The 60948-nt window shown below is 37.1% G+C and overlaps 3 protein-coding genes across 8 annotated transcripts; 2 read left to right on the top strand and 1 right to left on the bottom strand.

Moving 5' to 3' along the window:
- Nucleotides 1–4244: 4244 nt before the first annotated feature.
- LOC105050196 (calcium/calmodulin-regulated receptor-like kinase 1) lies at nucleotides 4245–8499 on the top strand. The gene is given in 8 exon segments (XM_073251218.1): nucleotides 4245–4328; nucleotides 5094–5320; nucleotides 5880–5941; nucleotides 5944–6032; nucleotides 6718–6844; nucleotides 6961–7046; nucleotides 7141–7212; nucleotides 8136–8499. Coding segments are annotated over 8 exon segments (1005 nt in total). The 3' UTR covers nucleotides 8394–8499.
- Nucleotides 8500–16731: 8232 nt separating this feature from the next.
- LOC105050187 (uncharacterized) lies at nucleotides 16732–19694 on the bottom strand. The gene is made up of 2 exons (XM_010930114.4): nucleotides 18377–19694; nucleotides 16732–17426 (listed from the first exon to the last, which is right to left on the bottom strand). Exons 1-2 carry the CDS (start codon nucleotides 19038–19040, stop codon nucleotides 16789–16791), a joined length of 1302 nt encoding a protein of 433 aa, XP_010928416.1. The 5' UTR covers nucleotides 19041–19694; the 3' UTR covers nucleotides 16732–16788.
- Nucleotides 19695–25023: 5329 nt separating this feature from the next.
- On the top strand, nucleotides 25024–34818 carry LOC105050166 (formin-like protein 11). 6 transcript variants are annotated; one of them, XM_019854118.3, is made up of 7 exons: nucleotides 25024–25793; nucleotides 28718–29393; nucleotides 29471–30014; nucleotides 30093–30295; nucleotides 31010–31245; nucleotides 33222–34087; nucleotides 34521–34818. In XM_019854118.3, the coding sequence occupies exons 1-6, from the start codon at nucleotides 25638–25640 to the stop codon at nucleotides 34068–34070; spliced, it is 2664 nt and encodes an 887-aa protein (XP_019709677.1). In that variant the 5' UTR covers nucleotides 25024–25637; the 3' UTR covers nucleotides 34071–34087; nucleotides 34521–34818. The 6 variants fall into 6 exon arrangements, with proteins under 6 accessions (XP_019709677.1, XP_019709680.1, XP_073108438.1 ...); XM_019854121.3 differs by having other exon boundaries at nucleotides 34411–34818; XM_073252337.1 differs by lacking the exon at nucleotides 34521–34818 and having other exon boundaries at nucleotides 28718–29232; nucleotides 29311–29393; nucleotides 33222–34319.
- The last annotated feature ends 26130 nt before the right edge of the window (nucleotides 34819–60948 follow it).

Below are 60948 nucleotides of genomic sequence, written 5' to 3'. Positions count from 1 at the left end.
ATACCCCCGACGAATGAGGGCTTCAATCTCATCCTTAAGCTGGATGCATTGCTCGGTGTTGTGGCCGTGGCCTCGGTGAAATCGACAGTACTTCCGACGGTCGAGGCCTTTTGCCTTCAGAGGCGGAGGCCGTCGCAGGTATTCTTCCCCCTCGATCTCCATTAGAATCTGTGCACGAGGAGCGGAGAGAGGAGTGTAGGAATCATACCTAGTGCGTGTCGGCCTTGGAGTCTGTTGTCAGGGTGACTTTTGGTTTCGTCGGGGTGGCGAGACCCGACTATCGGTCGGGGGCCTGCTGGGTTCGGCGGGTTTCCGACCCTTCCTCCGCTTCTCCTTCGGGCCTCTGGGTTCGGCCAAGCGTCGGTCGGAAGCTCCTTCATCTGCGCGCATGTACTTGTATGCGCGCTCCAGCAGCTCGGCGTACGTCCGGGGGAGGGTCTTGTCCAGAGAGTAGGTAAATCGGGATGCTCTCAGCCCCCGTTTCATGGCTGAGATAGCCATATCTTCGTTGAGGTCCCGGACCTCAAGCGTGGTCGTGTTGAATCACGCCACGAAGTGTCGGAGCGTCTCATTTTCTCCCTGTTTGAGGGAGAAAAGGCTGTCCGACGTTCGCGGCGGCTTCCGGCTGGTGCTGAAGTGGGCCACGAAAGAGTGCTCGAGCTGCCCGAAGGAGTGGATACTTTCCGATCGAAGACCGGAGTACTAGGCCCTGGCAGCCTTGCGGACTGTGACGGGGAAGCTGATGCAAAAAAGAGCGTCGGTTGCCCCTTGGATCGTCATGAGAGCTTTGTAGCTCTCAAGGTGGTCGATTGGGTCGATGGAGCCGTCGTATGGCTCCACGTGTGGCATCTTGATCCGACTGGAGATCGGTTCGTCGAGAACTAGTCGGGAGAGAGGTTGGGCGGTCTGAATGTCGACGTCGTTCGAAGACTTCTGGCCGTCCACCTGCAACTGCGTAAGCCGACGGTCGATTTTCTCGAACCTGCGCTCGTAGTCATCCGTCCGTCGGTGCTGGGAGACCCCAGGAGTGGAGTCTCCGGAAGATTCCGAGAGGGAGACGGACGGTGTTCGCGATCGCTTCTCCTTCCTCGCCCGTTCCAGCAGGGAAGGAGAGGGCTGCTGGGACTGTCGGTCATCGCGCCATGGCCGTCCCTCCTCCTCTACTTGGGAGCGCTGTTGCGGGCGCTCGCGAGGAGGCGACGGGGATCGGCACGGGCGTCGGCGGCTGCTCCTGGAGGGCATCGGACGGGTCGTCGGTTGTTGCTGGAGGCTCTTGACCGCGTCCGTCAGTACGGTCATCTGCCGTACGATGGCCGCGATCTGCGCCTCCGTGGTCACCGTGGGGTGTGGAGAGCTGGGTTCCGCCGCTGAGGGTGGCGGGGAGGCCTCTTCCCGGCGGTTGGAGCGCCTCGCCGATCCGGTGATCCTCGATCGCTGGGCTCTTATCTTCGTCATCAGTCCCCCTACCTGGCGCGCCAATCTGTTGCGGCCAATCGCCTCGTCGTCTGATCGCCGGGGAACGAGCGCCTGCAAAAAGGAAAGTCCACACTGACCGGAGGTGGCTCCGGCGGGGACCCTCCGACGGTCAAGTCAGAGAGGTGACTGGGCAACAGTGAAATGAAGACAGAGAGCTCAATCGAGAGAGAGAGAGAGAGGGAGAGGAGCGAGCCTGTGGTTTCGAAGTCGAGAAGTGGAGGTCCCCTGCACTGTTGCCTTCCCCAATATATATAGTGGAGCGTGGTATGGCGCCGTCATTAATGGCGCAGACAATTGAGGAATTGTCAACTCACTGTAGACTGTCAGAGTCGCCGTAAAAGTGTCATATCGCTATGGGGCTGTCAAATCACTAGGGTTGACAATGTCCTAGGCAGGACAATGCCCCTAAGTGGCAGTGCCGCATGTTGCTGTCAGAACTGACAAGCTCTGGCGGCTGTACGGCGATCGGAGGAGTCGACCGACCCTAGGTCGGTGGCCAGCTGAGTGGCATCGGGTGGAGATTCGGGCCCCTCTATTGGTCAGCGAGTCTTACGTGAGTCGGCCATCAGACTTTCAGGTTCAGTCGGTCAGGAAAAATATGCCCGACCGACACATCCTCAGTCGGTTATGGGCCGTTAATTGGCCGGTGAGGGTGCCCGTTGGTCGGTCGCTCCGGCTGTCGGTCGGTCGGTCGGTCCCTCCGACCGTCGGTCGGTCGGTCAATGGGTATTCCCCAACAATCAGTAACTATCATCACACTGTAGTTGGCTAGGCTTGCAATCTGAATAGACTTCACTCTAACGGGATAGGAGTTTTCATGATCATAAGTGATGGGTTTTCAAATGGGCTTGCTACGGGCCCAGTTAAGGCCCACTGAAGCCCACCTCTGGACTAAACCCCAACAGCGCACGGATGAGCAGATAAGTCTAAGCTTTGAAGTCAAGAATCATAGAACCGTGTGGATGTAGATTTTTTTTTTTTTTTTAAAATTCTTAGGTATAAGCTATTTTTATAAAAGTTATTTTAGTTAGATAAGTTTTTATTTTAGTGAACAAAAAAGATGGACAATAGATAAAAGTGAGGTTGCATATATTGAACAAAAATTTCATGCATCACTCGTCGTTGCCTTATCTCATACGACTGCCGCAATAAGGGTTTGTTTTGGGATATCTCAGATTATTGAATAATTTGATGATTTTTAGAAAATATTTATTTAAAAATAATTACAGAGAAAAATAAATTCTACACCATTTGGTCAGTAAAAAATTACTTCAAAAAATTGTATCAAAAAATATTATTATATTTCATTAGAGGTAAACAATATCAAATTTTTAATTACATCCTTGGATAAACAATTCAAGTAATAATATTTTTTCTCAATCCATTTATTAACCATTTATGGCTCACTTACATAAATATTATCAATATGTTAGATTTATTGATAATAACAAAAATTTATTAATTATTTATTATTATTAATATTTATCAATAAATATACTAATATGTTAATATATTATTATTTATAAATATTATTAGTCAATATGTTATTATATTAATAATATATCAATATAATCAATATTAATTACATAATATACTTAGTATAATATTAATATAATATAAGTGATGGTACTTTCATTAGGAAATGGTATTTTCTAATCTTCTCCATTAGATAATCTAGTATGAAAAAATAAATACTACCCTTTTAGTGGTATTTATTTATCTTCTCTTTCATAAAATAGATATGGGACTCATTCTTTATTTTACCATCTCTTTCATCCAATTTTCATATCAAATATGATAATTTAATATAATTTTTTTATATCAAATCATCTCCAGCCAAATGGGCTCTAAGTATATTTGCTTGTACTAGCCACTAGTTTAAGGAAATTAGGCTATATTTTCAATGATGAAAGTTGTGATATTTCTATTCATTTAATAAAATAAAAAAATAAATAATTTTCTCTTATTAAATCAAAATTCTAAATTTTATTTCTTTGTTCTGCTATAGGTTTTTTGTGTTAAATAAATATGCTTTTTGTTTATTTTTTTAAACTAAGAGAATTGCACCTCTTAGATTTTAAAATAGACATTAAGTTACATAACTAATTCAAAAATAACTATATATTAATGATATCATATAAATACTAATATATTTGATATAGGTTATATTCTCGTCAAACCAAATTATAACTTTACCTAATTTGTAAATCTTGAAATTAACTCTTATCAAGAACTTATAAGTAATTTTTTCCTCTTTCTTCCAAATACTCAATTAGAGAATAGTTTTGCACTAGAAACACAAAAATAAAACCTGAAATATATTCATATAGTTTTAATTATATTGTACTTTGCTTTTACTATATTTGACCACGTTATAGATTTATTTTTAAAATTTTTTATGTTTATATATCACTATTAGTCCTTTGTGTACCTATATTTAATCTTGTTATTTATTGCTTGCAGATCTCTAAGGTTTAGGGTAGGAGAACTGAATATCGTGCTTATATTTTCTTAATTATGTTAGTCTCATAAATTTTTTGAAATATTTTTATATTTCCTTGGGAGCTTTAATTGATATCTTGACTTGACTTGCTTACGAAAAAAAAATAATTATATAAATAAAAAATATTATAAATATATTATAAATATAGAAACAGAAATTGACACTAAATGCAAGAAATTTTAGAGACTAATTTATTAAGAATATTAAGAAATATTATCTTAAAACAAAAAAGAAAAGAAAAACCCCAAACTTAGGAGAGGGGTCCATGCCCGCGGCCTTGCGTTTCGAGTTCTTCCGCTGTATTTTTCGCCTCTGTTCTCTGGAATCTACGTGTTCTCGGGGATTGCCCGTTGGTTCGATCTTCCGAATTCGGCACGCTCGCTGGTTCCTTCTCGTTGAAAGCGGTGATAACGATCGCTCCTTCTCCGTTCAAACATTCTTCTTTGTTTTATAAAAATAGGGTTTTTTCGAGCTCATTTCGAGTTTATTTTCTCTTATAACTAGATTAGAGGATCCGAGAGGTTCTAGTTCTTTTTCTTTTTCTCTCTCTAATCACCCAAAATTTCGACTGATTTTAAGGTATTCTGTTGGATTTTGTTTAGATTAGTAAAGATTTTTTGGCCCCCCCAGTTTGGAAGCTTTTGGCCTGATAGTAACGAAAATTGTCTATCTTGCTTCCTTAGGTTTACTTTGGGGACCGCCTATCCAATATTAGATTCGATTCTTCCGTGTTGGATTCTGATTCTAGTTTTCTTTTGACGAATCGTTTCTTCTGATAACGCTGGATGCTTTTGCATTCAAAAGTAACCCAAGTTTTGACTCAAGATGTCATGATGGTTATGGTCGGATCGAATTACATTTTTTATTGTAAGAATTACTTCTTGGGGTTGATTTTATTAGTTAACGATCCGATCTCGATCAGTTCTACGGCTATCATCCAAGGCCTGCATGCGGTTGACTTTAAGTTGTTCGTTCCAGATAATTATTCTCGTTTTTCGGATATAATATATATTTTTTGAAAATATTTCTTTTGTACTTTCTGAAACGTAAATTTTGAATGGAAGTTGAATTGCAGGTTTGTGCATGGGTTCGTGTAGCAGAGGCTAAATTTTAGGGTAGTCTTAGGAAATTGAACGGGAAACATCTGGGAGACCAGGAACACCAGTTCACCTCCATAGCAACCTTTGCCAATGCTGTTGATGCCTCTGTAGTCCTCTCAGATTCCACTGTTGGTCCGCGATCTCCCAAAGTTGCTTAAGTAGATTGCACATCTCTGTTGCTGAATGGACCTAACAAGAAGAATGTTATCTCATTTCCTGGAATACAAAAGTATGCCTACAGGTATCGTCACCCAAACGGCCTTTTGCTGTAGTTTAGCCTGCTTCGCATTGACGAGTAAATGGAGCACCTTTCGATATTGATATTTCATAATGTATATTGAAAGGAAAATCTATTCCAGCATAAGCATTACCTGCATCATTCAATATGTGAAATGTGGGATGACATAGTCCTGAGTGCCTCTCATGTTTTTAAGAAAGAGTGCCTCATAAGTTCAAGTGGTGCACTTTCTGAAAGATTAATTCAATATGATTATATATGGGTGTTCCTTTAGGATAACAAATATTTTAATGTATAGGAGAATATATAGTTGCATGAGTACGAAAACTGTGCCTGCTGTAAACTATTTTGCTGCAAAGAAGAATATATTTTAACAAATTCAAGGATAAATTTCCTACACTGTTCACTTGATATATGCTACTTTTTGAAGACATTTCTAGATCAAAAGTATCTACTTTTTCACAAACTTCTTTTTTTTTTTTTTTTTTTCCTTTTTTTCTTTCCTTTGGTCTTCATTGTAACTCTAGCATATTCAACTTTGTTAATGCTACTGCATTCACAGGGATCTGCAGAAAGCAACCAACAATTTTATGACAGTTATAGGTCAGGGGGCATTTGGTCCTTTTCTAAGGCTCGCATGTCTACTGGGGAGACAGTTGCTGTTAAAGTGCTTTCTGCCAATTCTAAGCAAGGGGAGAAGGAGTTTCATACTGAGGTAATTTTACATGTGAACTCGAGCAAGTTATCTAATTGGAATTTATTTTCCTGTTTCAAATAATTGATGTTGAGGGCTTTTATGCTCAATATGTAACATACAAAAATTAACAAGGGACTATCACTTGAACTATCCTTCTCTTGCAGTGCTGTTTCATTTTAATGCCTGAAACCTGGTCATATCAGGATATATATTTCTTTTATAAAAACCTCACCAGTTGCCATTAACAGCAATACACCTGCAACTATTTAGCAAGCTACAAACACATGTATGTGTGTGCGTATGCATGCGCACATGCATGAAACTCCGAAAAGGAAAAGTCTCAAGTGCTTGGCATTTTTCATTGACATCAGCAGGATCAGCAGGACACTTCAAAGTGGAGTGTCCAATTATGTCATGTTCAAGAGTCTACAAGTACTGGCACTTCTAGACATCTTAAAAATGAAGTGCCCAAGTAACATAAATTATGCTCATATAATTTTATTTTCGTGTAAAGTTTTTTGATGAAGAAAAGGTTTGAGGCCTGATGATTTCTCTTTCTATGTTTATATTTGTGAGCCTTCTCCAAATTTTGGTTTCTCATGGCCCCGTTTCTTTCTTGTTCATATAGTTCTGATCCTTTTATCCAGAAAACTCCACTTCTTTTAGTGGCAATGTATAACTTTTCTTTGGCTTTTGATTTTAGGTTATGCTACTTGGTAGATTGCATCATAGAAACCTTATAAATTTGCTGGGGTACTGTGCAGATGAAGGCCAGCATATGCTAATGTATGTCTACATGAGTAATGGCAGTGTTGCTTCTCACTTATATGGTAAATGAGTCTTTAGATACACAATCTATGGATCTCAAGATGCATATAGTAGCACATCAAATGCGTAAATTTTAACTGACACTTTTCATCTGTTCAAAGTCCCTCCATGTCTGTAGGTGAGAAACATGGACCATTGAGCTGGAACTTGAGGGTTAATATAGCTCTAGATGTTGCAAGAGGCTTGGAGTATCTTCATGACTGTGTAAGTTCTCGTATCATTGACAGATATGAACAGAGCACCTCTGTGATGTGCAAGATAGTCTGACTAGTTTCTTTTTTGTTTTCCCCTTCTGCAGGCTGTTCCATCTGTAGTGCATTGTGACATCAAGTCTTCTAATGTACTATTGGATCAGTTCATGCGAGCTAGAGTACGTAAATATTTCATTGTTTCTGATACCTAATACTGGTATAAGGAAATCAGGGATATATGTGAAGGCACTGAGTCTACTTAGAATTATGGATCCATTTCTGACACATAACCTCCAGGTTTATTTTGTCATTAACTTTTGGCTATAGCATTTGGTGGTAGGACCATAGATTTTATTTTAATTGAGATCAACTCTTGGCATGCTGCTTGCTTCTGGGTTTTTAAGCTTTTGCTTTCTATTCCATTTTCCCAATCAGCTTACTACGTGGTACTTGTGAAGAAGATAAATGCTGAAACTTTGGTTAGCTATCTGTTATAGCTTACTTTGACATGGACGATGATTTTGCTAATGCAATTAAATGGACTGAGAAGCAAACTTATCATGATAGGAGCAAATGACATGGCTTGACATGAGATCATCTATCTTTCTGATGTTTGTAGAACTGCTACAAGAGTGGATGGACTGCCTGATTAGGATGGAAGGGGCAAAGCTGTCTGGATGCGTGGCATTGTCTGCTGAGAAAGGACTTGTCTTGCACAACAAATTAGCTGGCAGGGTCATCCAATCAGTCATTTGGTTGGAAAGAGACAAGCTTATACTGTAGTTATTTTTGTAGATGACTTATGATGTCTTAGAATTTAGTGATTAGAAGAACTCAAAATTGTATTATTTCTTTGATCTCTTCTTCTTGCTGGAAAATTTCTCTGATTTCTTCCATCATGTTTCCTTAACTATAACGTCCCTTCTCAACTATTTTTTACAGTATAAAAAACTGATGGTCCAGGATGCTGTTCCTGTATAGAATGCACATTCAAGCATGCCATGTGTTTAAGAATCCAGCAATAGGCATCAGTATCTTGTCTTTTTTTATTTTGCTTAAATTATAAAACTTATCCGTCTAAGTAATTTGCCTCTTCGTGCAGGTTGTGGATTGTGGGCTATCTAGAGAAGCAGTGTTTAGCTGTCACATATCTAATGTCAGGGGAACTTTTGGCTATCTTGATCCTGATTATGTATCATCAAGGACTTTCACCAAGAAAAGTGATGTCTACAGCTTCGGTGTCCTGCTTTTTGAAATGATTGCAGGTAGGAAGCCACAACTGGGCCTTATGGAGTATGTCGAGCTTGTAAGATCTCTGTTTTCCAGAATTCTAGTGCTTTATATATTTCCCAACAATTGATGTATTGGAACCATCAAGCTGTCATTGGATATGGATGTGCTAATATTACTACAGTCCTAAACACTTTCTTCCCTGTTCTAATTCATTCTTATATAGGGTTTCATAACTTGCCGGTCTTGAGAATATTTCAGATGTTGTGTACATGCCTCCCTGCAGGTTGTCACCAGGTTACTTCAAGTGAATTTTGGAACCTCTTCATGGTTACCATCTGATAAAGTTCACATTATCAATGTCGCTTTTTTGATATGATTTTGATATGGTGGTTGTGGTTTAAACCCAGGCCTGCTAACTCAAAGCCCAAGAGTATCATATCCAGATACATTAACACAAACTATCAACTAATGACACCTGTATATCGTGCATATGACCTACTGGTGATGTTCACTTTCATTGTTGCATGTTACCAACTTGCCTCTTCTCTCTGATTATGAATGTTTTCTTCCCCTTTATTCAATCAAATCGTTTGGCGGTTTAAAACTTGCTTGCATGCCAGTACTGCCACTTTCATGTGTATGTGAATCATGGTGTCTAAAATCATGGTAGCAGGGAAACAAAGGTTTCAAGGGCGTGTATAGCTGCCTGGATGCCATGGCTGTTGTAGACTTCTGAGAGGTGGGAAACTGGTGAGGTGGAGATGGTGTGAAATGGGAAGTCGAAGGATGTTTGGCCAATTGACCTGAAATGCCAGGATTGAATGGATGCTAGCTTTCCTAATGGGTTTCATATCCCCTCAGTCTTGGGATTGGTGAGTGCGTGGGCCTCCTTGATTCCCCTATTTCTTACTCCCTGCGTTTCTAATCTCGGCTGACTCCCACACCTGGAGGAGTTATCTTTGTATGCACTAGTTGACATCCAGTTTATTCATTCTGATGATATACTAGTACAACTCTCATCACATTGTCTACAACCTTCTATTTGGGAAGACAAATAATGATGTATCTTAACTATGGTGTGCATGGCTTCTTAGGTAGGCTAATATCTTTCCAACAAAGATTTTATATTTATATGCATCATGCTCATATTGGATAGCCGAGCATCTGATCAAATAGCCCAGTGAAATTTATGCTTCGCATGCATATATTTGAACATTTCATTATGAATTAGGCAGCAATAAATACCGAGGGAAGAGTTGACTGGGAAGAACTAGGATTCGGTTCACGGAAAGGACTTTTCTTTCCAGAAAGTAACTTTCTGAGAAGTAACTTACTGCGAATAGAATTTTAGTATGCTTGATTGATCATGAGAAGATGACTTATTATAAAGTAGCTTACGTTTGGATGAACATCTATTTTTCTGAAAAAATTATGTAAAATACCTATTATACTTTTAGTAGATATAAAACAATATATTTTTACTCATAAACTTTATATAAATATAAATATTATATTTATATTAATATAAATATAATATAAATATATTATAATATAATATTAGATCATAATAATTTATTGTGTTAATATAATACTAATATATTAATATTATATTAATATAACATGAATATTTTAATATAATATATTTATTAATATAGATATAAATATTATATTATATTAATATTAATATTATATTAATATTAATAAAAATATTATATTAATATAAATATTAAAATAATATTAAAATATAATAAATATTAATATTATATTTATATAAATATTAAGATAATATTAATATAATATTATATTACTATTCAGTATTTGATCCTAACCATCTATTGATATTTACTAAATTTTAGCTATGGATCTTAAAAGGATATTTTAGAAAAAAAAATACTATTATTTTTCATGCCATGGGAAGTGCCAAAATCCACCTCTCCTATGGGTTTATACTTGTCATGAAATATGGGAAGTGATTTTTCATAGGAAGTACTTTTTCTACTCTCGCTTTTCTTAAAATTCGAACCAAATAAGAGACTCTTTCTTCACTTCCCAATAAGTGTCTCTTCCCCCCTCTACTTTCCGTCAACCAAACGAGTCCTTAGTGGATTCTTAGCTAGCTGGAGTATATGATGTGCAAGAGGTAAATGACATGGTAGCAATTGTATACACATGCGTCAGCCTAGAATCCAAAAAATGGGATAAAAATTTTATAATCGGGCTGACCATAGAAAGAATTATGATCGGGCATGCTTCGGGTGTAGGATTTCAGGATGGACATGCATAGCGGAAGCATAATGGATTTCAAAATTTTAAACTATGAAATCTTAGATATTAAGCCCTAAAATCAGCACTTCCTTGATGATTAACAATCATATAACATATATTCATAATAAGATTTAAACTATAAAAGAATACCTGCAGCGCTTATTCTAAAATCCGACAGAACTTCCACTAGGCACCCAAGTGTTCGCCCTCCAACGGTGATCCACACAGGGCTACGATTAGGACACCAACTCTCTAAGATGATTTCTCCACCAAAATTCTCACTCTGAGAATTTTCTTGGGCAGCAGGACCTCAAGATCTTTTTTCTCTCCTTCTAGTCTTTCTATCTCTACCTTTCTTCTCTCCTTGTCTTCCTTAAATCTCTTCTTAGGCTCTTATCCTAAAATCGGACTTGTCCTTACTATTTTAGACTTGTCCTAATAAGAGAAGGAAGAGATTAATTGGATAATAGGGAGAGGATATAAGAAAGAAGACATAGGAGCAAATTTCTGAATGAAACAAATCCCTCGGCATACCCCCTTTAAATAGTAGCGATGGGTTGCCTTCAGACTTATCTCGCACCCTCTCTATGTGCCATCTCGCATCCATCAAAATTTCTCACGCTCCCTGATGAAATCCCACACCTATCTGGAATATTTTGATACATGGCAATCATCGGAAAAAAATCCAAGAGACACTTTGCACAGAAAGACTCTTCAGAACATTTTTCTCGATGATTCTCCGATACGTCGCGAGGTTTTCTTAGGCGCATTTTTTTCTCCACCACTCATCCATGCAACTTTGTCTATCCAATGGCCCAAAATTGAGGCGCTAACCTGATGTTGGCGTAGAAAAAAATTTGAGATTAAGATGAGGCGTGACAATTAGCTAAGAGTCCTTCATAACATGGACTTTAGATTAGGCGCATAGATAGATTAGGCTAGTTTTCAAACTTCAACCAATTTCCATGATTAAATCAGAAGGTGATTTAGCCATAGAAGGACTCCTCCACGCTTAGAAAGAAATCATGATTCTAAGAAAAATAATTTCACTATGGAACCATTGGATAAGGATGAGAAAGGGGCGTCCCATCTCATGGGATGCCACTTGATCTTTTGCATACAAAAATGCATCCCACACGCAAAAAAAATTCTTGATGCATGGGCACTTGGTTACTTGGCTCTAAATCTCTGATACATGCAGCCAAGGGTTGACCCAACTCAAATCCAAAATTAGTTTGAATTAATTTATATTTAATTAGCCCAAATTGAAATCAATTTCGAAGCCGATTCGAAACAAAGAGCTAGGATTTGCAACATGTGCTAGCATGCCAATTTTGCAAACATGATCTGACCCAACTAAACCCCTGATCAATTCTTTTTGTGTGTGATCTATTGAGTTTCACATCTAGCCAGCAGTGGGTCCGAGTGCAAGTCAATATGATTTGATTAAAATTTAATCTAATCTATCTGGATCCAATCGAGCTAATCTGATTTTAGCAATTAGAATTCTTTCTAATTGACGATCGAATTAAACTCTTTAATTCGATCAAACCCACGAGACAAGATTGACGTCTAGCAATATATCATATCTACTTAGAAGATATGAAATTTTGATGAAAATATCAAAAATATCCTTCAGTGGAAAGTTACCATGCAATTCAATCCTACGATCTTCCTGCATCCCGAATATGACTTTGGATATGGAATGATGTCAAATCCAATATCATATTCATATTTTTTTTAATCTTTAATGATGATTCGATTAATGAAATATTAGAAACTCTTTTTAATATTCATTCTGCTTTGATCAAAGGCTTCCTGAATCATCAATCGATCAGAGAAAATAAGATGCAATCTCCTTTTATCAGAAGTGATTGATTCTATGTTGACTTACTCACAACCTTCATATACATTCCACCAAATCCAGATCATCCCACACATGACTAAGTCATGAATGAGTATGAACCAAAATATGAATTCATGTATATAAGTTTCTATAGTAGTCTCAAGTCAAAGGATTACATGTACAACTTTCACTATAAGAAAATATCTTTTGATGGGTACGTAGATTTCATAAGACGTTTTTTAAGTCGGATCAATTCAGTGAACTCATTCTCTAATAAGCACCTACATCTTTGTATTAGTGTCTCACACAAGTGGCTTATGAGATCAGCCATCATTTCCATCGAGCATACATAGGAAGTGCTAGTCTATCCAGAACATTGATTCCCTATTCAATGCTCCTATGACTAGGAATATTTTAAATTAGGATTTTTAAGATTTTAGGTCTCATAGGTATGATCTTATCATAATCCTAAAGCCATTGTTCTGATTTATGGAGTTCATCATAATTATTACAAAAGTAAGATGCGGCATATAATGAAAAATACCTTTTATTTATAAAATATCAATTACATGAGTCTGAAAGATTACAACGAAAGCTCATCAAAATATAAACTTCGATTAGCTTATAGGATATATTCCTTTTATCGAGAATGTCCATCAAAAAATGAGTGGCCGTGCATGCGTACTAAGAAAAGAAGAATAGATAAATTCTAAGAATTTTTAAATAGTTTAGATAAACATCATATAACCATTTTTTTTTTTGATGGATGTCTCAACACATGCACATGGCAGACGACGACGATCCAATTATAATTTTTTTCATAATTGATCCGACTATAAACATTTTTTTTCTAAAAAACTGCCTCCCATGAGTTATGCGGTTCAGGCTCTGTCATGTATTGTGAAGGCAAACCTTAGAAAAAGGCATCATGAAAGGAAACTCCTGCTGACCAATGTACAGAATGAGTCCATGGACTAAGAACTGCCAGATGTTCTTACTTCAATTTCCAGGCTTCTGAGTGAGGAGTCCATCGGTAGCTCGTCTGACCTGTCAGATGTTTAATATCTTCATTTATTTATAAATTGATTGGTTTTAATATGATAGCTGTTGTTAGTTTACTATATGAGTTAATCAGGGGTTCTGCTGGATTCCACTTCACTACATAAACCTATTCATGGAATTATTGTTTGATATCTAGAAATGGGAAAATAAATTCCGAATGCTTTCTTTTTTTACATATACTCCTTTAATGCGCGTTATCCAGAGTGGTATGAAACACTGGTGTTCATCGCTTATAGCCTGGCATGATGCAGGATAAGTGCGCATAGTCATAAGTCGGATGACTTTTAAAAAACACGAGTGAGATGGCTTGTTGTGATCATATATGAGTCATCGTATATATATTTTGGTGATAGAGCCATCAAATGTGTTATCAGAGAGGATCTAATCCATAGTTTATGCGGACCAGGGGATGTTGCGGTATAGATTTTTTTTTGGATTGCTTATGGATGAAGTAGGGTATTGTAATTGAATTTGATTGAATTTGAAATTTTCTCTTGGTGAGGATTTGAGAACTCAAGTAGGGAGAATATATTAATCTGCTCCATGAATCTACTTTAATGAGGCACAAACTCTCTAGGATCTTCAATTTTATAAATAATCATCATAGGTGTTGTGGTAAGGAGGATATTATTAGTTTTGTATTGATTGTAGGTCAAGAAGAACTCTCGACTTATATATGAAGGGATCATCTTTTTCACATAAGATATTTTTTAAAGAATAAAATGGTGAGGCACATGAACTAAAGCAGACAATATCTCACATACCAAGCCATAAGCTCTTGATCGTAATAGTGATGCACAAGGTAGGGGACCACTCCTTCAATTATTGGGCTTCTATCTTCCTTTCGTATATAGACTCTATCATTATTGGGAGGGTTGTAGTAAAAATAAGAATAACTCCCGTTCGTACATAGACTTCCTTTTGATTGAGGGCTTATATTGTGGTATAAAAGGAAAAGTATTATTAATTCCATATTGATTGTGAATCAAGAAAAACTCTGCTTTATATAGGAAAAGATTATTCTTTCTACATGAGACGTTTTTTGAAGATCAAAATCATGAAACTCATAGATTAAAGCGGATAATATCCCATATTTTGAGCCATGAGCTCTTAATTGCAACATTAGAAAATCCAAATATTCTCATTTAACTCATACAATTTAACCCATACAACTGGTATCTTTACATGATTCAAAAGAAAGGAATGACAGCTATTTCGCTCGTAAGCACTTTCATTGATGTCTTGATGCCGATTTAAACTATTTTTATTGATACGGTGACAAGAAGCAGATCCGTTTTTTTCTGGTGGAAGGAAGAAGCACACTTGATCAGTAATGATTCGAGATTAAAATCTAGAATGGCTGGGACCATCAACCAGTTGAGAGCACACCTATACGACGAGTTTGAGAGTACGAAAATAGCTTCATCTAGTCAAGCAAAATTTATTGCAGACATGTACTTTGGATTTTTGTTAGTATGAAAAGGAGATACCACCATACGGCGTTCAAGGTTGGTTGTTGAAGAACAGCAACTGCGAATAATAATTTTTTGACCCTTTTTTTAACTACTCAACCAGAATGACAAACATAACAAGAAATTTTGCCAGGTTGCTGTGGCTGATTTTAATTGACTGAAAAATAGCACTATGGCATTTGATTACCTCCAAGTTCTATGCAAACACAGTATAATGAATGCCGCCAGCTTTTCTCATGCATTAACTGCGCCATAAGTGTTCCAGTGTCAATTAATCATGCATTGCTTTGATTCACATGGTGCAGTCTTACATTATGAACTGAATTTCTTCTGGATAATACCTTCAGACTAGAAACTTAGTTTTACATTTCCATCAGTAGATCTTTGTTTACTTCCTTGACCAAATGATACCCTATCTTCCAACAGTTTGAGGAACATGTAGGTCCAAATTTGTGGGCTTGTGGGGTGACCCTGCTCTGCAGTCAAATAGACAACCTACCATTTCACCAATCAATAAAAACAAAATGGATATGGAGACATGACAAGGCCTTATGACCAACCTTGCAGCAACCCAAACCAAACTCCATGTCTCATTGCCCTTTGCTTTCTCTCCCCTTAGCCAAGTGTAGGGGCACCTAGCCATCCCATGCTATTAAAAAGAGCACGAGGATGTTAGCCATCTATTAAACAATCAAACATAGATGTAATCCTAGGATACCAACACGGTGAATGGCCCACCAAACTTCTACAGTCAGATGACTTGCTACCTGCCCTTAACGTTACACAGGCCCAAACAAATAAGTTAGCCAATTGCTCCGCTTGACTTCTAGATCTGGCAGACTTCTAAGCCTATGATTAGCGCATGAGGCGGAGAAGAATCTGCAACTACCAATGAGTCCGTTCACAAAATAATACACATACGTATTTTAAATTATAATGCATATAACTATAATTAGAGGACAAAGAATGCGTATTTACAACCTCAAAAGCTAAATAATGACTGCACCATCTCAACGGCAGAAGTGTACAATGAGATGAAGCATCTAATCGGTTAGTGAAACAGTGTCAAACCTAGAAAACAAGGCTAATGAAAAGATTTTGTTTTGATTCGATCAAGGGAAACCAATCCTGTCAAAGTTCCCACCTTCTGCGAGAAGGGAAACAGTTTCTATAAAGACGGGGGACTTCACATGAGCAGTGGGACCTGTTCTGAGTCAGTCCACGATGATCTGATACTTAGAACAAAAGCACTGTAGAATTAATGGCAAGGTAGGATTCATAAATCAACTCTAAGTAAATGAAATAAGGTTTCTGGTTTATGTTCACATATTTGTACAACAACAGGGATAGAATATGAAGTTCATTAATAGAAAATGGGGCTTGCAAATACACAATGCTTGTTCGACGATGGGCCAGGGCAACTCCTGTATCTAAATCACAAGGGCGATAGACAGGATTTACGTCAGGTAACAGTAATGATTGCACAGTAGAAATTTTCTATATTGTCCTGCAACAGTATATATGTTATTTAAGAAAGATGGCAGCAACCTTTCTCTAGAAAATGTAATGAGACCGTATCGACCCAAGGACCATGTACAGGGGTTTCTCTGTACAGTCAAATTTGTGACATCAAAACAGATATCATTTAATGTGGATGTGGATGGAAGAGAGAAACAGTTCTATGTGACAGAGGAAGTTGGTTGCTGTGCCAGATAAGTTTTATGAAACTACACATAAGGTCATTGGACAATGTGAGCATAATGAGACCTGAATCCTTATCAATGGTAATCAATAAACTCAGTAGCGCCTGTGCATGAGTGAGAGTTCAAAGCATTTCAGATTTAACTCAAGATGTAACATAAAAATGGTAAATTTCCTCAGGATTTACAGATTACCACAAAGCATGGAAGAAGAGCTCGCGGACTAAGCAAATAGAGCTCCTCAAAGCTGGCATACAGGCCCACCTTCCCAGCCAATGAGTCGAAACCAGACTCTCCTGCTAACTCTTGGAAGTTATCCAATGGCTTATGAACCCTGCCTGCAATCACCCTACAAACCAGCAGTGCCTTCTTTACGTTTGGATCGTCCTCATATATTTCAATAGATTCAAATGCTCTCCCACTAGTGGACGTTGTAAACACTCCAATACCAATACCTCCTTTCAGTTCCTTCTTTGTGGGGAACCCGTATCTTATAATCTGGCAAACGTTGCACTTCTCTGATGAACATAGGCTTGAAGTGCCATTCATGCCAAGAGAACAGGCAATTGTGGTTCCATAGAATCTTAGCAGTTCATTGCCGTCGGCCAGGCAACGGGGATGCTTCTTTGGGAGTTTGCTGGCTCTAAGCTTCACCATTTCCCTGTATTCTTCAAAGCGGGCAAGAGTTTTTTGCATGTTATGGACTTTGAGGACTCTCTCTATCCGCCAACAACTGCTCTCAGACTTTACCAAGCTTGTTCTACATATAATTTCGACTATCTTTCTGGAGGAGTCTCCTTCCACAAGTTCAGTGACTACAGAGATAACAAAGAATCACAGGTCACACCTTAAAATAAAGGATGTCCTCAAGTTTGTAGGAGGCAGAGACCCAGAATTTTCTTTTCAAAAGCTTGTGATATAAAATCATAAGCATTCAAATGAGTTAAAACTTAAATGCGAAAATAACACTAATGGATTGGCTGATGGAGCCGGGAAATTTGTGTGCATGAAAGTCTTATCAACTACGCAAATCGGAAGTAATTTTAAAGGAAAAGTAAAAGTGCATTGCTCCTCCCTGGCTCATTTCCCCTCCATTTTCCTCAGTACATCATTATATGTTTCAGAAGCGTGTTTAAAGTGGTGCCACCAATATGAAAGATTTGAATGATTTAAGCATGTGCGACTGTCTGCCTTTACTAAGCATGTCTATAATTCATTTAGTCCACTACTTCTGAAAAATGTCAAGGGGCTGGCTTGATTTTGGTGCAAAAGCTTAGTGTTGAGGCCTAAAAGCATTTGGGAGCCCTAATACCCGAGGCAGGTAATAAGATTAGATAATCCAGATAATAAAATCTAAAGTATCTAGCCTTCATCAATATAGACAGCTCAATTTCAAGAAATGGGGAAGAATCACTAAATATGTCGGACAAAACATGTGGTACGCAGAGATTGTTTTCTATATTGTTGGAATAGATGTCAAAGATGACCAACGCAATTACGTAGATTTCCCAAAAAAATTGATAAAGCAAAGAAAATCTTTTGACACCAACAAGCCATTTGTACGAAAATCAAATCTAACATATTAAATCTTGAGGAAATTGTTCATCAATGTCAGGCCCTCCCGATAGTCTCAAGAAAAAGGTAGTCTCACCCCCCCCCCCCCCCCCCCCCCCCCAACAAAAAAAAGAGAAAAAGGTAACAAACCAACATGAAGTCTATGGTGGTATAAAAAACTGGAGCTATATTTCTAGATTATGTTCCGTACCTGCATGCTTGGAGAGATGGTGAGCTTCCAAGGCTTCCAACTTCCCAAACTGCTCTCCACATTTGTGGCATGTAATGTTAGCAGAGGATCCATGTGACCTGGCCTCATGAGAGGCCCTTGGAGTGAAGGAAACACGATGAACTCCACCACCACCATTCGCAAACACAGCACTAGAGAGAGATGAACCCCCAAAGCCATAGCCCTCCTTGTCGCCAAGCAAGCTAGGTGACCTCCTTGGAGGGGTGGTGCTGGCTCCTCTGACGGAGGGGTTGTGTTGGAGACCGAAGTGGCCCCCTGGCCCTGGGGTACCGGGCCTAAGAGTACCCACATAGGTTGAGCCAACCCCAGCCTCCCCCTCATGGCAGCCCCCAAAACCAGTTATCCTGAGCTCACACCTGGAGTTGCTGAGGATGACCTCATGTGTGATTGGATTCAGGAACTCACTGCTCCCAATGGACCTTGGGCTGCAACTTGGTGGCTTCTCGAGGTGCCTTTTGCTCCCATGGATGACATCTTTGAGGTTGGCAATAGATCTAGAGCAACCAGACCTCCCTGGTCTCCTTGTCAAAATGGCCAACGGCACCCTGGCCTTTGGATCATGGACATCAGATGGCTCAGATTTGCACTGGAGAGATTTCTTCAGAGTAAACCAAACCGTCGGCATCTTCTCTTCCCTTCTCTCTCTCTCTCTCTTTCCCTGTATTTTTTTCCCCCTTTCCCCTGAACTCTTTCTCCCTGACGCAAGCTATCTTTAATTCAGGCAGGCAGTCTATTCAAGAAGATATTACTCTCCATTGCTTTTCTTCATCTCGCTGACGGCCATCTTGCACCATTAAAGCTGTACATGTGATTTCCTTCCTTCTTTATCCATAAAAGCTATCCATCTGAGAAGAAGTAGGGGCCAGCCTCATTTGTACTTACTTTCCTCCCTTGGAAAGCCAACATCCATTAAGATATACTCAAAACCCCTGCAGCTCCAAAAACAACACAACTAAGACTCCTAAAAGGTACCTCATAGACCTTCAAACCTCTGCACTCGAGAGGCTTCCTCAATGCGCTTTAGGGAAGGAAACACACAAGCCTGGAGACTCAGAAGAGCAAAGACAAATCTTGAAGTGAGGAATGCACAAAAGTGCATTCAAGACATGGTATCTTTGGCTCTCGAAGGCTTGAACATCCAGCTGGAAGACCTTGGTTGCATTAATAAATGGTGAATTCACCAAGATCTCTCTTTGTAGACGAGGCAGAGAAGACGGGGGAGAGAGAGAAGGAAGGTGGGGGTGGTTTGATGGAATCTTAATTGCATTAAATTTAAGGATGCATAGAAAGAAACAAATAGATTTTTCCTGCAAGAAATGAGGAAAATCAGTTAGATGAATCTGAAGGAGATCATAGTTTGCCAAGTGGCATGGTTGTGATCTTTTAGTTGCCAAGTATGGCAAAAAAAAATACTTTTTTTTGGTACATAATAATAATAACAATAATAATAATAATAAACTTTTTACTTCCTTGTCTTACTTACCCCTCTACCTTTTCTATGGTACTTATCAATTAGAAAGAAAAGAACTGTCAATTCATTAAATCATTAAATAGCATTAAATGCTGAGCTGATGGATTTGATCTTCCTCAAGGGGCCCTACACGGGAGGAAATTCCAGGCGTGGATTTTATAATCATCATTGCCAGTGTTCCGAAAATGACTCTCGTATTTTGTAACAATATTTTTTAAACTCGTATGCAACCACTCTTATGAGTCGGGCCTTTTCTGTCCCGGACGCAATGGGGTGCACCAAGTCGTGCAATTTGGTTCACGCTTGATGCAGCTATCATTTAGCACATGGATCGGTTGATTAATTCAAGTGTCCCAAGTAAATATATTGTCTAAGTCTTCCTCTTGCCGACTCCTACGCAGTCAACTTTAGATGGGACTATGGGTTCCTGACTTGGACCAACCCGATGCTCGGTAAGGCCACGATGAATTGACTTAAATCCAGATCCAAATCTAAAAATCTAGATTATTAACACAAGACAAAAATTAAATGACCGTAAACCGTCAATAACATGAGAATTTCAATGCTTTTGATTTCGTAGAGTAGCAAGTAGATGTGGATTTAAAACATGCTCGACGCAAGTAAATGGGCCTTAAAAATAAACAAACTTTTGGGTAGGAGAATACTAGGTTTTCGTTATTTGTGTAAATAAATGAATAAATAAATAAAGGTAATAAAAACTTTTGCTCTTTGGCGCTAAGGAAATAATCGTGCGTGCATCCATCGAGAGCGCTAGTTGAGGTTAATATGGTTGTTTTTTTTTTTTTTTTCGTAACTCAACATGGTTGTCTATTTTCGTTGTTTTGTACTATATTTTATCTTTTTCCAGTCTTTCCTACATTTTCCGTGCATCACTGCGGTTCTGACGAGGTGGAGGTTTTATCTCTAATTGGGCCCACCTTAGACGAGGTACATCTAGTCTAGGCTTGAGGTCTTACATTAATTTCCACCCCTCCCTCCTGGAAGTAATCCAGATTTGGAAGCCGAAAGTCCCTTCGGACGCATTTGGTTGAAAATAATCTGATATAAAAAATAAATTTTATATTTAATTATTATATTTAATATAAAAAATAAAAAAATATTTATTTTTTTAAATAAAATAAATATTATGAAAGATTGATATTTGATAAATTTTTAAATGATGATAATTTATATTTGATAAAAATATTTTTAATAGAACTGTATATATAATTATTAAATTTATTTTTATATATTTTTAAATTTATTTAATAAAAAATTAAAAAAAATAAAATGAAGATGATATTAGCTAAAAAGTTATGTGGTTATAATGTTAATATTAAAAAAATATTTTATATTATGTTTGTAAATTAGATCACATTTTCATCTAAATTTACATCCAATTAAACATAATAATTTTTTTTAATATTATTTTTTAAAATAATTTTTTCAACAATTAAATATGATAAAAATTATTTTTTTATAATTATTTTTTTAGATAAATAATTTTAAAAATTATTAAATTATTTCATAATATGATATATTTCAATCAAACAGATTCTTAGATTTTAAACCCAATCAGGATTAGAGTTAAAGCTTATAGTACATCAAGTGCCACGATCTACAAAAATGGGCTGACCGATTGTGTGAATGAGACCATCTTGAAGAGTGGGCCCATGCAAAGGAGTCCAATTATTGGGCGGTCGAGATTGATGGACGAGAGGCAGATGGTCCAACTTAAGCGCAGCCCGCGGTGACACGGGCTTTGGGAAAACCTCCAGCAGCGTCACGTGCGCAACGAGGGAGCGGCGTCCCTGTCTTCGTTGGGGAACTCATTGGTTTCAAGTGGTCCGAGAAGGGCACGTTAAACGAGTTTAAGTGGTTCCAAAATTTCTTGTTGTCTTGAGATTGTGGGAATTACAGCTTGTTTCGTAACAATAGTCGCCATAATTAGGGAAGACTTAAGCATCAGCTACTAAGAAGCTTCTAATTTATAACTTTCTCGAAAATGTGAAAGACGTGTGGAAATGAGATCGCATCTTGGAGTAAGTAACTTGCCTCGATAGAATACTATATTGATAATGCATGTAAAGTGTCTGAATTTCTCCACAAAGATGTATGATTTGGAATCAGCACTGTTTAGCAGGGGGGTGAGGTTTATGATTTTTTTTTCAAAAAAATACTATTGACATAACAAAATTTATTAATAAAATATTATTTTAATAAGAATACACACTTACATAAATACATATACATATATACATATGTATGTATGTATCCTTAAAGTAGCCATAGAAATTAATTAAATTCAATGCAACCGACAATCCTCCTAACTAATTAGGTTTTTATTAAAAGAATAGATGTAAGGAGAAAGACATGACAATTGATTGAGGAGGAGAATTTGAAAATTCCCACGGAAAAGAAAAAATTCAGAGTATAGGGAAAACAGTCATGATCTTTGGATAGATAAATATGGACCAACATCAGTAAGTACACTTTATTCAAATTGAACAAACAATATAAAAAGATTCCTTGAAAATATAAATAGTGAAATGTGTTGGCACGGAGTATGACACTATGTGAAGCCCTATGAACAAAAATAAAAAGAAAAGTTTCAACAATTTATAGTTCAAAATTAAGGAAATACTTGCCGTGCTTGTACCTAAGTATCTAAGTTGGAAAAGATCATCTATTTTTTAAGAATACTATGAAACAAATCTTAAAAAGATTTAAAGAACAAAGAGAAGCAAGAAAATATCTAGTATTTGAAGCTATTGGCATTCAAAGTTTTCTCTTCCGCTCTTTTTCCCTTTTGGTTGTTTTGCCTTCTAATTGCACCTCATGCATGCGTATTCATACGAACTTCAGGCTCTTGGTCCGATTGAACCTCGGACTTGAACTGGATCGTAGGTATATTCGAGTCCGATCTAAAAAACAAACGATCAAATAATTAGGTCTAAGTCCGATTTGAATTATTCCGAATTTAGTCCAAAGTTCGATTTGAAATCGGATTGACCTGAACTCAGTTCTAGACCTAATCTCTACCAATAAATATGGCTTTTGCTTGCTAAGATGCAAATTGCACTGCTTTGAATATGGATTCACTCAAACATGATCGGACCAAATTTTGGGTGTATTGAATGATGGTGCAATGAAACCCATCTTCCAATGATATCACCCTACTAGGTTGTTAGCACCATTTCGACGTGGTCCCAAACTAACCCACATTATCAGACTCAAATCATCCAATCCCATGCCCATGCACCTTCTTTGACCACGTTGGATTGCATTTCGGCCTTAGCAAAAGTTATATCTTATACTGCATGCACTACATGATCATGCATGTAGATAATTATAGATGCTTGTTCTTGTAACAATATATTGATACAAGTACTTGATGAATGAAACCACAGAAACAAGCAGCTTTGTTGGTTGCATATACCGCCTCATGATGCCCAGGGTAGAAGTTCTCCTTAGTAAGCTCTATCCTTACTCGAATATGTTGGCATTTCAAAAATGTTCAACCTTCAATTATTAGAAACTAGGCTCAAATCATGCCCAATTCTAACTTAGAGCTTTGGTGTTTGAGGTATAATTGGATAATTCAACCACATGCAAGCATGCTGCAAACCGCATCAATCAACATGCAGTGACACACGGAGTAGTAGTGAAATTGATATACATTTTGGATCTTTCTTATGCCCAATTTTATCAGTTTAAGCAAAACAAATCATCATTTTAAGCCATTGCTAAATGTTGTCTTAATGCTTGAGAGGTTTAGTTTTACTTTTTTGGAGCTGGATATTTAAGAGTAAAATTATTATTTTGTAAACTTAGTAACACTTCAACAACATCTCTAATGGAGAATGATGTTAGGGTAAATATACAAAAATAACTCTGTGTAGGGATAAATAAGCAAATTACATCATTGTAAGAATAAATAAGGTAATAAGGAACATCATTTGTCACAAAAATAATAGTTAAGTATCAACTAATAAAAGTTATAATTGTTGTTTTGCCAGAATAATGATGAAACAAAATGGCCAATATCAAAAAATAATTGCATTATCTTTTCATATTCACAATTTATATGAATAATTAAATATTGTATTCCAAATTACATAATCTCTTTTGGAGATGTGTGACGTAGGAAATGTTAAATCTAAAAGTATTATATTCTTATTTATTTATTTTAAAAGTATGGATAAAATATAGTATATTATTTACATTACAGCGTGTTGTTATAGTGCTAAATAACATAGTATAATACTGATCTTTTTAAGGTGATCTGGACTCCTATTCTGCTCATATAGCGATCTATTGGATGCTCATTGTTTGAGAGCCCTCTCCTCTAAGATATGTAAAGGTCAATTTTGATTGGAGCATCAAGGACAGAAGAGGTGAAGCGGGCTTTGTCATACATGGGCTTGATTCCAAATTAGTGGTGGCAAGGGGCCAGTACTTGATTGAGACCATGATTTCTGTGGTGGAGCTTTGTGCAGTCTGGGCCAGAGTTGCCTATCGACGGTCCGTACTGGACCTAGGGGCAGATCATATAGATATTGAGGACGACTCTGCGGTTGTGGTGTCTTGGATTCAGAGATATTCATGAGGGACATCCAATAATTCACTCTTGCGGGACATATATATCTTTCTCTTCGAATGCGCTGAGCTGAATTCATAATGAGACATATTTTTAGGAAGGCAAATTTAGTTTATGGACTTGCTTAGAGTCAATCCTGAATTAGATTAGAGATATTTTATTTTTTAATTTTTTTGAATGTAGTTATATAAAAACTCGTTTGAATGCTCCATTTTATTAAAAAAAAAAAAATTGGTCTCTTTTTTGGGCTGGTATTTTGTCTCGTTCATTTGAAATTTTGAGGATGTACTTAGCCTGCATGACCGGCGAACCGCCTCTCTGTAGTCCAACCCCAAACCAGAGTGGGTCCAGATCTCCGTCCTTATTTCCATGGCATTTTATATACCGGCTCGGAAATCGTTACAACAGCTGTTATTTTTAAACCATGAATGTGATACTAAAATCTCAAAATACACCCTTTAGTTTCAAAATTAAACTACTCTGCCCTTGTCTCATCTATTTTTGGATTTGAATCGGGATTCAGCGTTTTTTCCAGGTTAAATCCAAGTAAGCGGTGATCCACCTCAAAGCAAATAACATATTCTTCTGTTTTGTTGCCAACCGAAGACAGCTATCCGTTAATCCCTCTCTCACGCGTCTTTCTTCTCCTTCCGCGTCCCTGCCACCCTTCCTTCCTTCCTCCTCTTTTTCCCGACCGCCATCGGCGAAACTTACTCGAACAACAAAATCGCCAGAGCTTGTGGTCTTTCTTGATTCGGGAGAATTATCTGGTCAGCAGCCATCGGGATTTATGAATTCGGCGCTTTTGAATGCTATGAGCTGGTTCGAATCCAAAAGAAAAGGCCGTCCAAGATTAATTTGAAGGAAAATTTCAAATCGTCGCTCGGATTCGGATGTTGGAGGAGAAAAGATTATTTTATAGCGCATATCTGGAATTTGTTGAGGTCTTCAAGGTGCTTTTCGATCATATTGCCTAAAAAGGATAAAGAGATATTTTCTTGGAGCCTTATCTGGATTTTGCCTTGATGCTTAGGGTTTATTAGGGAAGAGATTTTGATTGGGCTGCACGCTATTGGAGCTGATTCGAGGACGGAAATTGATGAGATGAGAAGGGAAAGAGGTGCGACTCGGTTGGAAGATCGAAGCAAGAAATGACAATGGGTTTCGGGAAGTACGGACTCGCCGTTGTTTGTGCGATCTTGTTTTATGTTCTGGTGCCGAGAGGTTTGGCGGGCAGGCAACGGCTGTTCTTGGATTTGAGCGATTTCTCTTTGGTGCAGGCGTCTCCAGATATAAATGAAGATGCGGTAAGGGGATTCTATCCTATTTCCCTTTATAAAGATCGAATTTTTACGGCTACTTCGAGGACATGCTTTGTCATAACGGCTTGGAATTAGACCAAAGATGATATCTGTTTCATCCAAGAAATATTAGACTAATTTCTTAATCATGATTAATAATGCTTTAATTGAATGGTACATTGCCTTTAATCTTCAGTAGGACCCATGGGGCAAGTTATTGTCTTATTTTTGAGTAAAATTCATTGCCATCCAGGTTAATGTCTTTTTGTCTTTCCTCTCATCAGTTATTCGTTCTTGGTTTAGTACTATAAGGACCTGAGAGAGATAAAATAGCATATCCCAGGGAGAAATGGAGAATATGATGGACAAGTGCAAATGCACTTTCTGCTTAAAACTGGAACGTTGAGGGGAAATTCCCAGGATATATTTATTACGTCAGCTATATTGCATAAGAAAAGGATGGCCTAGTGTTGATTGACATTACTTGCAAGTGGTGCGACATTATTTGACATGGAATGGAGTTTACGAGTGTTGTGCTAGTTCAGAGAATAAACAACACATAAAGAGTAACCTTATTTAACCTTGCTATGTCATGTTATCATTTTTAGGCTAGTTCACATTTGCTGCCGGTTGTATTCTTTGAAGATCTTCCTCACCATCTACGAACTCACCACCATCTAGTTTATCTCATCATCAACCTGCATTGAACATCTTAGTTTGCAGTTTATATTGTTGCATACAAATTTTGGTGGACCTCTTAGGCATTTGCTTACAGCTAGCCATGCTACATTGTGGTTTAATTCCATTTCCCTTGACATTCAAGTTGTCTTTGTCATTTTCGATCACAATCATGATTATTGCCAGCTTCATCTTTGATACCAGCAAATTTACCTAAGGAATTGCCTCATCATCATCATTGAAGCATCTGTATTGCCTTGAGTGAGCTAAGTTGATACATTCTTGTGCTTGTGATGTCTTCTTTATTTCTTTATGTCCTCAGGTTGTCATGTATCATATCATCTTGTGCTTTAGACTCAATACCTTGGCACTTGCATCAAGTTTTGCACATAATTTCACTTCTATGCTACAAATTCTGTGCTTCTTGTCTGTTTGTGGATCTTTTTTGATGACATGTTTTGCCAATCTTTCATGTTTCAAGCTATTGGTGTTTGATTCATCTTGACTTTGAAATGATAAAGGAGTAGTCAGATACAGTAAAAATAGTCTGTTAATGCCTACATGGATTTTGGAAGATCTTATCTACCCGGTAAGATAAGATCTTTCAGGCAAGGGTTCCATTTTAGATTTACATGGGAAGTGGAGCACTTCAAAAAGACAGGGCAGCTGATGGACATAGCTAATCCTGGATTTTTAATGATATGATAAATCACCTCACAATTGGATTTACTTGTCCCTTAAAAATAAGGATCAAGCCGCACAACCCTGCTACTTCATTTATTCGCTCATCCACACTACTTCATTTATTCGCTCATCCACAGATGGTGGATTCCACCATCCAAATAGGCCCTTACTGTAAGTAGTTGTTACATTGCATACATGATTGATATGTCATTCCTATCCTATGTCTGTTCTTTTGTTCCATGTGTACCTATGCTTGACATTTGTGGATCATGGTTTTAAGATTTGTGCCGGTCTTGGAAGCTGAAACCATTATGTTTGGATTTCCGCAAGAACTGGTCCTAAACTAAGGTTGACTTTAGAGTTTCAGCCAAAGCAGACTTTAGTGGCAAATTTATTGCATGCATGTGTAAGTTATGCCTTTTTTCCTGCCAATCCTTTGTTTCTTTGATTTTCAGAGAGCATATACTCAAATTTAAACATGTATCTTTGATTCATCTTTTTTTAGAAAACTCGGAAGACTTGTGTTATTAGATTTGAAAGATATTGAAAGGGAGTTGTTTTTTCTGGAAAGTGATGGCTATTCCTAAAGCTTGAATTTCATACACATTTAGATTGTCAAATTGTCCCTTTATAGGTTGTCATCAAAACATTGTAAAATGGCATCAACCTTTAAGTATAATTTTATTATTTTTCAGACTAAAACTACCAAAAATATGCATTTAAAGGTCCAAAGAAATACCATAGACTTCAAAATAATGTTTAACCTATGTTTTTTCTGATTCATTTTGATATCTTATAAGGATGTAGGAAAGGGGGAAGAACTGAAGTAAGGTGGACGAAGATTGTAATAAAGGATATGGAAAAGCTTAAAACAATATGTGCGTGTATAGTGATGCTTGGCAATTAAGAACCCATAAAGCTAAACCCCAAATGGATGGGACAAAGCTGGATGTTTATGGTTGTCATATAATTTATTGTCTGAAACTGCCTATATATTGAAACTCATTATGCCTGATCATAACAGAAGCTATATGCAAACATCAATGTGGTGTCATTCTAAATGTATATTATATCCTTTGTATATTGTCTCATTAATGGCATGCAAGTCATGTAGTTTTATAAGCGGGTTTCATGTCATAAAAAATAATTCATTCATTGCAATGCTTGCTTCTAATGTATCCATATCATTCCACATCCTACTCATTTTGGATTTTAGATCTAATGCACCATAGGGCTTGGATATCTTTTAAAGTAGTTTTCCTAATTTTAGACAAGACTTAGAACTTGCTGCTTTAGAAATTCCATTCTTTGTCATAGGTTTAATTCAATCACGCTTTGGGCCCGTTCCACAAATTGTCATACTTTGACAATGATCAGAATTATTATATCTACTATAATTTAAAAACTTGTTGGTTATGCATCGATTATTTTATCTCCAAACTTGAAATTTATTCTTTTAGTTCTTGGAATCTGTTGTGAGCAACATACTCTTGTTAATTGGTTGATAATATATGTTTCAAGCAATATATTGTTAAACTCTGGCTGATGGCAGAGATGCGATGCAACAGGTGGAACAAATGTGGGTTGATTGTGGTCTAGATATGAAAGACGTAAAAGAACTTGTGACAAGCTTTGATGACTCATTTACCAAAGGCAGCATACAGGAAGCCATCTCTCTTCTCCCCCCTGAAATTAAGGACACCTTTTTGAATTGTTTGAGCAGGCAAAACTTCCAGTTGCCTGTCTCTGAAGAGAACAGTCTGAGAAATTGGCGTGCTTTTTGTTTTGAGTCATTGGGCTGGCTTCCTGTTTCAAGAAGGCGTTTGGCTGATCAACCTTCTCCAACTGCATCACCCATCTTGGCACCAGCTCCAGCCCTTTTAACTGCTCTATCCCCAGGCCCTGGAGTGGAAGCACCATCCTCTGTTCCCGCACCATCATCTGTTCCAGCACCTCCAAGGCCAGCATCTCCTAATCGATTCTTCCCAGATATTACTTCTGGTGGCCAATCACCTCCACTGTTTGAATTTAGTCCGGATGCAGCTCCAGTTGTATCTGCAGAGAAGGAAAACAACAGCAAAAGGTCAGTTGTTATTGCTGTAGTTCTAACAGCAGTTGGGACATCTTTTCTTGCAGCATGCATCTTTATTTGTTATAACAGATGCCGAAGAAACAAAGGCTTCTCAAGATACAGCCAAAGCGATGATAGGCCACTTTTGAGTTTAAGTTTGAGCGACTTCTCTGGTATGGTTAGGTTTTATTTGTATCTTTTATGGTATGGACCTTATATTTCACAGTGCTGATTTGTAGTGTTATACCAGGTTCTTCAAAAAAGTCTTCAGACCGTGGAAATCCGATTGACCCCAATAAGTTGGGGGCTTTGCCTTTAAAAACTTATTCAAGCCAAAATGATCATGCCTCATCATTACATATTGGCTCAGCTCAATCTCCAGCACCTGAAGTGCACTCAGTGATTTCCAATTTGTCCACCAAGGCTTTTAATGCACCAAGCAATACTCCACCCAAACCACCACCTCCTCCACCCATGCCTCCTGTTCTGAAGGCTGCTCCCTCCCCTCCTGCTCCACCACCTCCACTGCCCAATAAAAAGCCTGGTGCGCCCCCTCCACCACCTGGTGCACCCCCTCCACCACCACCAAAAGCTGTTTTACCTCCTCGTCCACCATTAGCAAGAGCGCATCAGCCACCATCAGCTGGGCCAAAACCACCTTCTGGCCCGCCATTTGGTGAGAATGCTGACAGTAATGCACCAAAAACCAAGCTGAAGCCATTATTCTGGGACAAAGTTCTTGCAAACTCTGATCAGTCAATGGTCTGGAATCAGATTAAAGCGGGTTCCTTCCAGTAAGCTTTATGTCTCTTTAATACTGTATTGAATTTGCATTTCATTGATACACTAAACAAATGATTTTTATTCTGCAGGTTTAACGAGGAGATGATAGAAAGTCTATTTGGTTACAGCTCTACTGACAAGCACAAGAGTGAAGGCAAGAAGGAGTCATTACTTAAAGATCCATCTGCTCAATATGTTCGAATTCTTGATCCAAAGAAGTCACAGAATTTAGCAATTTCATTAAAGGCACTGAGTGTAAGAACAGAAGAAGTTTGTGATGCGCTTATGGAAGGTAGCTTTTATATTAATATGTTTTAAGTAACATGCTTGTGCAAGAACAGATGCTGTGTGAGAATCTAAATTTCTTAAAGTTGGCAAAATATGTAACATTTAATAAATTTCTGATAAGACCTCCCTGCTTTTATATTTTAATTGTCATTTTACTTGAATTCTTGCATCCTTCCAAATAGAACAAATGGTCTGCCTCCATGATACATAACTTATTGGCATGTTAGAATCTAAGAAATTCATGCTCGGTTTCATGCTAATTTGTGGATTTTTAAGAAATGAAGAGGAGATATTCAACAAGATGTTTAAAAAATTGAAATAATTTGAATGAAAAAACATGATGAAAGAAATTGCTTTCTTTTTCCTTATACATAGGACTTTACTTTTTAATACTTTGTAATATTTTTTTCTATATTTATTGATATGATATATTTTGTCCAAACAGTTTTATGAATTAATTCGTTTTTCTTCCAACTCAATTTCTTGACATGTGTCAAAATGAGAAAAGTCTTTTTGTCCATGGAGCATTAGTTAATAGTGTCCGAGTCTGTCAGTAATCTGATGTAGCATCTAAGGATAATAATTTCAGGAACTCTTTCTGTTTTTCCATTGGTTCACTGTCTTTTTGTGACACAAGTGTTTGCAAATTTGTATACAAAGTTCCTGATATATATTTGTTAATGCATTTGCTTCATGCTCTCCTTTCTCCCCTGACCAGGAAATGAGCTTCCTACAGAGTTAATCCAGACATTGCTGAAAATGGCTCCTACTGCTGATGAAGAGCTACGACTCAGACTATATACTGGTGATCCTGCCCAACTTGGACCTGCAGAACAGTTCATAAAGGTGCTGGTGGATATCCCTTTTGCTTATCAACGGTTAGATGCATTGCTTTTCATGTCTTCTCTACCTGAGGAAGCCTTGAGCACTAAGGAATCTTTTTCAACATTAGAGGCAAGTGTTGATCTTCATTTTCTTTTTCCCTTTTTTGTTTATTACTTTTAGTTAATATAGCTTGTTTTGAGGTCAGATCTTTTCCATTAGTCTTATAGCCATATGAATTCCATGATTTAAGTTTAAAATCTAGCGGTTGACTTGAAACAAAGTGAATCTTTGAACACAGTGGGAGTAGAATAGAGGAATCTAACATGAGAGAGAGTAAGAAGAAAAGAAAAGGCTGGAGAATGACTTTGTGAAATTTAATTCATCTTCAGAAAATAAAAGAATAGAACTTATGGGAGACTCCCTTTCTAGTCATAATGGTACTGTCCTCATTAGTGAAGGATAAGGTGCCCAACCATAATGCTCTGAGTTAAAAATGGACTTCTTTCTAAACACTCAATTTGTGTTGTTACAACGTTCAGATACCATGAAGCCCCTATGCAGGAAGGCACCGGACCCATTTATCTTGTTGACTAAGATTTCTTGGACATAACTGAATCTGAAATTAGACTGCCATGAACATTTCTAGTCATGATAGAACCCTAAACATTGACTTAATACCTTGTCTCAATACTCTTCATGACCACTACTGTGTGAGAATAGTTGCTAGGAATTGGCATAAAGGCCTTTCATGTAAATGGAATAATGGGTCAGTGGCACCATTCAGGCCATTAGTAGGCTTATATTATGATTCAACCTCATAAGTACGCTATCCAAAATATGACAAAAGATCATAAATGAACACTAACCAGAAAACAGACTCGAATATAAAAGAGTTTTGAGCAACATTCAATTTGGGATGTCAACTGATCTTCTTGGGACTCCAGGATTTGATCATATTGATTTATGACTAATCTGAAAAGCACCTGTTTGTGACCTTTAATGTGCTTATGTAACTTCATATACTAAGAGGGTGCCAACTGACTGAGTTGGTTCAGTCTCTTATGTTGATACAAGAGACTTGGCTTCACCAACAGCGTTGCTCCGATATCGGGCAAGGCTTCTGACCAGCAACAACTAATGTAGAGAAAGTCAATTATCCAAATTCACAAGCCAATCAAACCTGGATGCTTTATAGGCTGATTTCACATCAGCATGCATTTTTTTAATTTTTTTGTCCTTAAATCATCATGCTGGATTTACAAAGATAGGCAATTGAAACTACCATATTCTTCAACAGGTGGGATGTCTCCCACTTTTCCATGTTTTGTAGGTAAAGAATGATCCTTCTTATTTGTTGAGGTGAGCAGCCTATCTTAATTCCTCTTTCATCGGCCTCAATCATCGTTTTTCTTGTTGTTGTACTTTTTCATAAATATGTTCTTGTTCCGCTTGGTTTCTCATTCTTTTACCTTTCTTTGCAAACCAGCAAAATTCTGCTGGCTACGGTTAAGGGAACTCTATTGAACCTTGCAAGCTTGATTTACTAGATTTGTTACTGAAGGGTGTTGTTTGGATTAGACACTACATTTGCTGAGCTGCTGCCACATGACATGGATCGGTTTAGTTGATTTCATTAATTAGCATTTGTTCTCCCTTTTCTAATACATCCTGATTTTCAACATCACCACACCCTCCCCCTTAGATGTCTGATCTTTGTCTTCTTTGATTTGGCCTTTATGTTTTACCTATTAAGGAATGCATCATCTTGGGAATTTGTGATCTCCCAATCATCCTTTTTTTTTTTTTTTTTTTTTTTTTTTTCACTTTTGCAATATAAAAATCTCACCATCATGCATAAATTTGCTTTATGTTCACCGGTAAAGAGCTCTTTAGTTTACATGGACAACGGTCTGTCGGTTTTTTTATTAACACAACATCTTGAATCTCAAAATTACTTCGAGCATGAAATAATATTCACTGTATTTATTGCAACCTATATTTCTATATGGGAGTGTATTTTACTTTTGGCTAGTAGTTTGTGCAAAAAACTCTTCCGAAAAATGATGTATGTAAATCACGTGGTATTTTCACTTCACTTTCATCAGATAGCTTGTACAGAGCTCAGAAATAGTCGTCTATTTTTAAAGCTATTGGAAGCTGTTCTTAAAACTGGTAATCGCATGAATGATGGTACCTACCGTGGAGGAGCACAAGCCTTCAAACTCGACACACTCCTGAAGCTTGCAGATGTAAAAGGAACTGATGGGAAGACAACATTGTTGCATTTCGTTGTCCAAGAGATTATTAGATCCGAAGGTGTGCGTGCTGTTCGTCTGGCCAGGGAGCAGAGTGGGAGCATCTCCAGCGTGAACTTGGATGATTTTATTGATGATGCTTGCCAAGATTCTGAAGATCATTACCGTAAACTTGGCCTTAAAGTTGTTTCAGGTTTAGGTGAAGAACTTGAGAACGTCAAGAAGGCAGCAGGTTTGGATGCTGATGCTTTAACCAGTACAGTGGCAAGTCTTGGCCATAGGCTGCTGAAAACAAAAGAGTTCCTCAATACATGCATGAAGAGCATGGAAGAGGAAAGTGGGTTTCACCGCTCACTGAAGTGTTTTGTAGAGCAAGCTGAAGCTGATGCCACTTTCCTACTGGAGGAAGAAAAGAGAATAAGATTATTGGTGAAGAGCACAGTTGATTATTTCCATGGAAGTGCCGGGAAGGATGAGGGATTGCGTCTGTTTGTGATCATCCGGGACTTTCTTGGTATGGTAGACAAGGCATGCAAAGAAGTGAGAGAATTACCAAAGAAAGTAACAAAAACACCAATTAAAGAAATGGTGACATCTTCACCTGTGCGAGATCCACGACCGGATCCAAGACAGCTGCTTTTTCCAGCAATAAAGGATCGACGAGTAGATAGTTCCAGTTCTGATGATGATGAAAGCTAACTCTAGATGTGGAGTAGGTATGTATGTTTTTTTTCCCCTTTTCCATTCTTGAATGTTGAATTCAATTTTAAGTTGTGATAACTAGTAATTGATAGGATATATGTTATTTGTTTTGGTCCACCGATCAAATTCTTTAATTTAGCATATGATAATGAGGAATAGCCAATTAGTAGCTCCGTTCAATTTTCTAAAGCTGTAAAAATATCTTAAGGAGTAATTTGGGCTTGGCTAAGATTGCCTTTTGTAGTAGTTCTTTCTGTTCACGGCATAGATATTTGGTTACACTACAAAAATATTATCACCATGGCTAGAATTTGTCATTCTGATCTCTTGGTTGCAGTTCTTCATGACACCGAAAAATACTAGCATATGATTTGCTAATTGGCATGTGCGTTCTGATTCGGCATGGTGTTGTGTATAAACTTGAATCTGTGTACCATTTCTGGCCAGAAAATATGAACCACAAGGCAAAGATTATTGGAATTATGAAGGATTGGCGGATGGGCCATCAGTAACTGAGACCAATGCACGATAGCTGGATTCACCATCTTGGACGGATCTTATATAAGGCCCATCTAATGCACAAGAAAATTAGATTTATTGTATTTATAATCATTCTTTTGCTTTTTCAGGAATGGAAAGAAAAGCAATTATCAGGCAATTTTAAAGCCTGAAGATGATTTAGTTATAGCCGTTAATTTGTTTAGGGAAAACTTTAAAAGTGTAAATTTCTACGTATATCTTGAAATTTTAGTGTTTTAGCTACTGCACTATACTCTAGCTTCCCAAGGATAGATTAAAGGAAAAATGATAATGCCCTTAGGATCTTATATGCTTCTGGTGGGCTACCTTCTACTTATAAAAATATAAATTAAATATTATTTTAATTTTTACAACGAAAAACCAATCCCCTTACTAATGGTGGTGATAGTGGCGACAAACAGCGATCATGATATTGAGATGGAAAACTCTTTTGAAAAAAATTGAATTTCTTAAGAGTGTGGCCTTGGAAAAGAAAGTCAGACAGAGAGATGCAGTCAATTGCGGCAACGAAGGATTTTGTCATTTAAGATTCTGAAGAAATACAATGACAATACTTAACAACCAAGATAGAACTGTCTGCAGAGTTTGAAACGTCCCAAATATTTAACATTTCAGAATTGAGCCATGTCACGGATATGAGAGTTAAAATAAATAAAAAATATATTTATATTTTTATTTTTAAAAATAGTTTCAAGAACAGAATAAAAACAATGGCACTAAAAATTTTTACCTTTTGAATATTTTTAATCTTTTAAAAACAGAAATTAGAAAACAATAGTTATCGAAACACTTAACCAATCTGCAGGTTGATTAATTGTTATAATGGTAATGTTTACGGCAAACATTAGCTCATCTTTATCGCTTTAAAGATTCGTTTAGTTCGCGGGAAGAACTTTTCTTTTCGAAAAGTAATTTTCTAAGAAGTAACTTTTAAAAAAATTACTTTTTGAAAATAAAATTTTGGTATATTTGATTGACCATGGAAAGATGACTTATTATAAAGTAGCTTATGTTTGGATGAACACTTATTTTTCTGAAAAAACTGTGTAAAATACCTATTATATCCTTAATAGATATAAAATCATATATTTTTACTCATAAATTTTATATAAATATTAATATTATATTTATATTAATATAAATATAATATTAATATATTATAATATAACATTAGATCATAATAATTTATTGTATTAATATAATACTAATATATTAATATTTTATTAACATAATATGAATATTTTAATATAATAAATTTATTAATATAGATATAAATATGATATTATATTAGTACAAATATTATATTAATATTAATAAAAATATTATATTAATATAAATATTAAAATAATATTAAAATATAATAAATATTAATATTATATTTATATGAATATTAAGATAATATTAATATAAGATTATATTATTATTCAGTATTTTATCCTAACTATCTATTGATATTTTACTAAATTTTAATTATAGATCAAAGGGTATTTTAGAAAAGAAAAAAAAACTATCACTTTTCATGTCACAGAAAGTGTCAAAATCCATCTTCTTAGGTTTCCACTTTCATAAAATATGAAAAGTGACTTTCTATGAAAAGTACTTTTTTTATTCTCTCTCCTCTTGAAACTTCAACCAAACAAGAGACACTTTCCTTACTTCCCAGAAAGTGCTCCTCGCCTCCACTTTCCATCAACCAAACGAGTCCTAAAGGTTATAACAGTATCAAAGCAACAAAAAAACAAAAAAAGAGTTATAACATTGACATTCTCTCTCATTCTGTCTCCGGAAGTCGGCCAGAAAATTTGTAAAAATTTGTAAACACGAACTCTAAGAAGTATAAGATATCAGAATTAGCGTAACAGAATATATAAATCTTCAATAGTTCCTTTTTTTTTTTTTTTCTTCTTCTTATTATTAGCTTTTAAATTTGAAAGAAGTTAATATCAATGAAGGAAAACATATTATTTGTTTTGGTAGAAGGCAAACATATAATAATAACTATGGATCAGTTTCAAGTTCATATTAGGTTTCGTACGATTCATCTAAAATTTTCTCTCTTTTTTGTTTTTTTGCTAAACATCCATAGTTTTCTTTCAATAAGGGATTAGAGACAAGCCAACCCAATCGAACTCAAACTAAACAGAAAGGAAATTGGTATAGATAATAACCACTAAGTATACATCCGCACCCACTAATCCAACTATTAGACAAGTAAATTCTCCCATTATCGCACTAACTTTTTCACAATAGCATTTTGATAACGAACCCTTCCATTAATTTATAAGATTTCAACCACTTCCACATACCACTTAATCAATTCCAGAAATCAAGAAAAGCGAACCCTTCCATTAATTTATAAGATTTCAACCACTTCCACATACCACTTAATCAATTCCAGAAATCAAGAAAAGCAAAAAATTCTACGAATACACCAAAAAAAAAAAAACAAAAAGATTCTTTTTCTTCGACTAGAATTTCCAAAGTCCAATTCACAATCAAATCTATGCAGCCGACAAGTTACCAAAGAAATCCCCAACCTTCTTACCAAAAAAAAAAAAAAATCCCCAACCTTTTCTACAAAAAAAAAAAAAAAATCCCAACCCACCGCCTTTTTTATTGGATGTCTCCGAAAAGAATTTCGGAAGTCCAATTCACAATCAAATCTATCCAGCCGACAAGTTACCAAAGAAATCCCCAACTCACCACCCTTTTTATCGGATGTCTCTTCGACCCACCACCAACCTATAAAATTAGAGATAGAAGGAAAGAAAGAAAAAGTGAAAGAAAACTAAAATAAGTTAGCTCTCATCGTCGGCGGACTTGGAAAAGCCGGCGCCGGTCATCCTCGGGAGCAACAAGTTGTGGATGTTGGGCATCACACCGCCACTAGCGATGGTTACCATCCCCAGGAACCTCGATAGCTCCTCATTGTTCCTTACCGCGAGCTGGATGTGCCTTGGGATTATCCTAGTCTTCTTGTTGTCCCTCGCTGCGTTCCCGACTAGCTCCGAGACCCACCCACACGACCAAAACAAGGAGTTTAAGGTGTGTTTTATTATATTTTTTGCTTTTTGCTTTTTAATTTTTAATTATTAAAAAATATTTTCTTATTTTTTTATTTTTATTATTGAGTAAAAGCAAAACAGTAAAAAGTATGTTTGATAATTATGTTGCTATAAAGTAAAAAATAATATTTGAGGATGACAGGTGAAGAGCTCGATGAAGTATAAGGATTCAAAAAGGGAGAGAGCTTCACCTCGATGAGAGAGAAAAATTTAGATTTGTTACTTTTTGGTTTGGTATTTTAGATATGGAGAAGTAAAAAAATAGAAAAATAATTTTTTTGAAAAGTAAAAAATTTTTGTTTTGCATGTAAAATAATTATTTTGATTATTTTAATTTTGATTTTTTATTTTTCATGATGTTACTAAATATTATTTTTTGATTTTTATTTTTTAAAAATTAAAAATAAAAAAATATTTTTTTAATGGCTAACCAAATACACTTTTAATTTTTCAAAAAAGCTCAAATTTCAACAAAATTCAAGATCAAAACAAAAAAAATTGATGGACAAAAATATCTAAAAATTATAATTTTTTAAGACATAATGTGTACCAACACAGAAATCCCAACGATTTCAGCCCAAAATTAAGAAATTCCCTCAAAGATATTATTAGGGTAGATCCTCATCACCCGACTAACTACCTCTCTTCTTCGATTCTCAGCCAACTAGGCTACCATGACTCAACCCAGCTCGGATCAACGAGTCCCACTCAACTGGCTCTACACGAGCTACTGTCAATGACCTCTGACCGACTAAGGGTAGCGTACTTAATCTAGTCGGTACCAAACCGACTAGATCCAACATGCTACCTACTTTCACCAACATCGAATGACATTCGGTATATAACTAACTACCTGCTCGATACTCGACCAACTTCTCCAATCAACGATGGGGTGGCTCTCCTCAATGATCTCATTCTACCAACTCCCATGGTGCAGGTCTCAGCTGATTAGCCGAATATCAGACATGACCGTCACACCATTCTGACAGGCTACATCAAATCATGTCATTAAAAAGTCATAGCTACATCAAATCACGCCATTCAGAAGTCATAGCTACATTAAATCACGTCATTCAGAAGTCATACTATGATCGATTAGTTACACGCAATGATACGATGTTATGAATTCATTAATTGCGCTCACGAGGTCATTTATTGTACCTCATACGTGGTAGCGTCCGCTACCACGATAACGTGCACGCATAATAGAAGGCACATCTACCGCCAGCATTTAAAAATATCCATGCGGCATCGTATAACAGAATATAATTGACATTATCACCTGTCCTCTAACCATCCATTTTGTTTTTTCTATAAATGGAAGTAAGCGAGAATCCTTCCAGGTATGCAATACTGGCTCCACGTTGAGACTTTGCTTCTCTTCTCATTGAGCCTCATTTTTGATTTAAGTGTTGGAGGATTTTCGTTGGAGCCACCTATGACGGGACTCTTTTGCTCCACTTTGCTTTTTCTATAAATGAAGATAAACAAAAATTCTTCTAGATATGCAATATTGACTCTACGTTGAGATTCTGCTCTTTTTTTTATTGAGTCTCATTTTTGATTTGAGCGTTGGAGAATTTTCGTTGGAGGATTTTCGTCGGAGCCACCTTCAACAGGACTCCTTGACAGGTCTCTCTCGATATCGAGCGGAGATCATCGCTGACGCCCACCGCAACTCTTGCTTTCGCTCTCGACCTTGACTATTTGCACCTTCTCCAACGATGGCACATCATCTTCCGGCGTTCCCGCCGGTCGGCACCCAGGCGCAGCTAGTCGGTTCCAGGCTGACTGCCCCAACCGGAAGAAGGCCGCAACAGGTATCAAATTTATTCCTCCAGATATGATTCAGAGAAAGAATAAGGAAGGACGAGGGATGGGGAGGAACAAAGCACACATTACCTCGGCGGCCAGGTACTCGAGAACGGCGGCGAGGTATACGGGAGCGCCTGCACCGACGCGCTCGGCAATGCCGGCCTTGAGGAAGCGGGCGATGCAACCGACGGGGAACTGGAGGCCAGCCTTGCTACTCCTAGAAGACGACTTCTTTGAGGCGGCGGAGCGGAGCCGATGGCCTTCCCTCTCCCGGCAATGGTGACGAAGAACTAGGGTTTAGCATTCGGGAGTCCGCGAAGGCGAGGGCTTTTGTGCCGGAAGAGAGGAAATATTTCGCGGCACTCGATTTGGTCGACCACCAACAGAGCGGCGCTTATTCCCTATTTATGAGGTCAGGATGAGAGGGATCGTTTGGACCAATGAGAAGAGACTGCGTGGATCGTGATTTTAAGCCGTACGTTGGTAATGGTTTTTGAACGGCCAATGGACCTAGGGAGCTGGAGGCCGTCCGCATACTTGATATATTGAGGCGTGGCCCACATCACATTATGCCGTGTAGCTCCTATCTAAACATCAATTTAGATCCTTGTGAGACTGGGAGAAATATATTGCAGGAAATTTATATATATATATATATATATATATATATATATATATATATATATATATATATATATATATAAACAAATGACCATATCATTCTAATGTGAGAGCAGTTCAAAAAATTAGAATATAAAATATTTTTTAAAGTCCGAAGGCAAATATCATCTTAGCGTTGAATCTAGTCACCAAAATACTCGATAACAAAGGAAATCACCCAATCCACAGCACTGTTGGTCTTTCGATAGACATGCCGAATAATCATTTCAATGAAAAAGTAAAGGAATCTCTAGATGTCGTAGAGAAGCAGATGAACATTCAGATATTTCGTCTCATCTTGGATTCAGATAATAATAATGACATAATCACTTTCGATGAAGATTCTCTCAGTCTGCAACTCCTGCGTCACGTAGATGATGTCCGTCCAAATGATACGAAGCTCAGCATCGAGGACAATCGGGCCAAAGAGTTGAGACCCCTGCTGCCAAAAGCCTTGTATTCGAACTCCAGATGACAAAGCCTGAACCACCTTTATCATCTCTGACACTACCATCAAAATTGACTTTGACAAATTCTGAGGGTGGAAGCTCCCAAAAATGAAAATAACCCTCTGAATCGCTGCAGGTGCAGTAGGAGAGTCTTAGAAACTCGAGGTGATAAGGCTTGAGCTAGCAGTATCGAAATAGTAGTACTTCATAGCTAAACATCAGGCTTTCTCTAGCACATGCTACGTAGGCACAATCTTAGCATCGAACATAGTTATTTCTGGATAGCCAAATTTGATAGATGACATATGCCATCCTACTGTCCCCGATCGAACCCTTGATCGTACTATGGTGGATCGCATCTAGAAATAAAGCCAAGGGCCACTAAGTGCCTCCCACTGCTGGCCACCCGTCATCCTTCAAATCAAACTCACCCTTGGACAGTGAATGAGAGCATACTTTGTCGACTCCTTCCCTAACCCATAGACTGGATAGGAAGTTGGAATTTTCATATCTCTATCTCTGAAAAGTGTCCAAGTTGGGAGCCAATCCCAAGCAACTTTTCAGTGAAAGAGCCTGATCCTGGGATGGGTAGCCACTCGCTAAATCCATGCTGCATCGATCCTCCTATCTGGTACAGGTCTACTCATATTGATGAGATCTTTGGCTGGAATCTTAGGACAGTAAGACCACCCCCACACCCTTAAATTCTGGCTCTGATGGCTAGGAATCGGAATGGTAAGAATCATGTCGGCAAATTGCCCACCAAATAGGTGGGTGACCTCCTGGGCCCTCCAACCCTTACCGTCAGTAGTGATCAAGTTACAAACCCATAGATGGTCGTCAATCTCAGTGCTCACATAGGTTGGCCAACGAGAGAGGGGTAAGCTGGAAATCCAACCATCCTGGCTCACATTAACCGAAGTCCCATCACCAATCAACCACTTGACGCGGGCCATCATATCAGGGGCACGGGTACAAATCTCCCTCCAAATGAAAGAGCAGCTGCGAACAGTCAGAGCATGGTATCCTTGACTCCAAGCTCCATAACAGGTCTTCATCATCCTGCTCCACAAATAATCAAACTGGGTGAGGAATCTAGTTGCATGTCTGGCTATCATTGTCTCCCTCCTGACCAGTAAGGATTGGATTCCAAGGCCCTCCTCACGCACTGGCTAGCAAATCATCTCCCAAGAAAGCAAGTGAAGCCCACGACCCCCCTGACGAGTGTCCCACAGAAAGTTTTAGAATTGCTGCTCCAAACTTCTAAGAAAAGAACATGACACCATAGTATTTGCCAAGAGGTAGATCGGAATGGAGTTTAGAATCGATCTGACGAGGGTAATTCTGCCCATCATGGAAAGAGCGTTGGTTTATCAGCTATCAAGATGATCTCGAACCCGCTGCTCCATATGTCTACATCGGCCCTCCAAAGTCTCTATCCCATGATAGGGACCCCCAGGTAGGTCAGGGTCCCAACCTACTCAGGGATCTCCAATCTATCTTGAATCGTCTGCTTCATCTGGACCTTTATCTTGGGGCTGAAAGTGATAATGGACTTCTGAAGATTCATAAGCTGACTGGAGGCTCGACAATAAGCCTCAACAATAGTCATAAAGCATCTCGCATTTTAGACCAAAGCTTGACTAATAAGCAAGCAGTCATTTGCAAAGAGAAGGTGTGAGAGTGGTAGACTCCCAGGGATCGGCCAGTACGGCTCCAGCCCCGCCCTCTGGACCGCCACCCGAAGAGTACGAGAGAGAGCATCAGCATATAAAATAAAAAGATAAGAGGAGAGGGGGCACCCTTGGCGAAGACCGCCCATCGAGTGGAAGAAGTCTGTCGGGGCACCATTGATTAGGATGGCAAAATTCGGGGTCTTTTTACAGTCAATGATGTAGTTGATCCATCTATCTTGGAAGCCAAACTCAAGGAGCGTCTGATGAAGGAACAGCCAACTCATTCGATCATAGGCTCGCTCCATATCCAGATTGATCGCCATCAAACTATGATGAAAAGAAGCACGATGCAGATCATGCATGAACTCTTAACGAGCAAGATATTATCGATGATGTAATGGCTACTGATAAAAGCACCTTGCTTCAGACAAATCAGATGATGAACTACCGGCTTTAGATGCTCGACTAATACCCTCGCACATATTTTGTAGAGAGTGGTGCAAAGACTGATCGGCCTGAAGTGACTCGGGGCCGATGCATCTGGTCTCGAAATGAGGGTGATTAACATCTTCTTCCACTCGTCCGGTATGCCTCTAGACTCAAAAACCAACTATATCGTCTCAGTGACCTCATCACTGACAATGGGCCAGTAAAGATGGAAAAACAGAGGGGGAAAGCCATCAAGCTCTTGGGCTTTATCCTCTTCGAGAGATCAGAAGGTCCCCTACACCTCCTCAACAGACACAGAATGGATCAAGACCTCATTCTCCTCCTCCAAGATGTGGCAAACAGGTTGGGACCCTCGGAGGGGGGCGTCTCCACCTAAGGGGGCGTTCCAGCGTGACCTGAAGAATTGTAGAATCTATCTCTTAATCTCATCACTACTCTTCACTACTCTACCATCACTCTTTTTTAGCTGTTTGATGTGATTGATAGACTTTAGAATCATTGTTGACTGATGAAAGAATCTAATATTCCGATCGTCCTCCCTGATTCATTGCATCCCAGATTTCTACCTTCAAATCATCTCTTGTTGTCTCAAAAGAGAGTGGTGGATGGAGAGCTTAAGTCGAAGCTCTCTCAGGTCAGGCTCTTGAAGATCCTCCTCCTGATCCTCTCTCTTCTGGAGCTCCGCAATATCCATCTCCACCCCCTCAATCTATTTGAAGATGTCACCAACCTCCAGCCGGTTGTATCGGGTGAGCCTGCGTCGAGCTAACTCAAATCTGTTGGTCATCCGGTATCTTGCATCACCATGGATCGGCATTCTCCAAACGCATCCCTGATCAGGTTCCAAGATCTTGGATAGAAGGTCCAGAACTTTTCAAACCTAAAAGGAGCCCTAGGCAGCTGCGGGCCATCGGTGATGATGAGAAGAGGATAGTGGTCTGAGACGATTTTTGGAAGGAATAAAAAAAAATAAACAAAAAAAAAGATAAAAAAATAAAATTTAAATATTAAATATATTTTAAAAATCTAAATATTAAGTATTTAGGTTTGCGTTATCACCAGCCAATCAACATAGGAAGGCAACATATAGGAATAGTAATCGATGGAGACCGGGGCTGTCTTTTGTGCAAAAGAAGAATTCACCTTCCTTGGTGCCAATCACGGTTCACCGTTGGATCACCGCAGCATAGCTCTCAAAGAACTTCAAATTCTATCATACATCTTATTTGCGTTGATTTGAAAGCGATCAGTGGACGATCCGATTGTGGATCGCACGAAAGAAGGTGAATCCTTTCGGATACAATGCATCTCCGATGGTAACACTCGTCAGTTTGGCACGTGGATATTAGGGAAAATATATCAATCCAAACTTTATCTATGTTTAAATTAGGTTAGAAATCTTTTAGGATGCCGAGGAAAGAAAATATGAAAGAAAACAAAAAGTGAAAGGAAATGAAGGACAAGTAAATGAAATGAGTTGGTGAAAGGGAAAAGGAGGAAGAAAATACTGGAAGGAAAAGAACTCGCATAGAAATTGCAGAGATGGAAAAAGAGGTGGGAAGGGAAGGGGAAGTGTTGCGGCCAATCCCCTCATCGCCTGATCGTCGGAAAATGAGCGCCTGCAAAAAGGGAAGTCCACACTGACCGGAGGCGGCTCCGACGGGGACCCTCCGACGGTCAAGTCAGAGAGGTGACTGGGCAACAGTGAAATGAAAACAGAGAGCTCGATCGAGAGAGAGAGAGAGAGGGAGCCAGCCTGTGATTTCGAAGTCGAAGTCGAGGTCGAAGTCCTCTGCACTGTTGCCTTCTCCGATTTATATAGTGGAGCGTGGTATGGCGCCGTCATTAATGGCGCGGACAATTGAGGAATTGTCAACTCACTGTAGACTGTTAGAGTCACCGTAAAAGTGTCACATCGCCGTGGGGCTGTCAAATCACTAGGGTTGACAATGCCTCTAGGCGGCAGTGCCGCATGCTGTTGTCAGGGCTGACAGTTTGTGGCAGTCGTACGGCGATCGGAAGAGTCGACCGACCCTAGGTCGGTGGCCAGCTGTGTGGCGTCGGATGGAGATTGGGGTTCCTCCGAAGGCCAGCCGGGCGTGTTGCGAGAGTCGGCCATCAGACTTCCAGGTTCAGTCGGTCGGGAGAACGGAAAAAGTATGCCCGACCGACACATCCTCAGTCGGTTAAGGGCCGTTAATTGGCCGGTGATGGCGTTCGGTTGGTCGGTCGGTCGATCGGTCGGACGGTCGGTCGGACGGTCGGACGGTCGGTCGGTCGGTCGGACGGTCGGTCGGTCGGTCGGTCAGTCGATCCGATTATAAGTCGGTACGGGCGGGGTCGGTCGGTATTCCCCAACAGGAAGTAAAGAAAAAACATGAAATACAAAAAAGAGACTCAAAAAGAGGAAGCAAAGTATGAGGTGGATACGGTACGAATATTGCTGTGTTGGATTCTTCTGCATCATCTGACAAACTTCCTCATTCTAGCTGGCCTATTCAAATTGCCGATGCCTTCTATGTCTTCATATCTATTTTATTTCAAGCTCTAGGCTGGGCTTTTTTATACAAAGGAAGAAGCAAATGATAGGGGACAGCAAGAAAATGATAAGGAAAAAAAGAAAATGGCTTACAAAATCAAAATAGAAGAAAAAGGAAAAGAAAGAAAGATTGTGGAGAATGAAAACACTGAAGAGCAAAATGAAAAGGAAAAAAGAAAAGGGAGGAAAAATGACATTAAAAACAAAGAGAATCTACATGAAAAAGTGAGGTGGATAAAGAGGGGTTATTTCTAACTTATTCTTTTGCTTCTTTGTGCAGGTGCTTGGTTATATCATGTCACTTTCAGGATCTACTTCCATCTCTCTTTCTGCAACTGTTACATTATCCTTGTTTTTCCTGTGCCACTTCTATATCAGTGCCGGGTGCTTTTCTTCAACTACACCTTCATGGTACTTCACTTTCACTTGCTGCCTACTTCGGGTGGCTGCGATCAGTGCAAGTATTTATGGGGACTATGGCTGTGTTTCTCCATGGTTTTTATGTTCTTCATTACTCCTATATAATTTGGAATATGTATGCTGGGTTCTCCGCTACTTGGTTTCATGGCCTCAAGTTAGCGCTGCTTCTTTCAGACTGGTGGCTTCCTCGACTTATATGACTCTTGTACTTCTGGCTGAGCTGATTATTTCTCATCATCTCATCGGACTGGCCCCTTATACCATGCTTTTTCTGTATATATATATTCTATTTGGCTTTAGTTCTGCTCTTCATATCCATTTCAGTGGTCTCTACAATTTCTATCTTCTGTATTATGGGTCTGGTTGTTTGTATGCTGTTCACAGTATCCTAATTATGCTTCAATGTTTCGATTCCACTAAACTTCTCTTATATGAGCTGGGCGATCTTTTCTGTCTAAGATTTCAGGCTCTTCCTTGCTGGCTTCGCAATAGTGTGTACACATCTACTGTCTTGTTAGTTGGTATGATCATTTGCTTACATGCGGTGATGCACACCGCATGTAAGCAGAGGATCCGCGCGCTTCTTATTGCTTCCCGTATGTATTAATTTATGTTTTATGGTTTTTATTTTGGTATTTGCTGTGGACTCTTCTAATTTTTCTTTGTTCATCCTGTAAATGGGCCACAGCACTTTCTGTATAAGCTTTCCCATGTAATGGTATTTGTAGCACTTACTACTTATATTTTGGGCTAACACCATGTAAAGTAATCCACACCATACTAACAGGTAGTGGACATGGGTCTTGTTAATAGGACTTTTTAAGTGCTAGTCTATGCAAGAAGAAAAGAGAAAAGAAAAAATAAAGATGAGATGGAGTTTTGATTTTTTACGCACGATAAAGATCTCTTATATAAAGTTTTTCTGGATTGAAGTTCCAGATATAAGAGTTTGATTTTCTACACTCATCTAATCTACAAGAGTATTTAGTGCTTCTGAAAAGTTAGAGATTTCTTTATTTAAGAATATGTCTATAAACTTTATAAGTTGGAAGGTTATTAATGTTTTTCTTATAGAAATTTTTTGATGCTCTTACATTATCTTGTTGTTGTGGATCTCTTTTTTATTTTTTATATCATTGATTAGTGGATTCTTATTTGTCCCATCATTTTTTTCATTTCTTGAAAGGTTTTTTTTGTAAAAATTTGGTGTTTCCATTACCTTTGTTGCTTGATTTCTATTTCTATTAGATTATCATTTGCCATTATGGATTGTGCTTGTGAAATATTATTCATAACTTGTCTAGGAGGAGAAAGATGCACTTCTTTTCAATAATATTGGTCAGCCCTTTTATCAAAAATCTTTTGTTTGGTAATATCTAAACTTTTAATCATGTAGGTACGCGAAACAACCTGCACGGTATACCTAACAAATTATGCTGATTTATTAAATAGATCTTAAAAACCATAGGTGGGTTTTATACAATTTAAACAAGTCAAATAAACCTCGAAAGAATAGAGCTATGACCGTATCAATCGAATTTAATTATTAAACGACTTGAACTGAGGCATAGCTTGGAATTTCAAACTCAAACTTAATATATTTAATACATAAGTCAAATTAAGTTGACCCAATTATGATCTGAAGATGTTTATGCTATACATCTAAAACTTGTTAATCCTGTTCTGTAGTGAGTTACTGTAGTGGGTCAAGTCATGAATTACCAACTCTATTTTACAATATAAACTTCTATAAGTATGGAAAATTTACTTATGCATTTTCATTTAAGATAATATGATTTACAATTGCACACCAAAAAAAAATTAAAAAAAAAGAAATAAGAGCTTAAGGTGCCGTTTGGGACCAAAAAAATAGAGAAATAAAAATTTTATTTCTATTTTTTAAACTTATAAACATATGAAACATGGCTGGTATAGTCAATTACTTTTTAAAAATAAATATAATAACCGTAATGGGCGTAGTAATGGTTATAGTAAAGAAAATGGAGATGATGATTGTGTTGGTGACAAGCATCGTGGTAGAACACTGAAAGTGGCAATAAAGCAAGGATAAGATGGATGTGAGGTAGTGGTGGTGGAGGTAGTGGTAGTGACAATGGTGATGCCAAAGGCACTAACAATATGGCAAAGGTGATGGCTATGGCCACAATGGTATAGTGAAGGTGATTATAATAGCAATGATAATAATGTTGAGGTGTTAGTAATGTAGTGGAGGTGGCGATGATGGTAGCGTTGGTGTAATAGCAATGATAGTGATGGTAAGGATGATAGTTAGGATAATAAAGATGATGATAACACAAACACACATATAATATATATATATATATATATATATATATATATATATATATATATATATATATATATATATATATATATGTATGTATGTATGTATGTATGTATGTATGTATGTATGTATGTATGTATGTATGTATGTATGTATGTATGTATGTATCTAGAGAGAGAGATCCTTAAATTTATATATATACTGGAGATAATAAAATTAAAGATTTCTATAAAAGTGATACTAAATAGGGTCACATGTCAATGAGTTAAGTCAAATTTAGCCCGACTCAAGCTAACTACTTAAATTTCAATCTGACCCAACAATCATTATCCCTTCGTATGATTAGAGAGTCACCTATAAAAGATAGGTGCTCTAAAGCCAATCGAATTTGTATTTCGATGGCACTTATCTTTGTAAAATTCTAACTCATGTATTGACATTTATATATTAATAAAGGCATTCTTTGATTCATCATTTATAGCTGTATCTTTCTATGTTTAAAAAATAATGATGAACCCTATAGATTAGGACAATAGTTTTGAGGTTATGAAGTAGTCGTGCCTGTAAGATCCAAAATCCTAAAATCTTAATCTAAAATCATTCTTAATCATAGGAGCATTGAGTCGGGGATCAATATTTCGGATAGACTGGTACATCCTATGTATGCTTAAAGGAGAGTGTGGTGGATCTTACAAGTCACTTATGTGAGACACTAATACAAGGATATGGGTGCTCATTAGGCAATGAGTTCACTGAATTGACTTATTAAAAGAGAACTTCTTATGGAACCCTTACATGTCAAAAGAAGGTTCTTTAAGTGAGAGTTGTGCAATTGGTCCTTAGACCTGAGACCACCATGAGATCTTATTCATATGAACCCATATTTTAGTTCATACTCACTTATGACTAGTCATAAATGGGTATTTCGGCTATGGTGAATTGGGTATGAAGATCATGAGTTTGATCAACAAGGAATCGATCACTCTTGGTAAGAGGAGTTGTCATCCTAAGCTATCTCATCAAATGATGACTCAAGAAGTCTTTGATCAAAGCACAAGAAGATTAGAAATGATTTCTAATACTTCTTTAATCGAGTTTTCATTAGTAGGATGAGATCCACAAAAATAAGTGTTAGGGTTTGATTTAATTCCATACCTATTGCTTATTCGGGATGAAGGTTGATCGAATGATTGAATTGCACGGTAATTTATCACTAAAAGATATTTTTAAAATTTTCATCGAATTTCATATCTTCTGGATAGACATGATATATTGCTAGACATCAATCTTGTCTTGTAGGTTTTCATGAATTAAAAAGTTTAATTCGTGAGTCAATTAGAAAGAATTCTAATTGGACAACTTAGGTCGGTGTGTGGTTTGACTTAAATTGATTGGATCGGCTCTAATCTAACTTGATCAACATGTACCTAGATCTACTACCAGCTAGATGTGAAACCCAATGAGTCACACACATCAAGAAATTTATCAAAGAATCAATTTAATTTATTTTATGGGTCAATTGAACCTAATTGGGTGGCTAATTGGCAAGCTAGCACTTGTAGGCTAACTCTTGCTCCTAGCTAAATTAGATTTGGCTTAAATCTTATTTAATTAGACTTACCTATTTATATAGAATCTTGATTGGATCGAGCTTAAAGGAGGTAGCCAAGTTTGGGCATCCTTAAGTCTTATCCACACCCATATCAAAGAGTCCAAAAGGGGTTGGACTCTGGGCGCTTCAATTTTGTGCGACAAATAGATTTAGTGTACAAAAGAGACTGAGAGTCCTTCTACACGTTAATCACTTATTTTTTAATAAATTTTAGATAGATGAAGAAGCCTTCCACATCCCTTGAATTATGATAAGATCAGAATTTAATTTTTACATTCATGTGGAGACTTTGTTTGGACGCCATAACTTGGAACGACATCACAAAATAAAATCATATATTGTTTTATTCAGTTAAGAGGATTTAAAAATCTTTTTAATTTGAAACTAAGACCTATGTGGAGGCATCTCAGCCCTCTATCTGGATGGCACAAACTTTAAAGTTTGTCATGGCCAAATGGGCTGTCAAATGTCCCTTAATTTCTGGTGCACGCGGGATGAAGTGATGCAAGTAGTCATGACTTCACGCCAGAATTTCTTCTCACTGGGATATACTCATACCTTGAAATTTATGCCATCAGAAGCCTCATTCAAAGAGCATTTCATGTGGCAAAAATTAAAATTTTTTGATTTAAAAAAGGGCATTGAATGCTTATCCAATTGCAAATAGATGCGAGCAAAATCTAAATCAATGTATCTGAAAATTAAAAGTTTTTCTCAAATAAGTATCTTAAATTTTTGATATGCTGACTTAAGAGACACATGAAGAGGCATATCTGAGTCCTTTTCTACATCCCTTCTGCTCCTATAAATGGGACTCGTTCTGAGAGTCCAAGGCATTCAACTCTCAGATAAAAATCAATCCCTCTCTCTTCCTTGTCTTGTTAGGACAAAGCTCTTCTATTAAGACAAGTCCAGTGATTTTAAGATAAGGCTTAGGAAGAGAGTAGGAGGTGATTTAGAGAGTAGAGAGAGTAAGGAAGAAGGCTAAGGGTTCATCTGAGAGGGATCTTGGTCCAAAATAGGCTAAAAAGCTCAATTGGTGAAGCAATTCATAGACAAGATTCTGCCAGAGTAATTTTTTGGTTAACTTTCTATGTGAATCAACATTGGAGGACTCATACTTGAGAGTCTTATGGAATTGATTACCGGCTTCTTTTCTTTCTTCATCGACTTAATAGGTATGAGTTTTATACCTATTACTTATTGTTTACTATATGGTTAAGGAGGTTCCAGGGTTTTTTAGATTTTCGGGAGACTTGAGTTTCAAAAAAAAAATTGGAAATCAATTATTCATTGCGCTCTCCAGAACCCAACAGTAGTATCAGAGCCATCCTCAATCAATCCAATCAAATAATATTTTTTAGTATATAATATATATATTTCTGATTGCCACTGATTAGGGTTTATGATTACAAACTATGCATCAAAATCCTAATCAACATTAGAGATATGTTAAGAATTGGTTATCTATCATTCTATAAGATTGCCCTGGCATAGCGGTAGACATCTGCTATGTGATAAATGGTTGTCCTAGAATGATAATATAACTATCACCTTGCACACCATACGATGTTATTATTACTTTGATTATAGCATGTTCAAATTTTTTGTTATAGTATAAGGATGTGCATGAGACCATGAAAAACTCTTATTAAAGTTATATTAAGATGTAGTGATAAACAACTATAAGCTAACCAATTCTTGAATCGATTAAATTAATTGGTGTCTAGGAGTGTTTCAGGTACGATGGTTATTTAATTGGTTATGTTTGCTAGTCTGGCCAACTTGTTGGTGTCTAGAAAAGCAATGGGGGAACCCCCACCAATCTTATATTAACACTTTTCTGACCAATTGGATTAGTTTAAATCTTGAATTAAGATTGCTTGATGTTGAAATATTACTACTGGGGGCCTTCCTTCATGCTAGGTCTATGTTATGACTAGAACTATAGTAGGTTTGTTGTGTAACCACAAGTCTTGCCATGAGGATAGTTGTAATATAGTTCTAGTGCATATTAGATGCTTACGGTATTTTTGAGTGTGCTGTTTTGTTGTATAACCATAAGGATATTATTCAAATATGACTGTATGAAAATGAAAAGTTTAACTTAATTAAAATTTTATAGTTTGTTATGTAACCATAAGATTATAAGATTTTTAGAGGCAAGAATATTATTGAGAGTTGCATGGGATGCAATTGAAAAAGATCTCCTACCTTTGAACTCATAGAGGTTTATTGTGTAACCACAAGACTGATATGATGAATTAGGATCTCAACCCCACTTAAGAAATCAAGATTGGGTTTCTCGTTTACCATAAGAGAAGATTATGGTATCCGATAAAATAGTGGAAGACACAACTAAATAGAAGATTTTTTTTTGTTGTAAGAGTCATTATGAGTAGTCTAATTGTATGTTGTTCTTATTATGTAGATAATTTTATTATGGCTTCTTCACTCTCATTGCGAAGCATCTTAGATAATAATAAATTGATCGATCCAAACTTTATGGACTGGATGAAAAACTTGCTCATTATTCTTGCACCAAAAAAGATCTCCTACATTTTGGATACTGCTAGCCTTGATTCTATTAGGAAAGATGCTACCAAGGAGGACAGAGCCACATATAAGATGTGGCAGAATGACAGTACTATTGTTAAGTACATTATGTTGGCCTCCATAAGCAACGAGCTATAGAGGCAATATGAGGAAATGGATCCTCAATGCATACTCCTTAACCTTAAGGAGTTATATGGAGAACAGAGCCGGGCTCCTAGATATAAAATATTCAAGTAGTTTTTTCGAGCTAGAATGATTGAGAGCATACCGGTTCAAGCCCATGTGCTTAAACTCATTGACTTTATTACTAGATTAAGTCAATTAAATTTTCATATGGACGGTAAACTCAGTCAGGATTTGATATTGCAATTTCTTCTAGACTCCTTCTCTCAGTTTGTAATCAATTATCATGTGAATAAATTAGACATATCATTGCCAGAGCTACTTAATATGCTTAAAGTAGTAGAAACCCACATCAAGGAAGAAAAGGGTATTGTTCTTCTTGTGAATAAGAAGAAAACTGGCAAGAAGGATTCGAAACAAAAATTAAACCCTAAGAATAGCACTTTCAAGAAGAAGAAGGCAAAGGATGTCACATGTTTCCACTACGGCAAACTAGGACATTGGAAATGGAATTGTAAAAGTTTTCTTGTAAGCATGAAGTAGGGTGCGAGCACTACACAAAAGGGTATGTATATGATACAAATCGCTTTATAATTAAGTCATTCAACTAATAATCTTTGGGTATTGGATACTGCCTGTGGTCCACACATCTATAAATCTTTGCAAGGACTGTAGAAAATTCGAAGGCTGAAGAAAGATGACTTCAAGCTATTCGGTGCTAGTGGAGAGACTATATACGCTGAAACTATAGGCATCTATCCGCTAAAGTTACCTTCCAATCGGATTCTGGAATTAAAATACTGCTACTTTATGCCGAAGATAATTAAGAATATAATATCTGTACCTTTGTTATTAAGATAAGATTTTGAAATAAATATAAAGAGTAATAAGTGCTCTATTATTCATTCTAATAAAATCTTTGGCATTGGTTTTATTGAAAATGATCTTCTAGTTTTGTCACTTAATGATGAAATTTTTCATATTAATACGAATATGAAAAAAAAAGAGGATATTAATAAGACATACCTCTGACATTGCCATCTTAATCATATCAGTGAGTCAAGAATAAATAAATTATACAAAAATATGTTCTTTAACTTATGTGATTTTGAATCATATTAGACTTGTGAATCTTGTCTCATGGGAAAGATGACTAAGACTCTTTTTATTGGACATGGAGAAAGGGCAAACGAATTATTGGCTCTTATACACTCTGATGTATGTGGGCCTATGATGACTCTGACTAGAGGAGGATACTCCTATTTCATCATATTTATTGATGATCTATCTAGGTTCGGATATGTATTTCTTATAAAACACACGTCCGAAGCTTTTAATAAATTTAAAGAGTATCAAAGCTTGATCGAGAAATAAACTGGAAGAAGTATTAAGATTCTTCGATCTGATCGAGGAGAAGAATACTTATCCAGTAAATTTTTTGATCATCTTCAGTCCAAAGATATTCTTTCTGAATGGACCCCTCCTTATACACCATAATTAAATGACGTAGTAGAAAAGAGGAATCGCACCTTGTTAGACATGATGCAGTCCATGATGTACTTTACTGATCTACCAATATCTTTTTGGAGATATACCCTAAAAACTGTTGTATATGTTTTAAACAGGATGCCTTCTGAAGCTGTTTCTAGCACTCCATATGAAATATGAAAGAGTAGAAACTTAGTTTTAAGCATCTTAAGATTTGACGCTGCTCAATTTATGTCAAAAATAATTTTGAACATAAGTTAACTGCTAGATCTAAAAAATATAGGTTTATAGGTTATTCACAGAAAAGTATTGGATACTACTTCTATATGCCTATTGAATAAAAGATAATTGTTAGTAGGCATGCTGCTTTCTTGAAAAGAGAGTTTATCCAAATAGAGGCTAGTGGGAGGACAATTGAATTTCAAGAAGTTAATAACCTACAAATAAATATGGATAGTTTTCAAAAAAAATTTTACCCAGAAGTATCGAATGAAGAGGTACATCTATAATACACACATACTCTCCGAAGATTAAAAAGAGTTCGTCATATACCTCTAAGATATGACTTTGTCATTATGAATGACAATGAAGCCAGTAGCATTGAGAATAATGATCCACTAATATATTCAGAAGCTATCATAAGTGAGGACTCTGATAAATAATGAGAAGCCATAAAATCTGAAATAGACTCCATGATGACCAACCAAGTATGGACTTTGATTGATTTGCCTGAGGGTGTAACCCCGATAGACTGTAAATAGATCTTTAAAAAGAAGATTGGTGTACATGGCTAAGTTGAAACCTACAAAGCTAGGTTAGTGGCAAAGAGTTTCAAATAAAGATAAAGAATTGACTATGATGAAATCTTCTCACCAGTGGCTATGCTCAAGTCCATCAAGATTTTGCTTACAATAGCTGCATACTGCGATTATGAAATCTGATAGATGGATATCAACATTACTTTCCTTAATGAAAATCTTAAAGAAGAAGTCTACATGACACAGTTAGAGGGATTTATCTCAAATGAGAGAGCAAATCAAGTGTGTAAATTAAGAAAATTCATTTATAGATTAAAGCAGGTATCAAGGAGTTGCAACATCCACTTTGATATTACTACCAGACAGTCTGACTTCATAAAAAATATGGATGAACCTTGTGTATATACGAAGATAAGTAGGAGTGCTATTATCTTCTTAGTTTTTTATGTCGATGATATATTACTAATTAGGAATAATGTCCCGATACTCAATCAGTCAAAACTTGATGTTCTAATCAATTTTTTTATGAAAGACTTGGGAGAAGCATTCTATATACTTAGTATTAGGATCTATAGAGATAGATCTAAAAGGATGTTAGGCTTATTCCAATCAGGTATATAGATCTTATGTTGAAGAGATTCAACATAGAGACAAGTAAAAGAGGTTACTTGTCAATGAGTCAAGGCATATGTCTCTCTAAGAAGATATCTTTTAGGACACAAGAAGAGAGAGAAATGATAAATTGTACCTCTTATGCTTCGACTGTGGGATCTATAATGAATACTATGCTATATACCAGGTCCGATGTGGCTTATGCTTTAAGCATAGCCAGTAGATTTCAGGATAATCCAAGAGAAGAATTCTGAAAAACTGTAAAGAACATTCTCAAGTACCTAAGAAGGACTAAAAATATTTTTTTAATATATGGAGGATCAGAACTAAAATTAGAAAGATATACCAATTTTAGTTTTCAGTCTGATCCAGATGATAGTAAATCAATATCTGAGTATGTCTTTACCTTAAATAGAAGAGTAGTGAGTTGGAAGAGTTTTAAATAGTAGATTGTAGCTGACTCAATCACTGAGGTAGAGTACATCATTGCTAGTGAAGCTGTCAAAGAAGCTGTCTGGATGAAAAAATTCATCACTGAGTTAGGAGTGATTTCTGAGATTGAATGACCAATGCTGCTTTATTGTGATAATACTGGAGAGGTTCAAATAAAGTAGTCGAGGTCTCACCATAGATCTAAGCACATACTCAGATGCTACCACCTCATTCGAAAGATTGTCGAGAGACAAGATGTATCTATTGAATGGATTGAAAAGAAAAATAATATAACAAATCTATTCACTAAAGTCTTAACATTACAGCTGTTTGATCACCATCTTGATAATATAGGTTTAAAATATAAGGACGATTGGCTTTAGTGCAAGTAGGAGAATGAAAGATAGGTACCCTAAAGTCAATCGAATTTATATTTCGATAGCACTTATCTTTATAAATTCCAACTTATGTATTGATATTTATATATTAATAAAGATATTCTTTGATTCATCATTTACAGCTATATCTTTCTATGTTTAAAAGATAATAATGAATCCCATAGATTAAGACAATGATTTTGGGGTCATGAAGTGGTCGTGCTTATAAGATCTGAAATCCTAAAATTCTAATCTAAAATTATTTCTAGTTATAAGAGTATTGAGTCGGAGATCAATATTTCGGATAGACTGGTACATCCCATGTATGCTCAAAGAAAAGGATGGCTGATCTTACAAGTCACTTGTATGAGACACTAATACAAGGATATGGATGCTCATTAGGTAATGAGTTCACTGAATTGACCTACTAAAAGAGAACTTGTTATGGAACCCTTACTTACATGTCAAAAGAAGATTCTCTAAGTGGGAGTTGTGCAACTGGTCCTTAGACCTGAGACCACCATGAGATCTTATTCACATGAACCCATATTTTAGTTCATACTCACTCATGACTAAATCATGAACAGAGTATTCTGGCTATGGTGAATTGTGTATGAAGATCATGAGTTTGATCAATAAGAAATCGATCACTCCTGGTAAGAAAAATTATCATCCTAAGCTATCTCATCAAATGATGAATCAAAAAGTCTTTGATCAAAGCACAAGAAGATTAGAAATGATTTCTAATGCTTCTTTAATCAAGTCTTCATTAGTAGGATGAGATCCACAAAAATAAGTATCAGGATTTGACTAAATTCCATACCCATCACTTATTCGGGATGAAGGTTGATCGAAGGATTGAATTATATGATAATTTTTCATTGAAGGATATTTTTGAAATTTTTACCGAATTTCACATCTTCTGAGTGGGCATAATGCGTTGCTAGATGTCAATCTTGTCTTGTAAGTTTTTATGAATTAAAGAGTTTAATTCATGAGTCAATTAGAAAGAATTCTAATTGGACAACTTAGGTCGGCATGTGGTTTGACCTAAATTGATTGGATCGATTCTAATCTAACTTGATTAACATGCACCTAGACCTACTGCCAGCTAGATGTAGAACCCAATGGGTCATACACATCAAAGAATTGATCAAAATCAATTGGATTCATTGTATGGGTCAATTGAACCTAATTGGATGGCTAATTGGCAAGCTAGCACTTGTAGGCTAACCTTTACTCTTAGCTAAATTAGATTTGGTTTAAACCTTATTTAATTGGACTTATCTATTTATGTAAGATCTTGATTGGATCGAGCCTAAAGGGGTATCCAAGTTTGGGCATCCCCAAGCTTTATCCACATCCATATCAAAGAGTCCAAAAGGGGTTGGACTTTGGGCATGCCAATTTTATGTGACAAATAGATTTAGCATGCAAAAGAGATCGAGAGTCCTTCTACACATTAATCACTTATTTTTTGATAAATTCTAGATAGATAAGAAAGCCTTCCACGTTCCTTAAATTCTGATAAGATCAGAATTTAATTTTTAAATTAATATGGAGGCTTTATTTGGATGCCACGACTTGGAACGACGCCATAAAATAAAACCATCTATTCTTTTGTTCAATTAAGAGGATTTAAAAATCCTTTCAATCTAAAACCAAGATCTATGTGGAGCCCTCTCAGCCCTTTATCTGGGTGGTACAAACTTTAAAGTTTGTCATGGCCAGATGGGGCATCAAATGTCCCTTAATTTCTGGCGTGCGCAAGATGAAGCGATGCAAACAGTCGCAACTTCATGCCAGGATTTCTTCTCGCTGGGATATACTCATGCCTTGAAATATGTGCCATCAGAAGCCTTGTTCAAAGAGCTTTTCACATGGCAAAAATCAAAATTTTTTGATTTAAAAAAGGATGTTGGATGCTTATCCGATTGCAGATAGATGTGAGTAAAGTCTGAATTAACGTATCTAAAAATTAAGAATCCTTCTCAAATAAGTATCTTAAATTTTTGATATGTTGATTTAAGGGACATGTGAAGAGGCATATTTGAGTCTTTTTCTGTGCCCCTTCTGCTCTTATAAATAAGACTCATTCTGAGAGTCCAAGGCATTCAACTCTCTGACAAAAATCAATCCCTCTCTCTTCCTTATCTTGTTAGGACAAAGCTCTTCTGTTAAGACAAGTCCGCTGATTTTAAGACAAGACTTAGGAAGAGAGTAGGAGACGATTTAGAGAGTAGAGAGAGTGAGGAAGAAAGGCTAAAGGTTCATCTGAGAGGGATCTTGATCCAGGATAGGCTAAAAAGCTCAATTAGTGAAGCAATTCATAGACAAGGTTCTACCGGAGCAATTCTTTGGTCAACTTCCTGTATGGATCAACATTGAAGGACTCACACTTGAGGATCTTGTGGAATCGATTATCGGCTCCTTCCCTTTCTTCATCGACTTAATAGGTATGAATTTTATACCTATTAGTTATTATTTACGATATAGTTAAGGAAATCATAGGATTTTTTGGGTTTCTGGGAGACTTGAGTTTCAAGAAAAATTTTTGCAATCTATCTTCCCTTGCGCTCTCCGAAACCCAACAACCTAGACCTAAGATTAGAGTAAATGATGGTGAGGAAGTCATGCATGTTTAGGAGCATCAAGGATTACGAATGTTGAGGCAAGTTATAGGGTCGTGAAGGAGCGAAAAATAGAAATTCTTTATGCACCGCGGGCAGTGTAGAGAATCCGACATAAAGCACACCGCCATATCTCATGGTCCATGTAGTCACCACTTTCCAACATGTATTTAATATTTATAGTTTTATTTTTTCTTTTAAAATTTTGAATGACGAAAATGCATCTGCTTTTTGAAAAAAATTATGACATCTTATGTTTAATTATGACATTTATATGCAGAAAATTATAATTTGATGTCCAGGATGTCATAATTTGACGCAGGATATCATAATTTAACGTAGGATGTCATAAATTTTTTCAAAGAGTTGGAGTATTTTCGTTATTCAAAATTTTCAAACGAAAAAGTGAAACTACAGGTATTAAATACGTATTAAAAAGTGATTGGACAAAAATATCTCTTCCATATTATGATATTCTGAGCCATATTATGACATCTTGCATGTCGGAAGTCATAATTTGATGCAGGATGCCATAATATGCTAGGATGTCATAATTTTTCGGATCATATTATGACATCCTGTATGCATGAAGTTATAATTTGACGCACGGTGTTATAATATGCCACAGGATGTCATAATTTTTCTAAAAAAGGAGAGGCATTTTCATCATTCAAAATTTTAAATGAAAAAATGAAACTTCAAGCATTAAATATGTGTTGAAAAGTAATGGCTATGTGGACCAATTGGATAAGATGGTGCACTCCATGTCAGATTTTCTATACCACCCATAGTGTACAAAGAATTTTCCGAGCCAAAAATAGTAAGGTGGAAGCAATCACAACCAAGGATGGGCTTGTTGAGCCAATAAAAGGCCTAGAGGTAGCCGAAAGGAACCTCGTGTCCATATCCCAGCAGCTAGAAAGCTCAGCTTCCATATGCAATGGAGAAGAGGGTAGTGCAGCGGGAGTCGGATACAACAGGCAGACCCAATGCATGTCTCTCCCGTCTCTCCCCCCCTCTTCACAAATCAGTGGAGACTAGGTCAACTTTCATGTAGGATCAGGTATTTGGGTTAGATTGGGTCATGTCATGACCTAGCTCACTGATAGGTCCACCCTAGCCTAATGATTCCAATCCCTTAAATCATAATACTAAACTGTTACTATTAGAATTTAGAACAAGTTCAAGTCCACAATATCAGACCCAGAACTTTTTTGGACTGGATATGGATATAAGCAAATATATACTGGGAAGGATGAAAAGTATTTGTATATTTTTGAAGGAAAATAATAACACTTGTTGCATGCACACATATAAGCAAATTTTGGTATAAATTATCCTCCTTTTTTTTTTTAATCCTTTGAACTGGAAGAGAGGAAGAAAGATAGCATAGGGAGAAGGTGAAGGATATTTGTAATAATTTTTTCTGAACAATGATTATACCTTCTTCATGTCCTCATCTCACGAGCATCTTTCCAAATGATAATGGGAGGCTTGCACTAAGATCAACTAACTTGTTGGTGGCAAATGAAAGATCCAGAGTTTTACGTCGGCTTTAATTACTCAAATGTCTTGGCCGCCCCTTCAAAACCTAGCCCGTACCCCTGGCTATGATGGAGAAGCCAATGCCCTTGGCAATGATGGAGATGGACATAATGTCCACAAAAGCTCTGGTCTACCGATTCATTATGAGGCTAACCGTTAAATCACCTTCCTCGCACGCACCACTACAATCAAATGCCGGATTCTCGGCGGTCATCGGATAACAACACTTCTCCCAGGTATATATCCCACATTCAAGATCAACCAGCATTTTGGTGCATGGAGATCAGGCAATGGTAAAAAAATCGTGTTAAAAAAAAAAAAAAAAAGAAGATTTGTTTCTAATAAAAACAAGGCAGACATGTACTCAGTATTGATATAGTTCCCACGAACAAGATAGATCAGTGGTAATAAATGCTTTTATAGTCTTTTCCCACATCCTCAGACCTAGACTACCAAGGCCTGTTCATCATTTATGGAATTCAAATTTGTGAAGGATGGCTCATCCTTCCCGTGACGACTTTAGGATCCTTTAGTATCTAAATGGTCTACAATAAGGACTTGTTTGATTCGTTAGAAATTTTTTTTTCCTAAAATATTATTTATAAAAAATATAAAATATAAGTGGCTTTGGTATATTCAACTGATCATGAAAAAATGGCTTATATTTGACTGAACTGTTTGAGCATTCAAAAAAATTATATAAAATATCTATTATATTTTTAATACAAAATTTTTTTTTATTCTATATTATACATTATCATAGTTTGTAAATAAAAAATTATAATGATTAAAAATATTTTTGACCATAGATCATAGTGGATGA

The sequence above is a fragment of the Elaeis guineensis genome, chromosome 2, assembly GCF_000442705.2.
Source record: "Elaeis guineensis isolate ETL-2024a chromosome 2, EG11, whole genome shotgun sequence".
Taxonomy (NCBI): domain Eukaryota; kingdom Viridiplantae; phylum Streptophyta; class Magnoliopsida; order Arecales; family Arecaceae; genus Elaeis; species Elaeis guineensis.
Note: the sequence above shows the minus strand (reverse complement) of the source record. Positions and strands in the feature narration are given on the sequence as shown.

Coding starts and splice junctions, on each gene's coding strand:
- LOC105050187 (XM_010930114.4), bottom strand. CDS start 19,040: ATGCCGACGGTTTGGTTTACTCTGAAGAAATCTCTCCAGTGCAAATCT. Junction 17,427..18,376: donor CCATCTCTCCAAGCATGCAG/GTACGGAACATA, acceptor TTATCTCTGTAG/TCACTGAACTTGTGGAAGGA.
- LOC105050166 (XM_019854118.3), top strand. CDS start 25,638: ATGACAATGGGTTTCGGGAAGTACGGACTCGCCGTTGTTTGTGCGATC. Junction 25,794..28,717: donor CAGATATAAATGAAGATGCG/GTAAGGGGATTC, acceptor GCGATGCAACAG/GTGGAACAAATGTGGGTTGA. Junction 30,296..31,009: donor TTGTGATGCGCTTATGGAAG/GTAGCTTTTATA, acceptor TCCCCTGACCAG/GAAATGAGCTTCCTACAGAG.